The 60,948-nt window shown below is 36.3% G+C and overlaps 5 protein-coding genes, 2 long non-coding RNA genes and 2 pseudogenes across 7 annotated transcripts; 3 read left to right on the top strand and 6 right to left on the bottom strand.

The window, feature by feature from the left end:
- Positions 1–5,897: 5,897 nt before the first annotated feature.
- Positions 5,898–8,016, top strand: LOC148297175 (G-type lectin S-receptor-like serine/threonine-protein kinase At4g27290 pseudogene; annotated as a pseudogene).
- Positions 8,017–9,025: 1,009 nt separating this feature from the next.
- Positions 9,026–9,596, bottom strand: LOC148297176 (uncharacterized; annotated as a pseudogene).
- A 3,162-nt stretch (positions 9,597–12,758) lies between these two features.
- LOC110750863 (uncharacterized) lies at positions 12,759–15,011 on the top strand. Its single transcript, XR_002525807.2, has 3 exons — positions 12,759–13,038; positions 13,761–13,824; positions 14,760–15,011. It is a non-coding gene; the product is annotated as an uncharacterized LOC110750863 (long non-coding RNA).
- A 2,493-nt stretch (positions 15,012–17,504) lies between these two features.
- On the bottom strand, positions 17,505–19,181 carry LOC148297177 (uncharacterized). Its single transcript, XM_088246845.1, has one exon. It carries the CDS (start codon positions 18,529–18,531, stop codon positions 17,746–17,748), a length of 786 nt encoding a protein of 261 aa, XP_088102971.1. The 5' UTR covers positions 18,532–19,181; the 3' UTR covers positions 17,505–17,745.
- Positions 19,182–29,471: 10,290 nt separating this feature from the next.
- On the bottom strand, positions 29,472–30,702 carry LOC110750867 (putative glutathione S-transferase). The gene is made up of 2 exons (XM_021951243.2): positions 30,361–30,702; positions 29,472–30,183 (listed from the first exon to the last, which is right to left on the bottom strand). Exons 1-2 carry the CDS (start codon positions 30,670–30,672, stop codon positions 29,824–29,826), a joined length of 672 nt encoding a protein of 223 aa, XP_021806935.1. The 5' UTR covers positions 30,673–30,702; the 3' UTR covers positions 29,472–29,823.
- A 2,492-nt stretch (positions 30,703–33,194) lies between these two features.
- LOC110750866 (glutathione transferase GST 23-like) lies at positions 33,195–34,564 on the bottom strand. Its single transcript, XM_021951242.2, has 2 exons — positions 34,209–34,564; positions 33,195–33,782 (listed from the first exon to the last, which is right to left on the bottom strand). Exons 1-2 carry the CDS (start codon positions 34,521–34,523, stop codon positions 33,423–33,425), a joined length of 675 nt encoding a protein of 224 aa, XP_021806934.2. The 5' UTR covers positions 34,524–34,564; the 3' UTR covers positions 33,195–33,422.
- Positions 34,565–37,803: 3,239 nt separating this feature from the next.
- LOC110750923 (glutathione transferase GST 23-like) lies at positions 37,804–39,152 on the bottom strand. The gene is made up of 2 exons (XM_021951315.2): positions 38,694–39,152; positions 37,804–38,276 (listed from the first exon to the last, which is right to left on the bottom strand). Exons 1-2 carry the CDS (start codon positions 39,054–39,056, stop codon positions 37,920–37,922), a joined length of 720 nt encoding a protein of 239 aa, XP_021807007.1. The 5' UTR covers positions 39,057–39,152; the 3' UTR covers positions 37,804–37,919.
- A 4,088-nt stretch (positions 39,153–43,240) lies between these two features.
- Positions 43,241–44,581, top strand: LOC110750922 (uncharacterized). Its single transcript, XR_002525810.2, has 2 exons — positions 43,241–43,590; positions 44,377–44,581. It is a non-coding gene; the product is annotated as an uncharacterized LOC110750922 (long non-coding RNA).
- A 10,759-nt stretch (positions 44,582–55,340) lies between these two features.
- Positions 55,341–58,536, bottom strand: LOC110750913 (NADH dehydrogenase [ubiquinone] 1 alpha subcomplex subunit 13-A). Its single transcript, XM_021951306.2, has 3 exons — positions 58,210–58,536; positions 55,790–55,861; positions 55,341–55,688 (listed from the first exon to the last, which is right to left on the bottom strand). Exons 1-3 carry the CDS (start codon positions 58,422–58,424, stop codon positions 55,544–55,546), a joined length of 432 nt encoding a protein of 143 aa, XP_021806998.1. The 5' UTR covers positions 58,425–58,536; the 3' UTR covers positions 55,341–55,543.
- Positions 58,537–60,948: the final 2,412 nt, after the last annotated feature.

The raw sequence follows: 60,948 nt of genomic DNA on the forward strand, positions 1-60,948 counted from the left end.
AATCAACGCAACAGCCAAAACTGAAGAAAAAAAAAATTTCGAAGCTTGAGTTGAGAGAGGCTCAAGACCCAGTCTTTGAAGCTTGGAAACGAAATGGCTGTGACTCCAACTGCATGTTTCGTGTTCGATTCTCTGTCCCTAAACTCTGAATATTTTTAAAGAGTAGCCGCTCGGCTATACTATTTTTTAATTTTTTTAATTTTTAAATAGCCGCCCGGCTATACTGTTAAAATGTTCGAATTTATTTAAAGACTATGGCTATAATCTTTAAATATACAATTTTGTCATATGATTTTAGGGTTGAATTTCATAGTATAAAATTGTTTGTATAGGAATTTACTTTCTAAATTGTACCCATCGTAATTATAAACTAAACCCAATTACAGTCTTTTTCTCATTGGACTTGACAACCCTACTCTTTTGTTGGACTTGACAACCCTACTCTTTTGCTATGAGATATATCAGTCCGCGCGGCTATACTTTTAAAATATTCGAATGTATTTAAAGGGGATAGCTGTTCGGCTATACTTTTAAAATATTGAATAATTTTGCTTTTAGCAATTCTGAATGTACCTTGGAAACACCATTCACAGTATGGGAGTATACAATCGCCAGGTTTACCATTCGGATACTCTGTCAGAGCATCTCCAGGAGGGCCTCCAAATTTTACCCAAATTCTAGTTAAAATAGCTAACCACTTAAAAAGTGGTTCCTCCAGTAATGCTCTCTATTTTAGCTAACCTCAAATATTCTATTATTTTAAATTCATTAAAAAATTTAAAAGAAAGAACTCAAAATGAAAAGTAGCTCACCACCGAACCTTTCTTTTTCTTCTCTCTCTCTCTCTCTCTCTCTCTCTCTCTCTCTTGTGCAACTTTCAGATTTGGCGAGCCTTGAATTTCTCTCTCCTCCTTGCTAAATGTAGCGAGCCAAAATGGCGTTCTCCAAAATGGCGAGAGAGGTAGCGAAGCTGCTGGAGCGTTGTTTTTCCTTCCTTTTCGCTAAAATCGTTAGGGATGAGAGAGTAGAGAGTCTCCTGCAGATGCTCTCAAATCAAATGGTAATTAACGGTCAAATTGCTAAACATTTTCTCATCAAGAAGACCAAAGACTGTACTTTTGAAATGGCAAAAAAGAAGCCAAAAACTCATTTAAGTACAAAAGACTGCCTTGCAGATTTCCAAATGCCCGTTTTTCTTTTGTTGTGTCATCATTTCGGAGAGGATTATGCACAGGAGACATAATATAATTGCAAGAATAAGCATAATGGTGTATGGATTAACTATAGAGTTTACAAGATAATACCATACGCCAACCACAATTGGAAGTCCAAAATTATATATTTAAACAGTATAGTCACGTGGCTATACTGTTAAAATATTCGAATATACTGCGGTTATACTCTTTTAATATACAATTTTGTCATATAATTTTGGCTTTTTATCGCAAATAGTCCCTGAGGTTAGCGAAATTATCACCTTTCCTCTTTATTTTTATTTTTTGGTGACATTAATGGTCATTAAGGTTACTTTCTATACAAAAAATTGGTCCCTACCGTTAGCTTTCGTCAAATTTTCTATTAAAGTGCTGACATGGCACATATAAGGAGTCCACACATCCAATTATATAAAGCTAAGTGGATTTTGAATAAAAGATATCATAAAAATTAAAGAAGATTAAAACTTCAATAAGTAAAAAATAAAAAAATTTGCAGCCATCTCTCTCTTTTCCATGACCCAAACCAACCCCAAACCGCAACCCCGCTCGCAACCCACCCCAAATCCCAAACCCCATACCCAAGTTTCTTAAATTGAAGTTTTAAATTATTAATTTTTTGTTGTAGGGAAACCATTGGCAATGTAATCGAGCCCTTTCTTCTTCTCTCACTCAAATCAATTCCCGTGACTAATTTTGTATTTGCTGCCATCTTCTTTTCTTGATTCTTTCTTGGAAGAGAGAGAGAGAGAGAGGGGAGGGGGAGGGATGGGTTCAATTTTATTTATTTATTGAAGTTTTAGTCTCCTTTTTCTTAAATGTTTTAGCCAAATTTTTTATGGATTTTAATTTTTATGATATCTTTTAATAAAATCCACTTGGTTTTATATAATTGGATGCGTGAACTCTACATATGTGTCAAGTCAGCACTCTAATAGAAAATTTGACAGAAGCTAACTGTGGGGACCAATTTGATGTATAGAGAGTAACCTTAAGGACCATTAATGTCACAAAAAAACATTAAGGACGGAAGGTGATAGTTTCGTTAACCTCAACAACCATTCGCAAAAAAAAAAAAAAAAAACCCTATAATTTTAGGGTTTAGGGCTAAAATACCACTTTAGCCCATTGGGCTAGAGTTATTTCTTCAATTATTTTATTTATACAAGCGATATTGGGGAATGAGAATTTAAATTCTTTCCAACACCTTCCATTCAAATATGTAAAATGTTGCTACTGGGGTGTGGATGAGGGTAAGCTTGAGGGTGAGCTAGCCATCAGAAGGGTATTTGCATGGTTCAATTCCCCACGTCTTCTCCGCGTAGTCAAGGATTGTTCTATCGCTGCTAAATCTCCCCTACCCGACTGTGCTAAGGATGCTCATCTGAGTCCACTTATTTGGATCCGCAAATGCTTTATCAGCTGCAGCCTGTAGTCATATAGATTCAAATCCCAAGCACCATAGTAAGTTATACAACACCAAACTCAAACTGCATATATATCCTTCGGGTTGGGACTGCCAAGTAAACAGAAATAATTACTTGAGCCCCTAAATAGCTCTCAAAATCAGAACCAAGCAAATAGAAGTCTTTACCACCATCCACAGTATCACATAGAGATTCAAAATAGTCTTTAAAGCCAAAATAGCCATCTCGGACCATCCTACACATAATAAATATCACAGCAGAATTAGAACCTGAGGAAACAGTTCACTCAGAACACCACACAATGGTAAAAAACGACACTAAACACATGCCCTCTAAATAATCTGAAAATTCTAGACTGGTCACACCAATCACAAACTGGCAAAGTGAGTATGATTGAAGTGACTGTAATTGCGTACCTTATAACATGAGCACCTTGCAGTGGCATTTTAGGAGATCCTTCCTCATGCAATTTGGGAACTTCATGAATCTTTGCCCCAAACAAAAACTGGAGAAAGCAAATTCTAAGAGAATCATCTCTGCTATACTACAAACAAGTGTATACTATATACCAATCTAAAATCTTGAAATAGTCAATACACAGATTCCATCTTGCAGAAGTTACAGCAAAAGAAAATTTCAGTTGGTCGACAATACTTGACATCACAATCAGCTGAATTCAACTACTTTAAGTTGGCTACATAAATCTTGCTCGGCCTTTCTACTCTCTACGGAACCTAATGTTATGTTCAGTCACACGTCATCTATCTTTAGAGAAGGTCAAAGATCAATTCATATCACAGTGATTATACTAATTTTTTTATCCCGGCACAGCCCACTAATATCCGTGCTCATGCCACGTTGTGCCCCACTAATTCACCAAAACTTATGAATTTAGCAAATAAAGAATCTGAAGCCAGTTTCAAGCAGAAAAAAACTTACTTGTGTAATATGAAGAGCCAGCTCAAGCCGCTGAATTTGAATCCATTGTTCTGTAACAATGTCAGCCATCTGTTTCGTCCAAAAAAAATGTCAGCCATCTGAAAGCAAAGAGAAAGACGCCAATGGAAAAATGAACCTCACACTAACAACATCACACACTCATAGCCATAGACCAAAGATGGATTGAGTACATCAGTGCATGACCTTTTGAGCCTGAGAGGCAACCGTTTCGAGTCTATCCTCAGCATCTTGTGCTTTAGACTCTAAAACATGAAGATCGAAGTTGTACTTTCTTGATGCAGCACACAGAGGCCGTACCTAAAAAGCATTGCAAAGCCCATTTCTCAAATCCAACAAACCCTTTCTGCTACTTTTTCATTGAATTGAAAATTTCAAAAAATAAATTGAAAAAGATGTGAACCTCTTCTTTTAGAGCATTAAGCCTCTCATCAGTAGCCAATGAGTCTCTCTGTGACATACAAATGCAACCAAATATTATATACTTGCTTTCAATTTGGCATATACTTGAAAGCTGAAGACTTGAAGCTGAAACGGGAAACAAACCTTAAGAGTGAACAAAACAGACTGCAAATGATGTATCCGGGTTTAACAGAAGTATGGAACTCAAGCAATGTGAGATGTTGTGCAAGAAGAACTGCTCCTGCACAGCTTTTGCAAATTTGGATAACAGGGATGGAGGAAGTGGGTGCCTGCTGTGGTTTAGTGAGCTGATTGATGTAAGAAATTTCACTGAAAAAGGGCAAGATATTTATTTTAGAATGGCAGCATCAGAACTAGGTATTCTCAAAAGTCAGTGAGTTAATGCAAATTTTAAAGAAAACAAGAGAAAAAAAAAAAAAAAAAGGTCTTTGGATATGGAACAGTCAATTGGGAGTTATCCATCTCTTCATGATCATGTACAAAAAGTAAAGTCAAAACATATCAAACCCAAAGGTTGTTACTCTATAATTTTGGATTTGGACACAATTATCAAACTCTACTTTCAAAATTCGTCTGTTAAGATCAATGGATGATAGACATTTCAGAAGTTTTTTTTTTCTTTATCAATATCTAACTTCTCACTTTTTTTGCTTTCAAATATATTTCCTGCCTAGATCATGAAGACTATACAACAATCAGTGCTAAACCCAATTTCCGCCCGGGGGGTTAGACCACTTGGGTTATATTTTAGTCTCATTGAATGTGAAGAAAGTAAGAATCATAGTAGGCAGTATTGTGTCATCTACTGGGCTCCTCCTGGGTGTAGCTCTGTTTTTTCTAATGTTTGGAAGAAGCAGCAACAGATAGATAGTAAGTTGTTTTCTAGTCTTCTACCCCTTCAGTTTCCAATAGGATATAGAGAGCAACTTGGTTATTTGAAAATTTAACTACAATGGACTATTGCAATATAGATGACATGATGTTAGAATTGAAAAAAATAAGAAATGTGTGTCAAATTATAGGATAGCAACTCCCAATTGGAGATGCTCTTATCGGTACTTCTCTTGGGCATTTGTCTATTAAAGTCAAATGTAGGGTTCATCTCTTCTACTCTTTTTTTCCCCCATTTGTCAACTCACTTAAGTATTAACTTGAGGGAGAAAAAAAAACTGAAAGAGAGAAAAAGATGTGAAGAATTAAAACAAGCATACAATTCAGAAAATTGTAGCTTCCCTTGAGTTGATTTGGTATTTGATTCTGGAAGACTGACCAAATGAGTGGATGACCACAAATGATTTAGATTTTTCTACTAGAGGAATGCTCCTAATTGTCAATTGTCAGGCAACACCATCATTCTTGAACTAAATTTGAAGTAAGCCCACTTTTGCATTCAATTACGCATCTAAATTTGGTATGACGTGCATCGATATTGTCGATAATGCATCAGTAACGTGTTTACATTGATAATTGATATTGTGTCAAAACAAATTCTACTCCAAGCTACAGTGAAAGGGGATCCCTTATGAGAAATTCATCCTATTTATCTGTCCTTGAAACTTTAGTAATTTGTCTCCCCACTATTCAACTTTAGTATTGAAAGCTTACTAATTGTCTTCCCAGCTACTCAACTTAACTATATACTGTAGGGTTTCTACTTTCTAATCAAGTATTGCCAATGCTGCTAATTGTGAAATTTATTAAGGTGAGAGACAGTTACGGACAAAGCTTTACCAAATTAATATAATTATCTTCTAATTAGAGTCAGACTCTCCATATATAGTGCAGACTAAAAGAAACACACCCCTCACTGGTTAATCAGTGTACTCAAGTTGAGCAGCCCTGAAATTCTTGTCCCTGTCGACTATAAGAACACTACATGTCTTCCGACACATCAAGTTCTGCAAAGAATCCAGTGGCACAGGTTTGGGATTCCGGAAATCTTGTTGTGATAGATGGCAATGGTCATAATGACCCTGATAATATTTTATGGCAGAGTTTTGATTACCCAGGTGATACATTAATACCAGGTATGAGGCTTGTTAGGAATAAAATCACAGGTTTTAATTGGCATCTTACACCCTGGAAAAACCCCCAGGATCCTTCTCAAGGACATTATGCATATCAACTTGGTCCTTATGGATACCATGAATTAATTCTGACGGAGGGTTCTGTTATTAAATATCGGACAGCACCATGGAATGGAATCCAATTTAGTGGGATGCATAATTTAAATCCAACATATGATTTTGTGTTGGATAATGATGATGAAGTATATTATGGTTATAAGCTTCTCAACAGCTCAGCTCTTTTCAGGCTGGCGTCAACTCAAGATGGATTTGGGCTGAGCTACATCGGGAGTGATGGAAACCAAGGTTGGGTCGTTTATCTAATAGCAACGACTGATATCTGTGACAAATATGGAATATGTGGTCCAAATGGTGCACGTAGTATTGACAAGTCCCCAGTATGTAGCGGCTTGAAAGGATTTATACCGACCTTTCAACCAGACTGGGACTTGGTGGATTGGTCATATAGCTGTGTGAGAAAGAGCCAACTGAATTGCAGTGGAGACATCTTTAAGAAGTACTCTGGGGTGAAATTTCCAAGTACAGAACAATCCTGGTATAACACAAGTATGAACCTCAAGGAATGTGAGATGATGTGCATGAACAACTGCTCCTGCACCGCTTTTTCAAATTTGGATATCCGAGATCGAGGAAGGGGGTGCTTGCTGTGGTTCAGCGATCTGATTGATATAAGATATTCCAATATAAATGGGCAAGATATTTACATAAGAATGGCTTCATCAGAACTAGTTATGGAATCATCTTGCTGTTTAAAACAAAGTTTGAAAGAAAAATAAAAGCCACCAAGGAAAGAAGAAGGAAGAAATCTTCCAACAGTGATATGATTAGCAACAAGATAGAGCCAGAAAACTTTTGATATTATTAGAAAAATATTTCTTTAGAATTGTCTCAGAAACTAGTATTAATTGTTCGTTGGATGATAAAAAGTAAACATTTTCTTCTTTATGAATTTCTGACTCCTCAATCTTCTGCTTTCAAATACTTCATTCCGAGATCAAGGACACAATACAAAGATCATAGTAACCAGTACTGTGTTGTCTACTGGACTGCTGATCCTGGGCCTAACCCTGCTATTATATGTGAGGAAGAACCAGCAACAAAAATATGGTAAGCTATTTGATTTTGTACTCTTCTGCCCCTCCACTTTCTAAGATAGATAGGTTCAGTTCTATAGAAAAATTTTGCTGTTGCCTCTCTGGTTTCTAAGCTAAGGTTCCATGCTACATTATTTACTTCACTACATACTTCACAGGAGAACTGAAGCCCGGCCAAAAGGAAGATCTGGAATTACCATTAAACTTGGAGAAGGTGGTTTCGGATCAGTCTTTAAGGTAAAATCAAATATAGTCCTCCCTACAGTTAGCTTGACAGCTTCCACATGTCATTTGGGTCAGGACTTAGGTGGTGTAATATTTCAATTTTTTTTTTCTGTTCATTCGTGGGTTGGTTTTGTGTTCCTATGCAAGAGGAGGAGGAGACAAATCTTTCTTTTTTTTCTCTATCAGCAAACAAGAGGGCATGATCAAATGTCAAAATCTATAACAGAAGAACCATCAATGGATGAATATTGAATGCATAAAGATTTATCAAGTTTCAAGCAAGAAGAACGAAACCAATCAATCTATTGCTTAACCAAACCAGAAATAAATAGTCAGAATTTGAGATTGGGGCCTAAAAATCGAACCTTGTTTCAGTCAATCGCAGTGTTCCAAAAATCCGCCTAGGCGGGCACCAGGCGGCTGGGCGGGCCTCCTAGGCGGGTTGGGTCTTTTTTCGGTGCCAAACAAGGAGGACGAAGCAGCCGAAACCGAAGAAAACAAATCGAAGGTTCAGTTGATAGAGAAGCGAAATGGCTGTGACTGCGTCTGCAAGCTCCGTCCTCTGCGAGTGCAGCTTCGTGTTTATTAAAGGAGTAGCCGATCGGCCATACTGTTAAAATATTCGAATATATTAATATTTAAAGAGTATGGCCCAACGGCTATACCTTTTAAATATACAATTTTGTCATATCATTTTAGGGTTTAGGGCTAAAATACCACTCTAGCCCTTTGGGCTAGAGTTATTTCTTCAATTATTTTATTTATACAAGCGATATTAGGGAATGAGAATTTAAATTCTTTTTGATACCTCACATTCTAATGATTTCCAACTATTAGCCCATTGGGCAAGAATAAAAAATGAATTCTATTTACAACAAATAATACAGGTTAAACCCATAAATACAAACACACAAAAAACCCACAAAAAAGGGATCCGCCAACATTTTGTGGATCAAAGAATGTTGAATTTCATAGTATAAAATTGCTTGTATTGCAATTTACTTTCTAGAAGAAAAATTGGATATAAAACAGTCTAACGAGACAACGAAGAGAAGTTCACAGCTCTGTTTTGAAATTTGTTGAAGGTATCAGAGGTCATATGACATTGATATATGAACTATTCTAAATGAGAATTCAAACAACATGTGTTAGATGAGTAGTAGCATCTCATTCTTAAATATAACATATTATTTCATTTGTCTACTGGTTATGCTTGTTGTTAAGTTGGTGCAACCAACATTCTTTCACCAAGAAATTTTTCCTGAACCTCAAAGAAATTTAGCTAGGAAAACCTTTGGTGGGAAGGGAAAGTTAAGATAGAAATAGAGGCAGAGGCAAGGCTGAAGAACAATTGCAAGCACATGTGATATTACAGAAAATGTAGTGAAGAAATTTAGAATGGTCATTTTCCAAATTAAGTACACGTCTTATAATGAAATCAAGATAGGAACTTATAACAAGCCCTCATTAGAGTACAACGTCCAAAAACACAAGATGAACACCACACCACACCACACCACACTCAACACACATAATTGCTCTTTAGTGTTGTAAATATAAAAAAGATGAGATATCGCTTATTACAATCAAATAGTTCTTCATTCATCGTCGCCCAAATCATTGAACGCATTGCACAAATCATTAGCATTTCATCCCACGTCTCCTCCACATGTAGATGAAATGAGTATCCATCAACAAGAAGAACAAAATTGTCCATACCACGAAGAAATTCAGGAAATTCAGAACCCTCGCACATAAATTTACTAATATGAGACACAATTGCTTTGATATGTCATCGTCGTTCTCATCGAAACCAGAACAATCTCTGGCGTCCAACATCACCAGATCTTTGCATTTGCGCAGCAACGTGACAGGACCATCCCGATTAACTTTTGCACCCTTCAAATTTAAGTACTTGATGTTAGGCACCAACTTTACAATTGACGATGCCTCACGCCCATGAACAGAGCCTTTAGACAAATCTAAACCATAAAAATTCTTGCAATGTGTTTGTATAATTGCAAGTATTTTTGCCAAATTGAAGCATGAACCCAATGATAACACCTCCAAATTTTTCCACTTGCCAATCAGCTCTAGGTTCGTGTGTTTGCTGTCCAATAAATTTACTGGTAAACTCGAAGTCAACAAGGCCAGGACACGTGCACACATTTCCACTTTGGCACCATCTGCTAAGCTATAGCTAAGAAGGAATTACCAAAGCAAGCAAGGCCATAATTGCCCTATCACCAAAAAAATCATCCTTATTTGTTTTGGTAAAGAAATAATCATCCTTATTTAAGCTTCTCCTTACTCCCCGTTTTGTGTTTTTAATCGATTTCATCACCGTCTTCCATTTGATGCTGCACAAAGTCATGAAGTAACAAGGATTTGATCATGAGAAGAAGAAATATATAAGTTTAGGGGCATCATCTATAATAAGGTAACAAATCATTTAAGCAACAATAAAATTACTTTTATAAGTAACATTATATACAGTGGTTTTGATGAAGTCTTACCTCCTCAGCAGTCTTCTGCTTGTGAATGTGGTGTTGGAATTTTTGTAAGTATTTCAAAATACAAAATTATTTTATTACTTATTTTATGTTGAACTTATATTTCCAGATTTTTGAGTGGTTTGATTACTTCTTTAAAACTGCAATTATTTTATATATTTATAAAATCTATGACATGATACTTTTATATTAATTGTTAGCTTTGTCGGTTTTGATATCTCCTCTTGGTTTTAATTGAGTTATTACCGTTACTTTTTATATCAATTTATTTTATCATTTAAATAAGTTAAATGTATTTGGTTTACAATAGTTGTTGAAGGTTTTGATTCCAATCTTTATTGCGTGAGTTAATTGCTTAGTTGGGATCAAATTTTGTTCTTAACGTGCAAGTGTTTTATGTGGTTTAATTGCTTGGTTAAAAACCCAACATTCACTTGGAGTTAGTAATCTCCCATATAATAAACCATTCGAGCTATATGTTAAAGGAGAGAAGAGAAATCAGATTGACACATTTCTTCATTATTTTCTTCTCTGCGTTCTTGATTTTGTGTTCCAATTTGTTTTCTTTTATCAAGGGAAAGATTCGAGTTGTTCATCCGACCCAAGTATTGCGAGTGTACGCTTATGAGGGTCATAGGTTGTTGTATCCTGGAGGGTAGGGCGCCATACAACCTTGTTACACCGAGACATTGTCTCCGAGGGGCGAAATCTACTCTTAAGGACAGTGAATGACACGCCTCAACCTAAAACTATTATTCTACTCAAGTATAAGGGAGAACGATCTTCTACATCCCAAAAGATAAGTATCTTGTTGTAATTTCATTAATTTTATTTAATTTACTATATCAATATAAATTACAATTTTCTAATAATTATTTATGTGGTGTTTTGCAGGAAAAGTAGCATCCCTAAACCAAATTATCCAACATGTGGTCGTTCTCAAACAAAATTATTAATGATTCAGGATCCAGGTAACGGTGGTACACAAAGCATCAACCAGTTTCTGTAGCTTTGTACTTCTTTTGATCCTGAAGAAAACTTCACTTTCATCCTACAAGTGGAAACATAAAATCACAAGACTAGAAATTGCAAGAAAAAGCATGATGCTAGATTGGCCCAAGAGCTTTGACATTATTAATGGAATTCCTTGGGGGCTCCTCTATCTTCATCATGTAGGTCTTTTAAGTGTGCAGCATAACCCGGCAGATAGGCCGAGCATGCCAGTTGCAGTTGTAATGCTGAGTGGTGAAGGTCATTGCCTCAACGTCAAAAACCTGGTTTTTATAGTGAAAGGGATCTCAATGAACTGGAAGTCAATCCTTCTTCTAAAGCATATTCAACTAATGAAGTCATAGTCCTTTTACACTAATGGAGGCTCAATAAACGAAATTTCATGTTGGTGTGTTAATCTGGTGCTTTTGAAGTCAGTTTGAAAAGTTAAATATCATTAAGAGATTCCCAACCCATGTGTTAGCAAATGCACCCTCTAATTTTTTATTTTTTGTTTTTTGTTTTCTTTGGAGTTAAGGTGGAGTTCAAATAACAGAAACACAGATGCTGATACAAGAACAAATATAAAAGCTTAAATGAATTAGATTTTTCACTTGAGGTGGTGTAATATTTCAATTTTTTTTTTTGTTCTTTGGTGGGTTGGTTTTGGGTTCCTATGCAACAGGAGGAGGACACAAATCTTTTATTTTTTTTTCTCTCAGCAAACAAGAGGGCATGATCAAATGTCAAAATCTATAACAGAAATGCAATATCCAAAGAATGAAAAGCAGTCCAACCAAGAAGAACCAGCAATGGATGAATATTAAATGCAAAAAGATTTATCAAGTTTCAAGCAAGAAGAACCAAACCAAACAATCTATTGCTTAAACAAACCAGAAATAAATAGTCAAAATTTGAGATTGGGGCCTAAAAACCGAACCTTGTTATTGGCAAGGCCATAGAAACTCCATGATAGGATAGCTTCATCATTTCCTTCCACTGAAGACAGACACCAAGTCAGCAAATTTTGTACTTTTTTCTTCTGCACCATGTCGTCAATGTAAAGAGAGAAGAGAATAAGGTGGAGTTGGTAGAGGGAGAAATTGTCGTCGTTGTCATTGGTGTGGTGTGGTGTGGTGAGGTGAACATGTCGTTTTGGAGAGAGCCAAGAGAGAAAAGAATAAAGCGGGAAACAGGGAGAGGAATGGAATTAGATGAATTAAGAGTCTCATGATATATTCTTCTATGGACTTGACTTGTGCTTCACTGCTTTGGCTTTCCAATCTCAATCTCAAGCTCAAATTTGTAGCTAAATTTTTTCAATTTCGGGTTTCAAACTTTCAGTCAATCGGAATGTTCGAAAAATCGGCCTAGGTTGGCACTAGGCGGCTAGGCCTCTAGGCGGTTGGGTTGGCCCTAGGCGGCTGGGTAGGCCTTCTAGGCGAGTTGGGTCTTTTTTCAGTGCCGAACCCGGAGGACGAAGCAGCCGAAACCAAAGAAAACAAATTGAAGCTGGAGTTGATAGAGAAGTGAAATGGTTGTGACTGTAACATCCCGACCCAAAATTTAAAGACTATTCACTAATGAATTAAATTAAAATGGAATTTCAAATTTTGCCCTTGAAGTGGGGGCAAAAAGGTCAATTGTTATCCGGGAAGAGTTTGGAACAATGGGTGGTATTTTTAGGAAGGTTGTACTGAGCCGATTTCGTAGACACACGGAAGGCTCGAATCGGACTTGAAACGAAGAAGTTACGATCGAAAAATTATTAAGGACCTAATTGAAATTATTTTAAAAATTAAGTTGGATTAAAATCAGATTTTTTTCAGAAAAATCTCACTTCTCTCTCTCCTCCCTCACGCGTTCTCTCCTTTCTCTCTCCCCGACTCCGTCGCTCTCCCTTCCTCTCTCTGCAACTCCGGCCACCGGCCACGGCAGCGCACGAGACCGGACTCGATCGAACCGCCACCTCCTCCTCTCTCTTCCCCGGCCAGCACCGCACCTGGAGTCGTCGACAGCCGCCGGAAATCGCAGAAAACAGGCCGGAAAATCGCGGAACTTCCAAGCCTTCGATCTCCCTCGTTTCTCAACCAAATTCGACGAGTGAGGTATGTTTTCTCGACTGATTTTCGTGCTCTAGCTGGCTGATGGGTAGGTTTTAGCTGATTTTTAGTTTTTGAAACTCGATTTGGAACCCTAAGTTGCTGCCGGTTTTCAGTTGAAATTCCGGCCACTTCCGGCCATTTTCTGGCCTTCACCCAAGAACAAAAGTGACTCCAAATTAGGTGTATTACCTAGGTTAGGACTTTGGAGCCAAGATTCTAATATTTTCCGGTCACCGGAACAGTAACCGAGCCACCACGCGCTGCCGGCGCGTGGGGCGGCGCGTGGGCTGTCCGGCAGAGGTCCCATTTTGTCCTAGAATGATCCTTACGTTGTCACGAGCGCGTAGGAGTTTACGGATCTTAATTTGGATGCCGTATGGACCTCGAACGAATTATACCTAATCTGTGATTTTCGGGTTTGATGTATTTGGACCGTTGGATCAAACCCAATTTCACGTATGTTGTTCCTGATATTCCTAGGATCGTATAGGAATTCGCGGATCGTGAATCGGAGCCCCGGATGTTCCGATTCATTAACTTAAAGTTTTGACCGTCCGGTTGACCAAGTGTCTTCCGAGACTTTTACAGCGCTTGGAACCCTTAGATTGGATCTTAGGGACGTCTCGATCCTTGAAATTGAGAGAAACCCGGGAAATTAGGATTTTACTTTAAGTCTCATTTTTGAAGAGTTGGATTTTTGATATCGTGTTCGTATTCTGAAATAGGTATTCCAACTCCACCTACACAGCAGGCAGGACCCCCTCAGGGTCACGCAGCTTGGGACTATTTGTGAGTGGATTTTGTTTTCAAGTAAATAGCATGGTTTTATAATGAAATTTCTATGCATGAAGATTTAAATGGTTTTATGCAAACCCATCCTTTCGTAACCATTTATTCATATGTTGAATATGTTATGTTATAAAGTTATTTGCAATTTATATGGGTTTTGACATATAAAGTATCTTGAAGTATACAACTATATTATTGGGAAAGTGTTGGCTGGTTGAGATTGTGTGAGGTACTTTGGGGTGTTGTGAGATGAGGAAAAGTATGAGTTTAGAATGTCAGTTTGGAGTGCTGTAAGCACTGCCCTGTGTACCTCCCCTGATTTGGATTGTGGATATGGAATTGTGGGATACTTGGAAATGTCAGAACCCGGGGCATACCTTAACGGGGTGTCGCTGTAGACCCTTAATTGGGTAGTCTGCGAACGTAGGACTGTTTACAGGCGTACGGGTCTTGATTTTTCGTCCGTACGTGCTGGCTGAGAGTTAGTCCCCCAGTTGGACGGCTCGTCCCTAGCCACATAGTCCGTTTGAGGGCTGATAATTGTGAGCTAGTCAACAATCCCCTGTTGGATTGTTTCCCCGGTACATTTAGGTGTGTTATATTTATATATATATAAAGTATATCTCTCATATTATATAGCTATTCATTTGTTGTGGTTTTTGGGCGAGGATACTTCCCCGCTCGTCGTGCCGGTGGGCACGGGTTTCGAGAGTTTGATTTGAGATTTGTAAGGAAAGGTTTGGGTGGGTTAATTAGTAAGTTTCACTGGATTTCGAATTTAGCTCGGGTTTGAGCAAATTATTTATATATGTATATGACGGACTTAATGCATTGTTTTCATGCATGGTTTTCTAACAGTGGGGTTATATTACTTTGGTTTAAATGAAACTGAATTTTGTTTGTCCACTCACAATTTTCTGTTTTTCGCCCCACAGCCAGTAGTTGACTGGAATGAGCTGCAGTGCCGTGTTTTGTACCCTTGCTATCACAAGCCGCAGTACTTGAGCTTTCTTGGAGCCTCAGTGCTATGTAAATACGTAAAACTTCATTTTTGCTAGTTTGTTGTACTCTGTAGACTTGCTCTGTTATCGCCTGTTAGGATTTGGTATTTTGAGGCCAGAGGCCATAGTTTGTAATACTATGCTTTGTGTAATGCATGTTGGCTGTTGGGTTGTTTTTATCTGTAATTTTGACAGGTTTGGAATTTTGGGATTTGTCCTGTTTGCAAGGGAGACTGCCAAAAATTTTGGTAGAAAGTCTCGGGTTTTAGTAAGTGGGCCCGGCATCTGCGGAATGCCGGATTAAAGACGGGATCCGTCCCGGTTTCCGAGGAGATTCGGGGCGGGTCCTGTCAGTGACTTTGACTGCGACCTCCGTCCTCTGCGAGTGCAAAGCTTCGTGTTCGTTTCGAATATATTTAAAGCGTATAGCCATGCGGCTATACTTCTTAAATATTCTAATATATTTGACGAGTATAGCCGCGCGGCCCTACTCTTTAAATATACAATTTTGTCATATCATTTTAGGCTTTGGGGCTAAAATACCACTTAAGTCTATTGGGCTAGAGTTATTTCTTCAATTATTTTATTTATACAAGCAATATTGGGGAAGGAGAATATATTTAAATTCTTTTCAATACCTCCCATTCTAATGATCTCCAGCTATTAGCCCATTGGGCTAGAATAAAAAAATGAATTTTATTTATAACAAATAATACGGGTTAAAACCATAAATACAAAAAAAAAAAAAAAAAAAAAAAGGGATCTGCCAACATTTTGTGGATCAAAGAATGTTGAATTTCATAGTATAAAATTGCTCTGCATTTAGTGATTGTGCATTTACCCGCATTTCAGAAAATCTGGATCATTCAACTAATCTAATGCTTGCGAGTATGCCAGATCGGGCTACAATAAGTTTGTTTCCTTTTTTGTTTTTTTAAACTAACGTTGTTACCTTAAAATAAAAACGATGACGTGTGAAAAAACCTCTAATAGACAGAATATACTGCATCAATTTGTTGAAGGAAAACCTTAATACGAGAAACTAAAATTCTTATAAGAAAGTTGGGTTTAAAAGTCATGAAAAAAGGCACAAATGTATTGCAAGTTGCAAATCTACTCTTCTGGATAGCTTTTCAATTCCAAATCCACTACTACAATTGATTTTTATTGAAAGCTGTAAACATCAGCTGCAATTGATTAGGAACATATTCCAATAGATTGCTATTCGGATACATAGCGAGGGCTTGGTTGGGGTTAGACTACCCAAAAGCCAAAAGAGAAAAATAAAGAGAAAAAAGAAAGACCAATTATAAAGAGGGAAAAGCAAGGAGTAGGTGCGACTGCAGACGAAGATGGAGGGATTGTTAGCCGTTTTTATTTTGTTTCTTTCGGTCAAAGGGACTGTTAACGTCAGTTTAAAAAAAATTGCAAACTTATTAAGTTGCTGATGTGGCATGTTCTCACGCATTGGATTATTTGGATGGTCCATATTTTATGAAATGCAGGTGAATGCAAAGGCTCAGGATTAGGGTCGAGATCCATCTTCCCCCCAAATCTTACCTTTTATATCAAGCTAACCTGTCCCCAAAACCTTTGTAACGATGTCTTCTCTTTCGCCTGTATATTTTTTTTTAAAAATTTCTCTTTCCTATGTCAATTGAGATGATGGGTGGGTTCAGGAAATGATTCCTTTGCCGTCCATGTGAACTTCCTGGTTGTTCCTCGCGTCTTTGATTATAATACCAAGCAATATTGCTAGGGAAGACAATTTACAATCTAAATGGTACCCTATAAGCAACAGCCACACCAAACTAGTAAACTCAGAGAATGGTGGCTGCATTGTCTCTATTGTTAGAGGATACAAATTACAGTCTAAATAATCAACTTAAGGGACAATTACAAATAAATAGGTACTATGAATTTTTGTAGTAGTGAATCTGGAAAATAAAAATCTAGCAACACTCGTGCATATATGGTTAGGGTAGGGGCTTTTTGCTCTAAGTTCTGTTAGAAGGAGATGTTGCATAAAGGAAGAAGAAGAAAAAAAAAATTATGCAGATGATCCTGATGACTTTCAAATGAATTGTGTATTTCCCTTGTTTCTCGCTACATCTCCTCTCTCACCCAAACTTTCTCCCTTCTCTTTTTCTTTTTATTTTTTAACTACTAATATCACTCAGACCTTTTATGATAAAACACTACACCTACTGGACTTTGTAGGTGGTTAAGTTGGGGACAATATTGGTGTTGCGAATAGTGGGCTGCTAACTTGTCTCTATGAAACTTAACGTGATATCAGAGTGGGTTGATTTACTGGGCCTTTACCCTTACCCCTTACCCAATAGGTGGTGTTCACATGTTGGGCTTGAATGTTTTACCCTTACTCCTTACCCAATACGTGATATTCAAGTGTCGAGCTTGAATGTTTGACTCTGATGTAGACATGGCTCCACGTATGGCCCACTATGTGGTGGTCCCAAATGAGAGGGTGTGTTAAAGAACACATCAAAAACTTGACTAAATAAAAACTCAACATATAATGAATGGTTCCATTACTAATATCATTGAGGCATTTTGTGATAAAACCTCATATCTACTAAGCTTTGTAGGTGGTTAAGTTGGGGACAATACTGCTATTGCTAGTCAGGGCCGGCCCTGGGTGATTTAAGGCCTAGGGCCAAAGTTTAAGAATGTGCCCTTTATCAACAAATAAATAAATATAATTACAATTTTTTATTAAATAATAAATTTTATTAAAATTATAAGAGTTTACAACCGATGATATAAAACACTTTGGGTCTCATTAAAACCTTGTTTGAAAACATTACAATCAACAACAAATTAACTTGCATGTCCCTATGCTTCACCTTCATATGCACCTACAAAATAAAAATAGCAATGAAATCCTAATCACAAAAGATCATTTAAAATGTCTTCTTGTTGCAGTTTTAGAAGCAAAATCATCAATTATACTATTATATTTAATGTTTTCCAACATATCTCTTTCAATGCATAATATAGCTAGTCCATTTAGCCTATCTTGAGCCATAGTGGTCCGCAAATAAGATTTTAATAATTTTAATTTAGAAAAACTTCTTTCAGCAGATGCCACAGTCACAGGTATAGTCAGTAATATCCTATAAGCAACCATTACATTTGGAAACATATCCACACTCTTTACAAATTCTAGAATTTTAATGGATGTCCATGGTTTATCTGTTTCAATTGCTTCACTTGGTAACATCCCTTGCAACACCTGTAATTCTGACTCTAAATCTCTTGCATCAATATCAGTATCATTGTCATGTTTTAAAGCATTTTCAAGATTCACACAAGAGCTTCTCAATTCATTTTCATCCAAAGAAGTCAATTTTGCAGCATCAAATAAGAACCCAAAAATAGATTCAAAGATATGCAATTGTTCAAACCTACTTTTCAATTCACCAAGAGCAATATCCACTATGACAAGAAAGTAATCAGTTCTAAAGGATTCTTCAGATGATTGTTGTTCCCTCTCATTATTGGAAATCTCATCAAAATGTCTCTTTCTACAGGTTTGACGTTTTTTAAGAAATACAGGCTCAATTTCCATATCTAATGCAATTACTTTAGCATCATTCATGGCAGAAGTAAAACCATATATCCTATAGTTTTCAAAAAATAAAACAAGTCCTTCTAATTGTCTTACAGCAACATCAAGACGCATGTCTTCAGATTGTAATTTTTTACTAACTAAGTTAATCTTGTGCAAAATGTCATACCAAATAACCAAGCTTAATATAAACTCGAAACTTGAAAGCTCTCCTGATGCTAAACTTTCAGCATCCCTACTCAATTTAGCATCTTCACTAATTTCAGCCAATTTAAATAAAGCTTCTCTAATTTTAGAAGCTTGAGATTTTATTGCTTTAACACTTTCTATGTGACTTTCCCAGCGTGTAGTTGACAGTGATTTCAAAGTTAAACCATCAATATAATCAAGTAGCACATTCCACCTTTTTGTTGAATTAGAGAATACCGTATATATGCATTGACATGCTCCAAAAAAAGATTTTGCTTTGACACATGAAAGTAAAACAAATTAAATGAAGACAAAGAAAGAACAATAAAACCTGAATTTTGGGTCTTGTATGCTGTGCTTTGGTGTTGGTGCTCCCAATTTCGGAGAGAATAATCAGCTTTCAACTCAAAATATGGCTTTGTTCCATCCACACTTAGTTCCAGAGAGAATTAGAATTAGAAATTGATTTCAAAGTAAAGCTGCAGACGGAGAGGGAGAGGTTTGCTTCTTGGGAAAACAAGACGGAGAGGGAGAGGTTTGCTTCTTGGGAAAAAATAAGGACGTTGTTGGCATCATTCTTTTTTATTATTGTTTTATAATACCAAGTAAAACTCTCAACTAATATCACATATGCCCTTTTACTTGTAGTTTTTATTTTCCTTTTTTTGCATATGCATATATATATATATATATGGATTAAAAAAAAATTGTGTGCCCCAATCAATTGTGGGCCCCGGGCGATGGCCCTAGTTGCCCTGGCCAAGGGCCGGCCCTGTTGCTAGTAGTGACCTGCTTACTCGTCTCTCTGAAACTTAACATGCATGGTTAGGTTGAATGAACCAACCTTTTTTTTATTTATTATTATTTTAACTTTTCTAATTTTAAATTCTAAAACTAAAATTAATTAGAATTAAAGTGTGAAAGTCAAGAAATTGTTCATAACTCTAGAGTTGTTTAATATTTCTGGGTTCAAATGTAGTACCCAGAATTCGAAACCCATACATTGCCTTTTAATGTTTTGACAATAAAAATGTGAATATGATGGCGCACAACAACAATCAAACTGATCTAACAAAAAACAGAACAATCAAACTCTTAGTGCCCGTTTGGCATTGCTTATTTTGAGTTATAATCACTTTCTTTCACAGTTTTGAATATCCATGCCATTTGGTAAAACATAAAAAACCTGCTTTTTTGAGGAAATCGCTGCCTATCATACAGCAGTTTGGAGAAGCGGGTAGGCACTTGCTTTCAATTTCCGCTTTTACGGAAATCAGATGCGGAGCCGATGTGGGTTAATGAATATATTTATAATACCTATACTATCCTTATATCTCTTTACAATTGACGTCACATATCCCTTCATTCCATTCAATCTTTAATTCATCCATTCTGTCCACTTCTTTTTTTCCTCTTCACTTGTTTATCATTTCACTCTTCAATAATTAAATAAATAAATAACTTGGTGGGTGTGCTTTTTTCATTCTCCAGGAGCTGCATAGATAAGACAGGATGCAGCAATTGCCTCCTTTCCCAGTATTTTTTTGTACCTTTTTTTTTTGCTATAATTATTCTTGATGTTTATGTTTTTTGTTTTTTCTGAATTTTCTTGACTTTCTCCTCTGAATCTTTTTCTGGGGCATTTGGGTGAATGATATATCGATTTGGAACATGGTACTTCAAAGACAAATAGTTTAGAGCATTCAAGGATAAATATTTAACTTTCAACATGATATTTTGTTTATTTTATGATCAAAACAATTTTTTGGGTGTGATGGTTAATAAATATATTTGACAAAAGAATTGTTTAAGTCAAAGTAAAAAAGCTACTAAACAATTGAGAGAAAAATTCATTTCAACATTATGTCCTTTTTAGTCATTATACACATACCACAACACTTTCACACAAAATTTTACCAAACACTCATAAACTGATTTTTGTACTAACATCAATTTTAGTATTCAGTTTACCAAACGCCAAACTACTTTCATTCACAGCTGATTTCTCTTACAGCAAATCTGAAATTGATTATATTCACAGCACAGCAATGCCAAACTAGCCCTTAATCAATCTTTATTCCTCATATATAGAAACTGGTACATAATTTCATCTTTCATTTCGCCTAACAACTGAACCAGGCAGAATCAAATCACCGATTAATCAATACATTATTTCAAGCGATCTCAGAGGGGTTCCACCCGAAGCACTTTCCATACATGCGTGGGCCAATTGGTAGTATATCCCAGTAACACAGCCTACACCTTTCTCGATCTCTCTTGTCTATATAGACATCAAAATAGTGAAATGTACCTGGCCACTCAAAACTGCAGTAGAATCGTGTAGTGCCAAATGGTTTAGGCCGAAAACTAAATTCAAAGGCTGCATGAGGGGCGAGGACTTTCACACCAAGATCATCGTCCCCTGATTTGCAGTGAACTGTAAGAGTCACGTCTCCAACCAGCTCATTTTTTACTCTAACATGTTTTCTCTTTGGAAAATAGCTTTTCCCACACGTACACATGGTTGATGTGAAGAACACGAGCAACATTAGCAGAGTTGCATTGCCAATGAACGAAGCCATGCTTGCAAATGTTAAGAAAGTTTCGATCTTGGTCGAAAAACACTTGGATTTGCCATGGATTTTCATAGTTACTAGTTGTGCCATTTGGTCTCACACTTGATAGTGCATGAGCTGTAAATTCATGGTAAATTGTGAGGTTCATGGAACCTGGTAACAATTTTCTAGGAAGATATGGGAGAACAAGTTAAAAAGGAAGAATATTAAAATTTGGCTTGCTCTGCTTTCCATGTAAAATATTTTTAAGGGATAATCGTTTTAGTAGTCACTGAATTTAGACCCGATTTGCATTTGCGTCCCTCAATTTTCAAAATGGTTCTTGTGGTTCGTCAACTTCAGTTTCGTTAGGACAAATGGTCATGCAGTCACTTTTGTTAACTCTTCTGTTAAATGCAGGGGCAAAATGGTATTTGTGTATCAAAATTGATTAAAATATGAATAAAAAATTAAAATTAAACTCTCTCTCTCCCCTTCTATCCCAATTTCTACTCCCCCAAACTTGATTTTCTTTTTGTTGGTTTTTTATTTGATTTTCTTTTATTGTTATTTAAAGATATGATTTTTTATTCATTTTTTTTTATTTTAACATAAAAATACCATTTTGCCCCTGCATTTAATAGAAAAAGTTAACAAAATTGACGGCAGGACCATTTGTCTTGAAAGTGAAGTTAAAGGACCACGGGAACCATTTTGGAAATTAAGAGACTCAAATGCAAATCGGGTCTAAATTCAGGGACTAATAAAATGATTAACCCATATTTTTAATTAAGAATGTAAAACTGCCTTTCAGTTTTCATACAACCAAATTACAGAAATGGAACTTTCTTGTTCTTGGATTTTCACCCCCGTCCTATTTCCCCACCCACCTTATTTTCCCACACACTCTTTCCACCTATCATTATTCCTAAAAACCCTTTAATTATGAATACAACATTTGGAAGAGGAGGAAAACAAATCATATACAAAATTGTAAATGGGTTAAATTGAATTGGATGATTGATTTTTCAATTAATATAAAAATAAAATATATTGAAACATAACAAAAATGTAATGAACTTCCAAAGACTTGGCAAACATTTAATCTTAAAAGAACACTGGTTCGGTTAAACGAACTTCCAAAGACCAAAGCATAACTCTATCAAAGTTTCAGATTTTTCACAATCATAGAGATGCAAAAGCTTATTCCTAAAAGAACAAGAATATATAATTTACCAGCACTTCAAATTTGGGCATCGCACCCAAAAGCAATTTTAAATTTTAGTTCTTCTTGTTCATTTTATTTTTTTAAGATAAAATTGGTATTTTTATTCCAGATATAAATCACATGTATAATCGAATCATCTCTTGGAGTGACCAACTATATAAAAACCATAATAGTAAATGTAAAAGATAAAAGTAAATAATTTAATAAAGGTGTGTACACTTGCATTGGCTAGTCCCTTACAGTGACCACCTTTTTTCATGAAGCCAATGGGCGTGCCACTTAGGTTCTTATTATAGTACAATTCTGCCTACTTTTATTTGCATACTCTTTTGGAGATGCTCTAAGTAAGACATGTCAACGGGGTCTAGCCCAATGGAAAAGGGACGTGACATCCAAACCAGTAGTCTCAGGTTTCAATTCCCATGACACATTGGTAGTGTGTGTGAACCCTCCTTCCCTTATAATTTAGACTATCACTTGTATTATAAAAAAAAAATTTACATTATTTCAACCCATGTACATTTTTTTGTTGTTGGGAAAGATCAACCCAACCCATGTACTTAGGGTTCCACCCAAAGCACTTCCCATACATGCATGGACCATCTGGTAGTATATCCCAGTAACACTTCTTACACCTATCTCGGTCTCTCAGGTCTACATAGACATCAAAATAGTGAGATACACCTGGCCAATCAAAACTGCAACAGAATTTTGTATAGCCAACGTTAGTCCAAAAACTAAATTCAAATGACGCATGAGGGGGAACAGTGTCACACCTCATCCTTGGATTTTGCAGTGAACTTTGAGGGTCAAATCTCCACCCAATTCATATTTGTGACTCTAACATGGAAAAAATCTCGACTACATGCACACACACATGGTTGTTGTGAACGAGCCAAATTAGCAGAATTGCATTTGCAATGAAAGAAGCCATGCTTAATTTTAAGAAGTTTTATCTTGGTCGAAAAACATTTAGTTGCGTCGTGTTTTTTTGTTTTGTTTTTGTAATAGTAGTTGTTCCATATGGTCTCACACCTGGTAGTGCCTGAGTTGTAATTTCATGGTAATTTGTGTGGTTCATATCGCATTGGCGGACCCAATGAAGGACTACTGTGGACACTTGCCCACACTTACAAAAAAGTTGCAACTGTACATGATCCCACCCAAACTCATATTTTTTATTTATTTTTTAGATCCTTTCTTAGGTGGAGCCCCCACATGGTCCATCCCATACATACACTTTAAGCCCAAAGCTTATATTAAAAAAGAAAAACTCTATGTTATAAAAGAAGAATAGAGATCCCACCAAGTGCACTCATTTTGTAATTTTGTGGAGAACTCAGCCACCAAGTTCACTTTAAGCCCAAATATTTTTTGTTTGGCTATATATCGGTTGGATTTTTTTTTAAGCCCCTAGATGAACGAAAGTTTGAGTCCGCCACTAGTTCATCGAACCTGGTAACAATTTTCTAGGAAGATATAGCAAAACAAGTTAGGAAGGAAGAATGGAGAGTAAAATTTTGCTTGCTCAGCTTTCCATGTAAAACTACCTACTTGGCATAATATCATTGGATATGTGACTTCCAACATATGTGTCACATTTCTCGACAGAAACTGACTATAGGGACTGCTTGTGAGAACCTTAGGAACACTTTGCGCTAAAAGACCGTATTTTTAAAGTCCATTCAATCCGTGCTTTGCTCAATTGCCACCATATCAAACTCACTTACTCCAACAACAACAAAAACTAATTATTTATTCAGATATAAATTAATCAATGGAGATATGGTCAGCTCATATTCTCCATTTTGCACATAACAACCAACCCAGTGGTAATCAATTTACTGAGAATCCAATACATGACTCCAGATGACATAGTACGTTAGTTATAGTAGGGAAAGCAATCGTCATAAGCGCCGGTAATATCGGTGAACCTGCTGTTTGGGCCCAAATTTAGCACGACAAAAACAAAAGCCCACACCATCTCCTGGGCCGCTTGTATCAGACGACCTTAAGCCCATCAGCACGACCCAGCCTATTAAATGAGCGGCCAGGCCAAAATCACGGCCCAAAATATTAAAGGGCTTGTGAACAATAGGAATCAGAAAAAACTTGGGCCTCGAAGAAATCCAAAATTAGGCTCAAAAGCAAATTAGACTCAAGCTGGCCTTCAAAACGGAACAGTCCCACGTGATCCCTGACTTGGAGGAGTCAATAATTTCGGCTGAAAACTGGAAATAGAACAGGAGCAGGTATAAAAGAAGAAAAAAATCTAAAGTAGCTTGCTGCCAGAAGATTAGAGCCCGCTTAGTTTATCTAAAAGATATTCTGATATTTTGGAGGAATACCATTTTCGAGGATAAGCAGACTCTGTTTTTATAAAAAGAGAGATAAGCGGGAAACATGAAACTGTCCAAAAGCTGAGAGCCAGCCATCTCCAAGGCTCCAGACCTTTTGCAGAAGCAGGTGGAATGGAAGAACAGGCAGGGCACTCCATCAAAAATACAGAAGTGGTCACCTCAGGAACTAATCGTTGAGTGCTTACTTGCCAGAAAATGGATAGAACCCCTGTTTATTTCATTTTAAAATTAAAAGATCTTTTGATTACTTGACCGCCCATTCTCGGAGGAACACTTCCTATATATACAAGAGAGGGTGAATAGAGCAAAACACAATCAATCAACCAATCAACCAAAACTCAGTCAAAAGACAAACACTCAAATGATCACTTGATCACAAAATCCTAAACAAGTTCCAACAGACTTCGAGCCTGAAATATTCAAAAGCTTGCCAACAAGCTTGCAGAATCATCCTGTCTTCTCCCAGCAAAGACAAGTTTAAATCGCTACCTCTGGTTTGAATCCCAGTTCACTAGTCAACAATAACGAGATTTCTCTCGTTACAAATTTGGTTTAGTACAAGCCAAGCTAAGCAGAGTTTCGAGTTTTCTCAAATATGAAAAACTCAACAAATTTGTGAAGAGCCCTGACTAAGCAGCACAGGTATTACAGCCCACTTCCAGCTCGAGTCCAGCCAATTCTGCCCCTTTCAGACTGGAGAAGTCCCAGTTCTGCCCATCCAAAAACCTTCAAGGGTTCGAAATAGATTAAAGCTCTGCCAAACTCAAGCTTTGGTATCGATTTACAGCTGAAGCCTAACAGTTGAAGTTGTTAAAAGTCCAGTCCAGCACAGGCGTATCCAGTCCAGCCCAGAACAGAGGCAACTATCCAGACAGAAATGGAAGCGCAACCCTCTCCTTGTCCTTGTATAGTCAGTTTTTTCCCTTTTTGAGTCTTGTAAAAGGGAGTTCTGCCTGAAATTGGTTCAATCTGTCAACTTTCATTCTGGCCAGAACTGCCGGTTTTTATACTGAGATAAATTGTAAAAGTCCTTACCAGTCTAAGGCATAGAAAAGAACTTACTTGGGAGATATTCCTCACCCAAATTCACAATCGTTTGGTAAAAGTTAATAACTTGGGGCGCAAGTTATTTTACCATAAGTCTGTTAGGGTTGAAAAATTGCTAACAGTGGCACGCTCAACACATAAAGAAAGTTAATTCACTGACCAAAACATGGTCTTTGAATTAATGGGGAACTTTGCCCTGTCATCTCAGGAAGTAAATCAAAACGGGTGAACACCTGCATATCAAGTTTGGTAAAATATTATAGAAATAATCAATATGTTGGTCTTCGTCTCTACGGAGTCTGAAGACATCAAAATCGTGAGATTCATTTGGCCATTGAAAATTGCAGGAAACCTCTGTGTCCGCCACCCAGAAGTTTGGCTTAAAATTGAACTGCGAGGAGGCATGAGGGCCAAGTACTTGAACACCATAATCTGTCCCCGGGGATTTGCAGTGAAACGTAAGGGCCAAGTCTCCACCCAACTCATTTGTGTCTCATCTTTGGAGAAGCAAGCTGCCCTACAGCACACATGGTTACTGTGAACCACAAAAGCAGCATGGGCAACACTACCTTTCCATTGAACGAAGCCATGGCTGTTTGTTTTGACGAAGTTTTTTTTTTCTGTGGCAAAACACAAAGGATATAAGTCGTTTTTTTTGTAGTAGCTAGTCAGGTTCTATATGGCCTCACATTTTTATAGAAATAATGCGGTAGTTAATGAGGTTCATAGAACGTAGAGACAATTTTCTGAGAATAAATGGAAAGCCAACAGGAAATTACAACTAGTTATATTTTTCTTGGTGGTACACGTAGTGCCTGGTTTGCAGCACTATGGTAATTGATGAGTTTCATATAACGGGTATAACCTAGAAGCCATTTAATTAATTTGAAAAAATGGAAAAATATATTGGCATAAATTTTGTAATTCTTCCAAGTCAAAAACCTCACACAATGTATTTTGTTTAGTTATTGCAATTATGTCGAGAATGGAGATTTAATGTGTTGAGATTTTAATTTTAATATTTCAAAATACAATTATGTCGAGAGAATGGACCAATAATGTCAGGAAAAAAAAAATAAAGGACCAAAGGTGATAATTTCGCAAACTTCAGGGATCAGGGATCATTTGTGATAAAACCCAAAATGTTTAAAACATTGTTTAATCCACGTCAACAATCTAACAGAAAATTTTGACGGAACCTGATGGCAGGACCAAATTGATGTGTGAGGTGTAACATAAGGGACCAATAATGCTAGGAAAAAAAAACATAAAGAACCAAAGGTGATAATTTTGCAAACCTCAGGGACCATTTGTGATAAAAACCCTTATTGCAATTATGTCGAGAATGGAGATTTAATGTGTTGAAATTTTAATTTTAATTTTTCAAAATACAAGTGCGTCGAGAATGGAGATTTGTTTTCCTATACTAAGGTAGGTTATCGTTTGGTCCTCTCTTTTTTTTTTTTTTTTAAATTCTTTTTAATGCAAGCAATAGTCTTAAGTACAAGGAAGAAAAGGGTTTCTCACACGCACACTACAAAAGTGTCATGGGGGTTTGAACCTAAGATTACTAGTGTGCACCCATTTTTTGAGTTGATTTTCAGTGCCTCAATTTTTGTATGCAGCTCAGGTTCAAATCCCAATCATTTCATTCAATAATTGTACTTTTACATTTTTATTATTTTCTATTATTTTTTATTATTTTTATTATTTTACGTTTTTGTTAGGTTTTGTTTTGCTAATGTTTTAGCTTTCCTTGACAAATTGTAATCACATGTATATGTATGCAATCAAGCTCATATATATGCATGCATTATAGTGTTCTCCTGTATGACTAGTCAAATATGCATCCCTAGTCATCTTTTGGTTAGCACGTGTTATTGTCACATCATTCCTCTTAGCTTATCTTTAGAAATTATAACTTGGGCATTTTCTAGAAAGTTGAAGTGCATTGAAGAGCTTGAAGCTACAAAACCAAGATGATTTGTGCATTCATTTGTAATTAGAATCATTAATAAAATCAACATCTGCTTCAAAATATTCTGTCTAGATGACTAGTCAATATAGGCAAAATGTTTCTAGCACTGGATTTTTAATCAAGTGACATTTTCTGACTTGTCAATTTTTAAAAATCATGTGAGCTTATCTTCTAATCCAGCTGTGGATTGTCACCTAATGGTTTGTCCTATTCCTGCACAAATCTTTGGCTACCAAGTGTCCCCTTGGCTTGCCCAATATAAAAAACATCAGGGCTGAATTGTTGAGGCCAACAATTTCATTTGGGATTGTTGAAAGGCATTTTTTTGTCTCTGACATTTTCAGTGAGAGGGGTTCATGGTTTCTTGAGATATGGGGTTTTTAATGAAAAAATTATTTCCAAATTTTTGTTTCAATACTCTGGAATCTTAAGCACTCATGCATTATTGTGGAAAGTTTTGAGAGTAATCCTTCTATGCATTCTTTCTCTGTGTGAGATTTGGGTTTTTCATTATGAGATTTTTATCTAGCATTGTAAACACCGCATCATTCTAGTCTAGGTCAAATTCTTGATTGATTTCTTCAAGAATATGATTTCTTGAAGGAATTGATCCTTGTTAGTTTTTTCAATTTATATTCCATCGTTCTTGTTCGAACATGAGCTGAATCGCCGGTGCCATGAAGTGAAGGAACTGATGGGCTAGCTACTACTTACATGAAAGACTAGTTTCTAGCTCAACTAAGTTGGAAAAGAAGGTTTACACATGCAGGTAGTGCTCATTTCCTAAATAGATCTAGGATATCTTAAGCTTGTGTTGCTTCTTTTGTAAGAACCTTCTTTGCTTAGTGGGTTGCCTAGGCAGATTGATGACTCCCAGTTTTTCTTAGGGTTTCTAGGCCACCACGTTTTCTAAGTTGATGCTTGTTGAATGTTGGGTTTCTGAGTGAAGAATTTCTGGTGTGTGTTCTTATCTATTTGACTAGGTCATACTCTGTCTGATACTCTTGTGATTTATGAATGGACACATTGTTCACAATAGTTGTTGCTAGAACTATGGATGCCTAGATTGATGAACCCTGTTGAGTGCCTAGGCTGTCACATAGATCTCTTCTATATTTGCAGGTTTGATACTTCATATGTGGTAAATTTGTATCTTGTTTGCTTTCTCATAGGTCTATGACTAGTTGTTGACTAGCCATACTGCTACTAGGAACACTTGATCATTGTTGTTATAGGTCTACTAGATTAGAGTTTAAATATACCTCTTGCACCTCAGTAGCAATTTCAGTTTTCCTCAAATAAAAAAGCACGTATTCAAGCTATACCATGTGGCCCTACTCCAATACTCTATGCCAGCTTATTTTTTAAATTAATATTTTATTGGCAGACGTTTTCATCATTTATAACCTAATATATTGCTAGCTAATTCAATTCATTTATTTCATAATTGAGAGTCAAGTCTAGGAGCGTTTTGTTTTTTTGAAAGGAGGTTAGGGTTTAGAGTGTTTTTTTGTAACTTAAAGTGAAAATGGCACTATTTTTTTGGGAGAGAGGGAGTTAGGGTTTTTCTCCCAGTTACTGACTTCTTTGGGCTTTGTATACTGTGAATTAGTTCATGGGTTTAACATGTCAGAAATAATAATTAATTAAGATTCAACGTGTTTGATAAAGCTTGAGGGTACTTTTTTTTGTTGTTGTTGAGAAAATATGGTATTTCATTAAATTGAAAGGAATATTACATGGTAAGAACTAGCATGTTAACAGCGGTCTCGTTAAAACCTTCCCAGAGAAACAAAATCCCAAGGTAGGAAAGAGTACCACCCATGCTATTGACTAAATAGAAGAGTCAAACAACTTATACGAAACAAACCAACCTAAACCCCAATCACAAAACCCTTAAAACAACATCGCATCACTACGTAGGTAGCATAAACTAGGAATACAAACAAATCCTCCTATCTTTATAAACCACTGTATCTCACGATTATTACTAAAATACCAAGAAGCAACCAAAACAAGTTGAAGCACAGACAGAACTCCATGCAAGTGTCACGAAGATGCCAACAAGAATTCCCTCATCTGCTTATACAAAACCACTAATTTATCATGATCAGGAAGGCTTTCTTTGATTGCAGGCACTTGTTTGAAGTTCTCAGTCCATGCATGCAAGCAGGGAAATACTTGGGCTTCAAACAACTTCACACCAACCACGTCTTCCATGACTCCAAACCAATGAGCAATCCCTCCGAAGGCTATGTCCACTATTCCAATGTTGTCTCCTCCAAAAAACTTCTTCTTTCCCAGAGTACCCGCGTGCTCCTCGATGGTTTTCAGCATCTCTAAGCTCTCTTTCTTGAACTTCTCTAGCTCTTCGCCGGTGGTTCTGAAGAGCATCCAAAGTGCAGGACCCTGTCCAGAATTAGAGACATTCAAATATCTATAGATTAAAAGAAAGGAACTTTTTCTGTTCAAGACGGTCTTGCATATAGTGTTTTCCATAGATTGTCAATTTAAACTATATTGACGTACACAGAACATATGGCTGAATAACTGTTCATACAGTATATATAGAGTTGTTGAATGTACCTTATCGTCAGCAAATTTAACCCAGAACCTAGCTATGGCTCTGTCATAAGGGTCAGCGGGCAGCAAGGGTTTTTCTGGCCATGTTTCTTCTATGTATTCGACGATGATCATGGACTCACAGATTGGCTTCTCTCCATGAACGAGCACCGGGATTTTCTTGTGAACTGGGTTGTATTTGAGGAGCTCAGGACTTTTGTTCCGAAGATCTTCTTCTATGCAATCATATGGGATGCCTTTCAGCTTCAAAGCCCATATCACCCTGCAACTAAATGCACTAGCCCATACTCCATGTAGCTTGATCACCTCAGCCATGTCTGAGACTCAGAGAGAACAATGTGTGTTAGAGCTTGTGTAATTTGGCACACTAAATCATTTTATATATAAGCAGGTGTTTTAGCAAATTTAAAAAGAGAGTATATTTGAAAATTACGAGTGGTCCAATTTCTTGGTCTGCAAGCTTTACAATTTCTATTTAACTATAAAGAGGTTGAATTCAAATAGCTTGTCATCCATGTACGTACTCTTTTTAAAAAAAATATTATTGTTTGTGTGCTAATTTCAAATTGCTGTTTCGATGAACCCAACAATTGCACAAAAGTCAGAGTCAACTACAATGGTGGTGATTATTTTATAGCACTTTGATAATGATCGTTCATCTTTCCCCAAGGTATTGCGTTTTCAGTTAAATATACATTTATTTATTCAACTTTAACATCTTTATTTATTTGTTGTTATTTATTTATTTATTCATCTTTCCCAAAGCGTATTTGACCAAAGTTGGCCTCAACAAATTTCGATCCAAGTAAAAGTTAGGGATCTATATACATTTTTCAATTAACTCAAGTACGACTTTCAAATCAGATAACTAAAAAAATAAAAAACTTTGACCATATGTATGAGCTTTTGGAGCCTTCTGTTAGGGCTGGAATTTTTTTTTGAGAAACCGATTAACTGATGGTTCAACCTTTATATTAATTTTTTCAATTTTGATAGGCGAATCGAACCGAACAAACATATAGTGGTTCAGCTCACGATTTCATTCTTCCAAACCATCAGTTCAACCAAACCGAACCGACATAGCAAAAAGAACTAAATATTTGAAAAGTTTGAGTCATGAGGTTTCAAACTTGTAACATACATAGCTTTTTACCACTAATATATTTAAGGGGTAAATACTCGAACAAAATTTAAAAAATTATATATATATAATCCTAATGTATCTACTTTACTTTCTCACTAATCCTATCTCCTTCATCTCTCTCTCTCTCTCATCCACCTATTATCTAGTTTTTATTCTCTCCAGCCGTTTACTCTCCCCAACTGTTTATTCTCCTCGCTCTTTCTCCTCCTCACCGTCGCGCTTCTTCATCTCCACATCTCTTCTTCTTCTTGCCATCTACTTTAACCCAACAACGAGGACATTTTAGTAATTGGTATCTCTCCTACTCCAATTCCATATAGTTAAGTAAACAACTTTAATAGGAATCTGAAATCTAATTCTCCTCAATCCAACTCCTCCTCAATTCAATTCATCCTCAATTCAATTCCTCCTAATCCAATTACGAATTAGTAAACATGCCATGAGAGATGAGAAAGGTGCGGTTTAGAGTGGGAGAAAGGTAGGGTTATTGGGCTTGGAGTGATATAGGTATTTGATGAGCTTTAGGCTTAGTTAGATATAAAGTTGGGTTTAGGGGATTTAGATAACAATTGGGCTAAAGGTATAAAAAATTTGGCTTAAAATATAACAAGTAAATAAATTAAAATAACCAATTTGGTTTAATTTGGACCGGTTTTAATAAGGTAAAAACCGAGATTGGAGCAAGTCCAATTTGGTCTTCTGTTTGAGTTTGACTTTTTTGGTGAACCCGATTTTTTAGTTCAGTTTGGTTCAATCCTGCAGTTTTTTTACCCACAATTTTTTTTTTTTGGTCAAATCAGATAAACCGAACTTCATTGGTAATAAGAGAGAAACCAAAACAAGAGTCTCTCAAGGTACCAAACTTGCCATAAAATGATCACTCAACACAGACATTGTTACAAAGGAAACAATAATAAAACACCTAACACAGCACAAGGATCGCGTCCAGAGAACCAATTGCTGAGTGAGAGACAACAAGACAACCTCAAGCTTAGAGCACTTCCACCGATGCTTATTTGCCAAGGCAAAAGGGAGTCCAGGTTTAGAACAAGCGCTCCAGCAATGAAAGGCAGCCCGGGGAAAAGTGGGCCTCATTTACCTAGGCTAGCCCAAAGATAAGAATTGCCTGAGCTGCTGCCTGGGTTTGCTGATCTCATGCTGATGTCAGTGTGACGTCATTGACAAATTTAAATACATAAAAAAGGAAAAAACGAAAAAAAAATTTAGAATTTTTTTTTCTATAAATACTTAGTCATGTTCTTCACTTTCCACACCAAAACTCCATACAAATTCCTCTCCTCATATCTTATGTGAATAGTGCTTGCCTTTACTTGCCATGGCAATGGATGGAAAAGAAAAGGGTTAGGTAGTCACTATTCACATGAATAGTGTATGCACTTCCTTGCCCTTACCCTTTGCCATGGCACCATGGGTGGAAGTGCTCTTAGAGGAGTCAGAGCCATCCAAACCGCACACAACGTTAGGCATTGTTGACGGGCAAGGGAGACCATAGTTGTTGAGAACGTGCATATATAAGACTTCCAGGCTCAACCTCAATAGTGGCTCAGCTGCTAAATGATATGAGTCTTGGTTTCTAGACCTTCCTCTCAATTAAATAAAGACTACCGTATCTGAAACAAAAATAATAATAAAATAAAAACAAATACTAAAATGTACTGGTGGAAGTTGTTGTGTTTTTATTTAACTTTGTGGTACATATCGGTGTATTGTTTTATCAAGAAACTGTTAAATTTAAAAACAAAATAGATTATGATTCTTTTATTCATACTAGAAACCCAGAAATAGGAAATTAAACAAGGACTGCCGACCCTTTCTTGTCCCCGAGTTGAAGATAATATAAACCTTCATAAAACACAAGGAACCAAAACAAGTTGGAACACACAGAAATCTTTTGCAAGTCTCACTGAGACGCCAGCAGTTTTTCCCTGCCACGCTTAAAGAGGATCAGCATTTTATCACGATCAGGAAGATTTTCTTTGATTGCAGGCACTTCTTTGAAGTTCTGAGTCCAAGCATGCAAGTAAGGGAATGCATGGGCTTCAAATAGCTTCACCCCAGCCACGTCTTCAATGACTTCAGTCCAATGAGCAATGCATCCTAAGGCTATGTCCAACATTCCAATGTTGTCTCCTCCAAAAAATTTCTTCTTTCCAAGAGTACCAGCATGGTCGTCGATGGTTCGCAGAATCTCCAAGCTCTCTTTCTTGAACTTCACCTGCTCGTCGCCAGTGGTTTGGGAGACCATCCAAATTGCAGGACCCTACCAGAATTAATTGAGGCAGTTATTATATATATTTGATCAAAAACTTAATGTCGCTTATTATTGTCAATCTGAAACATTGATTATGTGCGAGGGCGGAGCCACACTTTAACCCTCAAACTCCAAAATTTCATATTAAATTTAAAAAAACTTATGCAATTGCTGGGGAAAATATGGCAAAAATGTATATTATCGCCTTGAAAACTAATTCCGTCACTGATTATGTGGAATCACGTCTAGAACGTGCAATAATTATCCACAATTTGACGAATATATATAACATGTAAAAGAAGTTACCTATAATCCATGAGCTTATATATAAACCAATTCCTTCACTTAGCCAAAGACAAAGAGATACAATTTTTGGTTTAATTGAAGGGTCAAAAGGTGAATCGATATAGATATTCAATGTGAATATATATGTACCTTTTCTTCGAAATATTTAATCCAGAACCTAGCCATGGCTCTCTCATACGGGTCAGTGGGCAGGAAGGGGTACTTATGAGGCCATGTTTCTTCTATGTATTCGACGATGATCATGGACTCACAGATTGGCCTCCCGCCATGAACGAGCACCGGGATTTTCTTGTGAACTGGGTTGTATTTGAGGAGCTCAGGACTTTTTTTGTTGGGAAGATCTTCTTCTATGTAATCATATGGGATGCCTTTTAGCTTCAAAGCCCATATCACCCTGCAACTAAATGGACTGTTCCATACTCCATGTAGCTTCACCTCAGCCATGCTTGAGAGAGAAAACAATGTGTGTGATCTAACTTTCTTTGACTCACCAAAGCATTTTATAAATGGATATGTTTTAGCAAAAGAAAAATATAAAGAGCATAAAAAAATTACAAGTAGGTTCAATGGCTTGGGCAGTACGCTTTACAAATTGGATTAAACAAACTATAAAGGATTTGTTTGACTTTTTAAAAAAAAAAAAACCTATAAAGGGGTTGAATTCAATAGCTATTTTCAAATCAAGGTTTATCTAACTAATTTTAACCATTTTCCTTTACTTAGAGCATTCGCAATGGGCTCTCTAAACCAACGTCTGAAATGTCGATATTATCACTGATATTTCGGCGATAATATCAGTTTTTTTTACTTCCGATATTTTCGTCACAGCCCAGTTACATGTCGTCATTTTATCGAAAATATCGTCGACAATATCGCCGAAATATCGGGATCGATATTGTCGTGCAAATTCAAGCTGAAATGGTGATAATATCTCGATATTATCGAGAGAATTACTGATCAGAAGAAAGGAAGGTCTGTTGGGCTTACCATCTTGATTGATAAAGAAGATCGTAAAAAGCAAACGGAGACCGCGGAAGAGACTCTAGTGAGAGAGAGAGTGTGCGCGACTATGGAAGGTGAGAGGGGATTTAGGGTTTATAATTAAGGGTGAATATAAACGAATGGCTCAAAGATGCTGGCCATTGGATTCAGAAGTTTAGATCTCAGCCTTTCACCTCATTTAGGGGTATTCTCGTCCTTGTCATCTAAGTCTTATATTTTTTTTTTGGCCTTTACGGTATTATACTATTATTATTGTTACATTTGCAGCAAATGGTCCAAATCAGCATTCTCTCTTGATTATTTTGGTTGTAAATATTGATTTATGAGCTTAGTAAATTACTAAAACCTTGTCTTCATAGGTTCCCTTCAAAGCAAAAAAATAGGCAACATATTTTCCATTAATTACTACATATTTTCTACACTCACAGTGTTTGCCAGCTCGCTATATAATCAACTTAAATCAGTTAAATCCATCATGCAATGCATTTCCTTCCAATTTTTTATAATAAACTAATAGATAATTGACTAAATAAGCATCCTGCAAAGTTTCAATAAAAATGTCTAAGTTTTTCTTACAATTTCCGTGGTTTTTATTCAATTTTTATCGATATCGATAATATCCCGATATTTCCATCGAAATTTCCGTGTTTTTGGCCTACCGATATTTCCGATATCACCGATATTTTAGACCTTGCTCTAAACCACCTCCTTAGACAAATTTAGGGAGGAATTGTAAAAATGCAACTCCAACCGTACTCTCTATCCACCTCCTAAAATATGGAGTCCTCTAGGAGCTCCTAAATCTGAGGAGAGAGAAAGTACTCCTAGTGGCTCCCTATAATTTAATGCTGCCTTATTTAATAAGTATTTCAAACCTTTGTTTAATGCTAACTATTTTTTATTTTATTTTTTAATAGAGATGGACCAATCAAAAAAGAGTTATAGCATTTATGACTCTCCAAATTATGGAGTATGGTTGGAGTTGAATTTTTTTAGAGAGCTCCTAAAATAGCTTTCTTATATTTTTAGCTAAATTTTAGCTAAGAATTAGAGAGCATCATTGCGGATGCTCTTAGTCAAGGGCGGACCTAAGCTTAGGCTGGAGTGGGCTCCAGCCTAGGGGAAGATTTATAAAGTATTGAACATGGTTTAAATGTTATAAGCTTTTATTTGTACTCTAATAAATATTAGCCCACTCCTAAAGCATATAGGAAATAATAACATCAATCCAAACCTATATAAATTCACCGGAAAAATCATTGTAAGTGCTTCAAATTGCCCATTTACTCAACTGGTCCGCAGATTACCTTATTTCCATTTTCAACATTTAAGTAAATGTCTTTGTCCTTTTACTTTCATTTATTTTTATATTACTCCATTTACTTAAGTTTACAATGTAAATAAGGAAGTACCCCCCATTTGGATTCAAATAAAAATACTAGAAAATCAAATTCTCACCAAATCAAAATATGAAAAATCAGTTTTAGTGCAAAATACGATTTAGGCTAAAAATGATGGCTCATTAAGTCAATATATACTTCATATTAAAATCCCATAAAATCAAGTTTTCTTATTTGATGTGTAAGGAATAAAAGCCGCCAAAAATTATCTTTAGAAAATGAGTATTCCGAAAAACTATTTTTCATACTTAGTCAATATTGCACCTCCGCTAAAAAATTTCTGGGTTCGCCAGTGGCTACACCCACAGAGAGCAAACATAAAAAAATTTCTTCCTAGCCACCCAAAACGCCATATTTGAATCTTGAGAGCCAAGAGGAAATAGCTCTCCTCCTCTAAAAAATTTACCAACCTATCTTTAGTAGGTTCTTCAATCGTGGTAAGTTTTTTTATTTTATATATATTCAATTTCCAATTTTAATTGTTGTTGTTAAGTTTTTATGATTTAGGGTTAGGGTGAAAACTTTTGGAGATTGTTGATATATATTTTATTTTTGCAACTTGAATTATTAATTAGCATATATGATTTTTTTAAGTTGGACAATGTATTTGATTTAGTATTTATTTATATTTTGTACTTCTTTATGTTATATTTGCTTGTAATGTGGCCATGTTTGATTTATAAAATTTTATTTACATTTTTGTTTCAAGAGAAAAAAAAAGTCTTATAATATATCTCCTCTATAAATATATATATATATATATATATATATATATATATATATAGCCTACCCCTATAAAAATTCCTGGGTCCGCCATTGCTCTTAGTCTCTGTCATTATTGTATGACTTTTGAGTTTGAACATGGTGGCCTTATGGATATAGAAATTTAATTTTTATTAGCTGAAGTACAATGACTTAAATCTTATTATAACAAAACTGACCTATAGGATTTAGTTATGGATAGGTTGCTTTCAGTGATTAGGAGGAGATTGGATTAGTAGATAGATAAGGATCCAAATCCAATTCCCAAAGGGTGTTTAACACCTAATTAAGTCAAATATCTGTGTGAGAACATGTGGGTGTAAGTACTCGTACATGTTTAGATGCTCCAGAGTAACAATCAACCAAAAAGTAAGCAATCGATAGGCGACAAGGCAGTGGAAAGTTAAATAAATACTAGATATGGCGGACCCATGAATTTTTATAGGGGTAGGCTAAATTTTTTTTTAATTTTATAGAGGAAATATATTATAAGCCTTTTTTCTCTTGAAACAAAAATGTAAATAAAATTTTATAAATCAAACAAAGTCACATTACGAGCAAATATAACACAAAAAAGTGCAAAATATAAATAAATACCAAACAATCTCAAAAAAATCTTTTGCAAGGAAAAGAACCAACATTTTCCCTGGTACTCAGAAATCTTTTGCAAGTCTCACTAAGACGCCAACAAATTTTCCCTGGCACGCTTAAAGAGGACCAACATTTCATCACGATCAGGAAGATTTTCTTTGATCACAGGCACTTGTTTGAAGTTTTGAGTCCATGCGTGCAAGCAAGGAAATGCATGGGCTTCAAATAGCTTCACCCCAACCACGTCTTCAACAACTTCAAACCACTGAGCAATCCACCCAAAGGCTATGTCCACTATTCCAATCTCGTCTCCTCCGAAAAATTTCCTCTTTCCCAGAGTGCCCGCGTGCTCTTCGATGGTTCTCAGCATCTCCAAGCTCTCTTTCTTGAATTTCTCTTGCTCTTCGCCGGTGGTTCTGAAGACCATCCAAATTGCAATACTCTGCCAGAATTAATTGAGACTGTTATTATTATTATTATTATTATTATTATATATATGTGATCGACAAATTAATCCTAATGTTTATTATGAACTGATTATGTGCAGGCGCGGAGCCACGCTTCAGCTCCAATCCAAGTAACTCTAGCATTTCATAAAAACTTTACACTAAACTTATGGAATTGCTGGAAAAATATGGCAAAATCTACATTATTGGCCCCACAAAAAATGATGTGGAATCACATCTAGAACATGTAAATGAAATTACCCATAATCCACGAGTCACGACCTTATATAAACCAGTTCTTTCACTTAGCCAAAGAGATGCATTTTTGGTTTAGTTTGAGGGTCAAAAAATCAATATATATAGAATAGTGGGTTATAGTTATTCAATGTGAATATATATATATATATATATACCTTTTCTTCGAAATATTTAACCCAGAACCGAGCCATGGCTCTCTCATAAGGATCAATGGGCAGCAAGGGGTACTTCTGTGGCCATGTTTCTTCTATGTATTCGACTATGATCAAGGACTCACAGATTGGCCTTTCTCCATGAACGAGCACCGGGACTTTCTTGTGAACTGGGTTGTATTTTAGGAGCTCAGGACTTTTGTTTTGAAGATCTTCTTCTATGTAATCATATGGGATGCCTTTCAGCTTCAAAGCCCATATCACCCTGCAACTAAATGGACTGTTCCATACTCCAAGGAGTTTCAACTCATCAGCCATGTCTGAGAAGAGAGAAAGATTCAACTTCTTTGAATCTCCAAAGCACATTTTATATATGGATCTGTTTTAGCAAAAGAAAATTGTAAAAAGCATTAAAAAAAATTACAAATAGGTTCAAATGGCTTGGGCAGTACGCTTTACAAATTGGATTAAACAAACTATAAATGGGTTGAATTCCAATAACTTGGCATTGCACCTTTTCTTTTGATACCATTATCTAAGTGTTATTTTTCAAAATGTTGCACAGAAGTCTAAAATGTAAATTTAGTGGCGGTCATTGCCTTGAATTATATATATTTTTAATTAAATCAAGGTTAATTTAGCTATTTTTCATCATTTTCCTTTTCTTAATAAAGTCTCTGTCGGTATTGTATGACTTTTGAACTAAGGCAATAAAGAAAGAACCGAAGAAGATCCTCCCTGCCTCATGGTGTTGAAATTTAATAATCTCTATAAGCTCAATGACTCTCAAATCTTATTTATAAACTGACCTGATTTTGTTTTGGATAGGTTGCTTTCAGTGATTAGTAGATATAAGGATCCAAATCCAACTCCCAAAGGGTTTTTTAACACCCAAGTCAAATGTCTGTGTGAGACAGTGGCGGAAGCTAATCTGTAGGGGGGTCAGTACTTTAAATGCAAGATTATATTATATTTTAACTAATATTGTAGTTGATGCTTAAGAAATAACGGGGTTTTCATGGAGTTTGGGGGGTCATGGCCGTGGTAGGCTGCATGTGGCTCCACCCCTGGTGTGACAAGTGTAAGTAATAGGCCTGTCAATGGATCAGATTAACGGATTGAAAAGTGAAATCCATATCCTTCATTAATTACACCGAATTCGGATCAAAATCTGATCCATTGACAGGTCTATGTGTAGGTGCTGCAGCGCTATTTTAAAAATAGTAGTTTTGAGGTGGACCAAGAAAAATAAAATAGTGGTTTTCAGCATAGATGTGTGTTCAACTGTTATTGATAAGCAAATAATGAAAAAAATTATTGAGGAAGGCAACAAGAACCTTATCCAACGCTATTTTAAAAGCAGTAGTTCTGAGGTGGACCAAGAAATTTTTTTTGTCGTTTTCAGTATAGATGTGTGTTCAACTGTTATTGGTGGGCAAATAATAATAAAAATTGAGGAAGGCAGCAAGAACTTTATTAAGAGCAACTATATAAGAAATTCAACTAACAAATATATAAAAGAAATTTATTTAGCAAATCCAGGACATGTTCTTCATCATATATGTATTTGGTTTAGTCACTTTCCTTATCATGTTTTACATAAATTACAGTTTGATCGTTTTGATTTTAAAATCTGTCGAGGATTTTCTTTGTAAGTTCTTTTTGATCGTTTTTCAAAAAATTTAACTAACAAATTTATGCTCCAGAAGTACTTATCTAAATTAGAAAAGGTTGACCGATATAGTAGAATTGTACATAGAAAACTTCTTGCTCTTGAAGTACTTATTGTATATATATATATATATATATATATATATATATGTAAACTAATCCATGGAGCTATGATCTCATTTCGTATTCTCCATTTACATAGAATGCTCCTATTTACACCTTCATGTCCTATTTCCCCCAACCCTCATCTTATATTCACCATTTTCCTTTTTTTTAAGTCTCTCTCGTTATTGTATGACTTTTGAGTTTGAACATAGTGGCCTCATGGATATATATAAATTTAATATTTATTAGCTTTAGCACAATGGCTCTCAAGTCTTATATTTTATATAACAAAAACTGACCAAACTGTAGGATTCAGTTATGGATAGGTTGCTTTCAGTGATTAGGAGGAGATTGGGTTAGTAGATAAGGACCCAAATTCAATTCCCAAAGGGTGTTTTAACACCTAAGTCAAATGTCTGTGTGAGAGAACATGTGGGTGTATACGTAAGTCCTCATACATGTTTAGGTGCTCCAGAGAGTAACAATCAACTAAAAGTAAGCAATCGATAGGCGCCAATATGTTTGAAACAAAAAGTAAGAATAAAAACATGCAAAGGAGGCACTAGTGTAATGGTTTGAAGTAATTACTCTCTCATCCAAGGTCCTAGATTTAAGTCCTAGCATCCGTGTTGTGTTTGTGAGTTTAATATATTATCGCCCCTCTCAATAGGAAAAGTTCTTTAAAAAGAATAAAAACAAAGATTTTTAAACTTAATTTTGTGATACATTCAATATACCATGGTGTATTGTTTTATCAGCGGTAGTTAAATTTTTCATAAAAAAATACTTTGTATGGCTAGTATTTTTGTTCTAATAAATAGAGTATCATACTTTTATTCATAACATAGAAACCCAGAAAGTTAGAGAAAGGGAAACTAAACAAGGATCCCGGCCCTTTCTTGCCCCTGAGTTGAAACCTTCATACACCATAGGAAAAGGAACACAGAAATCTTTTGCAAGTCTCACTGAGACGCCAACAAATTTTCCCTGACATGCTTGAAGAGGACCACCACTTTATCACGATCAGGAAGATTTTCTTTGATCACAGGCACTTCTTTTTAGTTTTGAGTCCATGCGTGCAACCAAGGAAATGCATGGGCTTCAAATTGCTTCACCCCAACCTCGTCTTCAGTGACTTCAGTCCAATGAGCAATCCATCGAAGGGGTATGTCTACAATTCCAATGTTGTCTCCTCCGAAAAATTTCTTCTTTACCAGAGTGCCCACGTGCTCGTCGATGGTTCTCAGCATCTCCAAACTTTCTTTCTTGAACTTCTCTTGTTTGTCGCCGGTGGTTGTGAAGACCATCCAAATTGCAGGATCCTAGTAGAATTAATTAACACACCTATTATTATATATGATGAAAAAATTAATAATAATGTTTATACTGTCAATACCGGTAATTATGTGAAATCATGTCTAGAAGAATGTGCCATATGTACACACAATTTGACAAATATAACATGTAACCTACACTCTTTAAATAGAATTAAAAAAAAAAATTAACGTATAGCCGATCGGCTATACTCTTCAAATAGAATTTAATATATTTTAACCGTATCGCCGCACGGCTATACTATATAAATAGAATTTCAAAAGTATACTCACGCGGCTATACTCTATAAAAATAAAATTTAAAAGTATATAAACTATAAATAAAATATTTAAAACGTATAGCAGCGCGGTTATAATCTTTAAATAGAATTTAAAATTTTAAAAAGTACAGCCAACCGGCTATACTCTATAAATAGAATTTCAAAAGTACAGTTGCGCGACTATACTCTATAAAAAGATTATTTTAAAATTATATACTCTATAAATAAAATATTTAAAACATATAGCAGCGCGGGTATACTCTAGAAATAGAATTTCAAAAGTATAGCCGCCCGGCGATACCAAATAAATATCTATAAAGTACAAACTCAAACTAATTCAACTAGGAGGGTCCCTTTTTCATAAATTTTTTTGAAGTATAAATGGTATAGCCGTACGGCTATACTACGGTTTTTATATATATAAAAAAAAAGTATAGCCGACGGGCTAAACACGTTTTTCTAATTTTTTATTATAAAGAAATAGTATAATATTCCAATATATGAATAAAATACGTGATAATATTTAACATAATTTATTTAAATTTTTTAATATAGATTATTTGTATTCAATAATATGTGATAATTATGTGTATATTATGTGAATTTTGTATGTATTATTGAATATTTTGAAAAAAAAATAATAATACATGTATTAAACATGAAAAATACATACGTACTTATTCAGTACGAGTATTGTATGTTTGCTTTTTAAAAAACGTGAATTTTACCGAGTCTTTAAGACGTGTACAAAACACGGATGTATTATTAAAATATAGCTACATCCGTGTATAATACAATATTAAACGTGAAATTGCTAAATTCTTTATACGGATAATAACTCTGGAAAAGTACAAAATCAAAATGGGGCAATAAAGACTCGGGTAATGGCCTAATAGTAATGGATAATGCTCTAAACTACTTTTATCGATAAACGAAAATCAAGGAAAAAATATAAAAGAAAAAGAGGATCCAGTATATATATAAAGAGTATAATCGCTTAGATATACCATTTATAAATATTAATAAAAAAAAAAAAAGAGCCGAGTAAAGCCGCGCAGCTAGGGGTGGGCATCAATCCGGCCGATCCGGTTACACCGGCCGAACCGATTATATTGGTTTGGTTTGGTTTGGTTTTGACCAAAGAAAAAGTCAACAGTTTCAAAAACCGATCCGAACCGGTTTGGTTTGGTTCGGCTGCGGTTTGAGAACTTTGTAAACTGTCCTAAACCGAACCGGACTGATTAGAAATAAATTTATTATTTGTTAAATATATTTTACATGTGGCAAGGCTTGAGTGGTTATTTTGTAAGTGTTATCATGCACCATTCCGCACATGATTGGACTCCAAAAGCCTGAAAAACTCATCCAAAACTAAAACTCACGGATCTAGTCACTCTCTACCTCTCCCTCACATTTCTCTCAGCCTCTCCTCCGTTTCCTAACCCTAGCCGCACACAACACTCACTACTCTCATGTCATCGCATCATTCATCTCCATTTTCATCACCTTTGGCCTCTTCGTCTCCCCACTGTAATCTCTCTCTCTCTCTCTCTCTCTCTCTCTCTCTCTCTCTCTCTCTCTCTGTGTGTAGATTTGATGGTTTTCTTGCTCAACTTTCTGATTTGGGTTCATATATCTCATGGCTTTTGATGATTTAGATACATATGGGTCTTCATTTTATCTTTTTTTCTTGTGAAATTAGTGGGTTATTAGATTAGCTTATCAAGATTTGTTTGGGTGCTAACTGTGCTGTGATGAAGAAAATGGTTGGGAGAGGGAGAGAGGTGGATTCTGCGATGGTGATGTGTGGGTGCAATGGGGTGGGTGGGTGGGATTTCCAGAAAGTTAAAAGAGAAGATGGGGTACTTTTGCTTCCCCTTTTTTTCCTTGACTTCCCTTTTGTTGGCTTGGCTGCGTGGAGGAGTTCTCTTCTTCAGGTTTAGTTGGCTGCGTTTTTTTTCTATTGGCTTTACTTCTTTTTTTTTCCCTTCTTTTTTTCTTTTCGCTGGTTTGTTTTTTTGGTTGGCTGGAGACTTCTTTTGTTGGTTTGTCAATTCAAGGGAAAAAAAGGGGTAGGGCTCAGATTCATCTCTACGTTCCACAAGGAGATAAAATGAGTAAGCTGCTCTATGTTTCTGTTGCTAGACTAGTAATGTGTTGTTGGTTTGCTTCAATTTTCATTCCTAGAGCTGAATGTTTCTAGTATAAAAAAATGGTGATTTAGCATGTTGGATTTGCTGTGTGAATGATGCGATTACATTACAGAGCGCTATACAATATTCTTATGAAACCCATTATTGTTGTTTTTATGTGCAGAATGAGAATATCAGCAGAGAGGGAGAAAAGTTTTATTTAACTGTTTTGATGTGCAGAATGTTGTGTTGAATTTGATGGGGCTGCTATTTGGAAGGATTATCACTGTTTTTTAAATCATGATTTGTAATAACTATATAATTAAGTACAATAGGCTTGTATTTCTTTGAGAATCATGTTCTATAATAATTATTATTGCTTGCAGGTACTTTTTTTTCGTCTGTTTTTTCTTTACCTCTTTGGGTTGTATGATTAGTGAATGTTTTGTGTTTGATATTAGGGAACTTGAGAATGAACATGTTCGGTGACATGAAGAAAATGATGTTTTATTTTTATGCCTAAACCGGCCGAACCAAACCGCACCAAACCGGATATGAATGGTTTGGTTTGGTTTGGTTTTGATTTTGATTTTAGCTCAAACCGAACCAAACCGGACCGTGAAAGTTTAATTGGTTCAGCTGTGGTTTGAGGGTGAAACCGGACCAAACCGGACCGTGCCCACGCCTACGCGCAGCTATACTATTTTTTTTATAAAAAAAATAGAAAAAAAAGAGTATAGCCGCGCAGCGATACTAGTCGTTTTGAAAAATTAGAAGAAAAAAAAGCAGTATCGCCATGGGGCTATACTATTTCTTTTATAATAAAAAATTGGAGAAAACATACCATTTCTTTAAAACAATTAAAAAAACGAGTAAGGCCGTGCGGCTATACGATTTCTTTTTGAAAAATTAGGGACAACCCGAGTATACTCATTCTTCTTTTAAAAAGGGAAAAAACCCGCTCTTTTATGAAAAAAAAACCGCTCTTTTATTTGAAAAAAAAAAGGGGTAAAAACCGAGGTTTGAATGCTTGATCATGTGCACTTTGAAATTATATGGTTACTCGTTTTTGAATTCCTTTTAGCATATTTTTTACTCTTTGGATGAGGTTTCTGTAGTATTTGCATCAATTGAAGTTATAACTTTTGCAGGAATCGACATTTTAAAGAAGTTTCTGTTGGACAGTGTGGAGCATTGGATCCCACACAAAGAACTCCAAAATGCGCGAGGGTTTGACTTGAATGGACCGGTACCAGGTGGAAGACCTCCTGGGAAGCTCCATCAAGCAAGCCTCAATCAGGTACTGTTCAGTTAGAATTGAATGCTTGTTCACTTGTATTTTAAAACTATGGTTATTGGTTCCTGAATTCATTTAGCTTACTCTTTATAGTGGTCATACGTTTGTTCGGTGGATGATTGTCGTTCCAGCTTCAGAAGAAAGGACCACTTAAATCGTCATCTTCTTCAGCACCGAGGGAAACTCTTTAAAAGTCCGATTGAAAACTGTAATCGTGGATTTGTTTCCCAAGGTAACATGAGGAGGCATGTGAAAGAACTCCACAATGAGGATTGTTTATACCCAAAAAGAACAGTCAATGAGAACAAGACACGTGGAAGAAATTCAGCCTGGTCAGGGAAGCCTTCGGCACCCTACCTACCGATTGCTCCATTAGGGTAACACCCTCTCCCGGGACACGTGGCATGCTCACAAGCGACGTCCATAGTCCCACATCGAAATTATCAACAAAGTGCGCACCTCCCAAGACCTATAAAAGAGGCCAACTACCCCAAAAGAGAGGTAATCAGAACTTACGGCATACAAGCCTATTGATCTGTCAGTGGAACTTTCTAAATCCCGAACTTACTTAAGCATCGGAGAGCCTTCACCCAGTACCACACCGGTGCCCTAGGTCTTACCGAGCGTTTTCTCATATTGCAGATCGCGCTCCCTACCGAGGCATCAAGGATTGGAGGTCAGAAGAAGCATGTATGCCAGGATTGTGGAAAGGTGTTCAAATTTGCATCAAAGCTGCGGAAGCATGAGAATTCTCATGGTAGCTTTCATTTCTGAATTCAATCTTCTTTTTGTATTCTGCCTTGTGTGTGTGCGTCAGTGGTGAATAATGTTGTATGATACAATTTTTTCTGAAAATGGGGGGATGTGCTGTTGTTGAAGTTTTTGGCAGTATGCTTAATGCAAACTCTAAATATGTCCTTTTATTTGTATAGTTAAGCTGGATCACCTGTGAGATATGTGGGACCAAGAAGCTGAGAAGGAACATCGAACGGCATCTCCGCACTCATTAAGTGGAGAGAATTAAATGCAGTTAGTCTTCACACATTTTCAACTGTGAGTTACTGACTTGACTTCCCTTCTACCCATCAATGTCCGTATATGAAACAGCACCAACTGGTATAGCTCTGTATGAGAAGCATTGCCAAACCCATGAATCAGTGTGTGTGAGAGAGAGAGAGAGAGAAAGAGAGATTTCTACACATCGGCCCACTTGGTGTTGATAGACGCCTGTGGTAGATTTCTACATTTCTGATTTCCAATCTTGGTTAAGACTGGCTCTGGAGCCTTATGTTGATGATTCGATTGTGTAGAAAGAAGAGAAGAGAAACACTGTAAATATTTTATAATGGTGCAATACATTCAGGGAGTGCACACACATTAAAAATGTAATACATATTCATCTATATATATATAACGCACCTGAATTAAGCAAACAGAGAGAATATTTCCATTATATGTATTTGTTTATAGAGTATAGTTTTGGTTGGGGACTCAGATGTTGGTAACTAAGTAAAGTCAAGTACTGACTTGGGAGAGAAAGAAGCCACAGAGTTATTATTGGTGGTCATGGACTTTGATCGCTTCATCCAAGCAGATGAACGGGACCGGTGAAACCCGAGCCTTGATGAGTTGTTGGTGAGCACAAGCATTGGCCTCCTTTTGGTGAAATTGCTGCAGCTTCTGGGTTGCCACCACTTTTTGGAGAAGTTGAGACTGTCATGCCACTGCCATGGGAGGCCTGTCTAGTTGATGAAGAATATGTGTGTGAACTAATATGAAAGAAAGAAACTCTCTATTGGCAGAGTTCAGATGCTACTGGTAAGTGGGTTTCTGTTGACTTCTCTTCGCTACGCTATCCATAGAAACTTCTTCCCATCCTTCTCAACATAGCCATTCATGTGCACTCCATAAGCCTATTCCAACAAGAAGTACACATAAAAAATGTTTTAAATGAAAAGTTGCAAGAAAATCAAATGAACAACAATGAAAGAGTTAGCGGGCTTCCTTCCTACGCGACCATTGAAAAAGAGACCAGACTAATTAACCCTTCAATGCTACCACTGAAATTTCTAACCCTACAAAAAATCTTATATTCCTCTCTAGCCAACACTATAGTGCACACAGTGTCACATCCAAAACTTCATTATCAAGCCCTTTCACAGATCCTCCATGTCGATCTAATAACAAACTACGTACAGGCACTGCTAGATACATATATAGCACCAATTAATCCAATGAGTCAGTTGCCATTCATCATATATAGATTAATATAGCCAAAATGACTTGCTAGAGATGCATCAAAAATTGATTATAATTCATTGTTTAATCAGACCAAGGTAAAAAAAGGGTGGCGCAAATCGCAGAAACAAACCTGAGTTAGTCTAGGGTTAATAGTTTATACTGTTCCAACAATTGGGGTGAAATTAGAAGCGCATACGTATAGGAAGGAATAGGATTTGATTAAGTTAGCACAAACAGTAGTTCATTCCTTATACCTGGAATATGTTCCCCTAAGCTTTTGATTACATCTCCCACAGCTCTCATCCTGTACTCAGCGATGAATGCAACCGCCATTAGAGTTTGAATTTTCTAGTGGGAAAGTAAACACGTCCTTGAAACTACGTAAATTCTCAGCAAAACTAGAGATTGAATTGGGAACGACGTCGTAAGCGCCTTGGGGAAAGCACGAAAAGCTTTGTCGGTAAAACGGAAGGCCAAAGACTCTCTGGCAGAGAGCCGTCGAGTTTGTGAGAGTTGAGGAATGCCGCTGCTGCAGCACATGAGAGCTGTTTCGAAAAAAGAAAAAAAAGGAAATTGCAAAAAAATCGGCCTAGGTGAGCGCCTAGACGGGTCTTTTTTTTTCCTAACTTTAAAGAAAACCTGAGTTTTAAAGTCTTTAATCGCTGCGGCCAAACGGTTCGTTTTATTTTCGTAACGGTTCTTTTTTTAAAAAATTTGGGTTGTTGATTGTTGCTGATGTTGATTGATACGCATCAGTTTGACTTGTCATGTGGTGGGCCATGGATTACGTGGTAGGATCTGGGTCGTCCACGGTAGGTCCACTCTCATTTTAGAGTGGACATGGCAAAAAACGAGTACAATCGTGCGGCTATACTATTTTTTAAGACTTGAGAAAACCGAGTATTGCCGTGCGGCTATACTTTTTTTTAAATAAAAAACCATGTCCACTCTAAAAATCAAAGTACAGCCGCGTGGCTATACTATTTAATTACATTATATTTAAATGGTATAGCCGCTCTGCTATACAAATTAATATTAAAAAAATTTGAAAAACGGACCGTTGCATTAGTTTATAATTTATAGATATTAATTTGGTATATATAGTTGTGTGACTATACGAATAAAATACGTACGTGTTTATTTGAAATTTTTTTGAAAAATTACAACTTAAAAGTTCGGCCACTATATAATATTTTTTTATAATTTATTTAAAATTTTAGTATATATTATTTGTATTCAATAATATGTGATAATTATGTGTATAATACGTGAATTTTGTATTTATTATTTAAAATTTTGTAAAACGTACGTGTATTAAACATGAAAAATACGTAAGTACATGTTCAATATGAGTATTGTACGTTTGCTTCTTTTAAAAACGTGAATTTTACCTAGTATTATAATACATGTATTATACATGTACATATGTATTTTTCATGCTTAATACACGTTTTTTTTTTACAAAACTCACGTATTATACACATAATATTCATATATTATTGAATTAAAATAATATATATTTAAATATTTAAATATATTATATAGTGGCCGAACTTTTCAGTTGTAACTAACCAAAATTTTACCGAATAAAACACATATGTATTTTATTCGTATTTTTCCCGGTCTGTATTTTACTAACTATGAATATGAGATGCTAAGATTATTTCTTACTTCTTGTAAAAAAAAATACAAGATGGTGATTTTGCAATCTCTTTGCCAACCAAAACAACAATTTTAAACAAAGTTTTATGAGTATAATAGTAAGAGAGGTGGTAGTATTCTTCATGTACAGTGTTGTTTGAAAAGTGAAGCAATTATGTCACGCCCCGGACCCGGGGGTAGGCGGAAACCCCGCACCCGGTGCATGAGAAAATAAAAAGTAAAATAAAATAAAAGAAATTGGAAACATAAAATAAACTTTTCTTATAAAAATAGCTTCCAAAAATCTTACAACTTTACAATAAATAAATAAAGCCCTATCACTCTCATATATTTCAGCCTCAACCGATTTGGTCCTTGTCTTGCCCATTAATTCATCTGAAAAATTAAACATGGTGAGGGATGAGTGTTGCGTAGATACAGCTGCACCAAAATGGATTCAGTTGCATCCTCAACTTGTGATACTCGCAAGTGCACGAGCCGTTTGGTAGTATAGCATATGTAAGTGCGAGGTCGATCCCACGAGGATTGGTGATTGAATGATCCAATTCATTTTTCCTACACAAAACAGAAATGAAAAAGAAAGGAAATAAATAAAACAAGGAAGAAAGAAATAACTAACTCAAGCAGATAAGTTCCCAAGTTCAATTAGATTAATGGATTGATTCTAGCTAAAGTATGATTAAGCCATGGTGTGTGGTCATAACCTTGTGTTCCTAATTCCCTAATTTGATCATTTGTTGTCTAACCTAAAATTAAGCATTAGGAACCCATTAAGCATAGAAGAACATCTTAAACAACCAAGTATGTATCTAATCCCTGTTGTCGAATGTCCATACATACTCTTCCTATTCATAGTTCAATTCGAATTAAAGCATGGTGTCTACCCTTAATTCAAACCAAGATAGCTAACATGCAAGCCTAAATGGTGATCAATCATTCAAACTAGCATATTAACTTATAAGCATAATGAATAAGAACAAAAACCATAATTGAAACTTGGAAACTAATCAAACTTGAAACTAAAGAAAAGAATTTACATAACAATGAAAATTAAGTAGAACTTGGAAAAACTTAAGGAGAATTTCAGCACAAAGATCTCATTATAACAATTGAAAACTAGAAAGAGAAACTAAGAGAATTTGAGGGAGAGAAGGGAAGGGAGCTCTAAAGAAGTGTTTGAGAGCTCCCCCCCTTGGGGTGTGTTTACAAGCTTAGAGAACTTCCCTATTTATAGGCCTAGGGGAAGTGAAAATCTGAATTCAATATGGCTAATGCATACAACACTTGTTTTATAAAATCTGAAATGGTTGATGCACTTGTATTAGAAAATCTAAATTGGGTGATGCACTTGTATTAGAAAATCTTGAATTGGTTGATGCACTTCACCAATAGATCCCACCAGCAGCCCTAGCTCATCTTCATGTCACCATGACCAAGCTTCCAACCAGAAATGATAGCTCATACCTAGCTCACCATGACCAAGCATCCAACCAGCACATGCTGTGGTCAGCATGACCAGCAACTTCAAGGGCTTACAACTTGGGCTTCTCTTAATCAAATTAGGACTTTAAGCACTCGAAATTGAAGTTCAGAATGTCTTCTTTCCAGCCATATGTTATTTGGGCCAATCCAAGGTCGGAGGAAGAAGTTAAGGCCGAAACAAATTGCTAACTCATTTTCCGCGCTGATAAGATCCATCCTGAGCATGGTTCTGTGTTTGCTAGGTAACGGACTCCAGATTTATCCAATGGGGCTGAATTTTGGATATGTTATAGTACACACCAATTGGAACAACTTTCATGAATAATGTGGCCTCATTCGAGCTATGTAGGTTGTTGAAACAAAGCCTGCAATATGACCTACGGAACTGGACTGGCAGGGGGCTGTAGCCAAAATGAGTTTGTCTTTAAGCTCTTCATCCATTCATCCAAATTAGGCCTTAACATGCTTGAATTGCATGAATTATGCTCTCTAAAGCCATCATTATTACCTAAAGCTCAATGAACTGAAAGATAAACACAAAAAGGATTAAAAACACAAGTTTAACTCAAAAACATAACCAAATCATAAGCTAGAAGGGTACAAAATGATATACAATTATGAACCGATCAATGAGCAACCACCGCTCAGTGAGTAGATTATGTAATATGCCAGTCAAGCAATGCTGTTTTACACACTCTAGAAAATATAATGAAAAGATACACCAATCCAGATCATATCACATCATCCCTTCATATCTTGGTTATCCTTCATAGCATGTAACCAACCACGTGATCCCTATATTGGCCTCACTGTCCTATGTCCCCGTGTGGTACATCTATCCCTCGGATACTCCAACATTGAAGTTCTCATGTTCCATGAATAATACATACTTTATGAATATTCCAATCAATATATATATATATAGTGTGAAAGATTGCACTAAATTAGACATGCTTGACTTGAAATAGAGAGATATTTGTAAATAGAACAAATCCACGATAATTCATGGTTTTCATATTTAAAATAAGAACTTTTAGAACACATTACATAAACCACTCACCTCGCTAATGAGAACCCGTTAAATAAATTGGCAAGACAACCCATCTACCTATCTTCATATATTACCACTCAAACCAAACTCCAAGAGTTTCATCACTTCTCTCTCTCTCTCTGTTCATTTTCTATGCACAAAAGGAATATGTCGGCAGTGACTTCCTTCTTATTGGATGGTATTTGGCGGTTTACTAAGACTTACCATCCAAGTTAACAATTAATAGATAAGAACATACTAAGACTTACCATTCAAGTTATATTCTAGCTATGTTTACTAAGCATTGTTTTTCTTTGACACGTACAACACTAACCATGACTAAGCATATCAATATATATATATATATATATATATATATATATATATATATATATATATATATATATATATAGTGTAGGATATTTATGTAATACACACATATATATAATAAGATATATGTATATATAAAAAATAGAATAAGATAATTATCTTAATAGAATAATATATGTAATAAAATAAGATATAAATATTTAATTTCCTGAAATATAATATATATATATATATATATATATATATATAAATTACGGGGTTTCACAAATTACCAAGACCACTCCAACTCAGCATGTAATTCTCTACAATGAATAATGTGTGCAATTATAGAATTTAGTAGCACTCGAGAGAACAAGGTAGATCAAAGGCAAATAGTTCCACATTGCACTAACAATAAAAATCTGGATTTCTCTGTAGCAATTCAAGAGTAGACTTCCTGTAGACTTCCTCATCTCCCCATCTTTTTCTCCCATCTTTTCCCTTCCTTATATCCCCTCTTCTCCTCCCTTCCTCTCCCCAGATAATCTAGACCTGTTTGTTTGTTTGTTTTGTTTGATTGTTTTTGCAGTGATCTAGGTGGCTGGTGGTGTCTTTGTCTCGATGACGGCGATAGTTGTGAAGCTGGATTGTGTCTCTCCTTAGGAGAGTTGTGATACATGGTGGCTGATGTTTTGCCTATATTTTAACGGCGGCGGCAGTGGTGACGCTAGTGGTAGTTGTTGGGATGTGGTGCTCTTCTATACTCTGCACTGACCAAAGAACTATGCTTGGTCATATGAGATTTTCTTTGCCTGGTTCTGAATTAAAGTGGAGTGCTTCTCATGGGTCCTTTATTGTTGTTTATGTGGTGACGCTGGATTGTGTCTCTCCTCAAGAGAGTTGTGATACCTAGTGGCTAATGTTTTGTCTCTGTTTCAACGGCAGTGACAGCAGCATCAACGACGCTTGTGGTAGTTATTAGGATGTGGTGCTCTTCTCTACTCTACGCCGACCAAAGAACTATGCTTTGTCATAGGAGGTTTTCTTTGTTCGGTTCTAAGTTGAAGTGGAGTGCTTCTCAAGGGTCCTTGTATTGTTGTTTATGTGTTCCTCCTACGTGTTCTCTCCTAGTTTCTGCTATGGTTTGCCTTACAGTTTGTGTGGGTGCCAAATGACTATGATTTTGCTCATAGAAGGCTTCTTTTGACAGTTGGGATGTTCTGCGGTCCTCTTATGTGGGTCTATTGTGTTGGTCTATAGTTGTGGTTCTCATCGAAGGTCTATGCGTTAGTTTTCATTTTTTATTTGGTTTTTTTTATTGTAATGGTCCAAAGTGACTTGAATCGGATTCTCTTATTAGTCCATGACATGTGTGGTACTCTTTCCTCCCTTGGAGTTTGTTCCATGAGGTTGTCCTAGAAAGGTTTTAACAAGGCCACTGTATCATGTCGTTCTTTGTACGTCTTTGGTTCTATGAATGAATTCTCTTTCTCAAGAAAAAAAAAAACATGACTTTGGAACAGATTAATATTTTGAAAAGAAAAGAAATATATATATCTTGTTGAAGAATTCTAGAATTCTACCACACAATCAAACTCTTGATCAAGAAAAATCAACAAGTATTGGATTCTGGTGAGTTAAATGAGGGGTGGGGGAGTGGTGAAAGAGAAGATCCTGAAAAAGGACCAATCCCTACATTTGTTGCTCCGTTGCATTCAATTAAGCAAAGCAAAGCCTCTATGAAATTGATGGTTGTTAGAGCATCTATAATCATACTCTCTATTTTTTAGTTAAAATTTAGCTAAAAACATATAAAATCTGTTTTAGGAGCTCTCTATAAATTTTTAACCCTATAATTTAATGCTGCTTTATTTTATGAGTATTCTAAACCTTTAAAAAAAAGTTGACATTAATTAAAGGTTTAGAATACTCATAAAATAAAGCAGAATTAAATTATAGGGATCCACTTCGAGTTCTTTCTCTCACCACATATTTAAGAGCTTCTAGAAGTCTCCCTATTTTAGGAGGTCAATAGGGAGCATGGTTGGAGTAAAATTTTTCCAATTCCTCCCTAAATTTTTTCCAATGAGGTGGTTTAGGGAGCCATAAAAATCTCCTTATTTTTCTCCCATTCAGAGAAGATCAGCACCATAAGCACCTTTGCCATATCATGGTCATATCAAAAACCCTTGTCACCTTGGTTCCGGCAAACTTGACATTAAGATTTGCAGCAGCAGCATCAACATCATCAACTCTTGAAGATAAAAATGATATTTTACGATTCGGATACGAGGTTCACATCATAAACGGCTCCACTCGCAACGATAAGCCATTGATTATTCGCTGAAGATCGAAGGACGACGATCTTGGTCCAGGACTTCAATTGGCATTTCAAAGTTAGCTTTTGGTTTACCACTCTCTTCTTCAGCAACAAACCATTACGTGCTCTCCAACTGGGAAGTGCTTTTGGTTGGTCTCAGAGTCTGGTGTCCATCTCAGTGATGATAATGTAAATTGGGTTAAACAATACAGCTGGCATGACTAATCAAATTGTGTTTTGTTTGCTAAGCACTAATAAATTATATTGCAATAAAATGTAGGTGTTTGTTTAGCAGATCTCAAACATGTCATGGAATTTTTATTATTTGAATCAAGGGCTAAGGCAAATGATTTTTACTTTTTTTTTTAAAAAAAAAATTTAATTTAATTATTGTTTCACACGTACAAGTTATAATAGTTTTATGTCCAAGACTCCAAAGCCTTGCATGTTTGCGAGCCTGCTACTTTTGCAAGTTCCTCTGCAGATTTCTTGTGACAATACCTTCAATTTTATTTACCGAAAAGAGAAGATTATATTCACCCAAAAAAAAGAAAAGAGAAGATTATATCTTCAATTTACCTGGCAAATTTTCTTTTATGTTTAAATTTCATAAACAACTCCTATATAAAATGTTGAACTAAAATCAATGCTTATAAAATTTGTAACATATGATCAAACAAAGTACCATAGGTGTGGCTTTTTCCAAAGATTCCCCCCTAGAAAAAAAAAATTAATAATAGAAATAAAAAAATAAAAAAAATCCATCTCAATCCCACAACAGTCTTCCTTTTTTCTAACCCTCAATCGTGGATAATGAAGAAGAAGATAATAATATTAAGGGGATAAAAAAAAGTCAATTACTGTTTGTAGTATTAGAAAACATGTAAAAGAGGTTTTCTGCAGCAATTTTATTTCACAATAACAGGGCTATGACATTGCACCAAAGACAACATGCATAAGTGAACAAACCAAATAGAGCGAACTACAGACATAACTGCAGTTGAAAAGTATCACCAAACTTCGGGGCGCAACTCACCAGTTGCTGGGGGCATCCATTTCCCAGAGTTGTAGACACTCGCACCAACTTTCCAATTAGGCACGTCCTTCATAACTTCAGCCTCATAATCAAGGTACTTTTTCCACTCTTTGACAAATCTAAAGAAGCAGTACATTTTTACTTCGAATTCAGCGAGATGAATATTACAGGCATGAGACATATGAATGAAAGGGGGCAACCAACAGTATAATCTTTTTACCTTTCATCTTCTTCAGCTTGAAGCACAGGGAGTATTGCTCTGCGAGCAGCATACTTTTCAGCCTTAATGGCCCTACATAAAGCAAATTTTTTAAGCAAATAATATAACATATAAAGAAAATTCTCAATGAGAACAAATAGTAGTGTCCCCTTACCCAAATAATTAATTACATTTTCACATGCACCGGCAAAAACCAAGCAAAAATCAAATGAAATTGCAGGAAATCTCGCTAATATTTGCTTCTACTGTCTACCCAATCCCATTCCCACTCAAAAATCGAAGTCAAAGGCATGTAAGAAAACATGTTCAAATAAACATAAAGCAGTAAGTTAGTAACTACAACTGTCCAAATAGTCACGAAGGATAATCATACGATCTTTTGAGTATACAGAGCTCCTGCCCCTTTATTACTACAAAGTCAGTCAAATGTTTTTACCAATCAAGATGACATAGAAGCTCATTCTATCGTGATCATCCCGAAGAACCATGATCACCATCTCATGACCCCCACGGTAATAATAAATCATACGAGGCACATATCCTCAGCTTACTTTCTCACTGTTACCCTATAACAGCACCCAATTTGACCAGTGAAGGAAGAGACAAATAATGTGCTTTATACTAGCTCTAAACATTACTCGTGGAGAAAGTTTCAGGTTTCCTTCTTCAAAAATAGATCACATGTCCTAACCTAGAGAAATAACCTAGCCAAAGGTTTGACTTTGAGGGAAGCTTCCAATAAGCAAGGTTATAGATGCTGCGGAAGCTATTTGGCAAGGAAAGCGGGTGGAAGAACTAACCCAGAACACATGCCCTTTGGCTCCAAAGCTCAAACTGAATCCTCAAACGAAATGGTTGCATGGAACACAAAGTAAGCAACAAGACGAAATGAGGGCATAACGATTTCCACCTGGATTACTTAAGGCATCAGCCACTAAGCAATTTCAGGGAAATGCAAGTAGTGTATCTGGTATGGAACTCAGGCCAAGTTGGCTCAGTTTTGAAATATAAAAACAAAACATCCTTATTCGGGTTAAAAAATAAAACCAAGACTGAACTGCATAGTATAGCACAAACTCAATGACCTTGAAACTAATCTTTCATAGTAGTTTGGTTCTTGGGTCAATAAGAAGTAAAAAGAAAAAAGGCTTTGAACTTTCGACCGCCTTCCATCTCATTCTTTAGCACTAAACAAGAGGAGGGAAAACCATCATCTCCCCTTCTTTTATCATTTAAAATCCATGTTTTCCTTCCATATCCATCATTCTCTGAAACCTTAATATTAGGATTAGCCTTTGTTAAGGAAAAAGTAAAACTAATTTTATACTACCCACCACATGAAAATCTCCCTCTCTCAAAGAAACAAGGGAAAAACTCCAACTCCTATTCTTCATCTCTATTCAAACACTTGTCATGCAGACATTTTCAACAAGGCCTCCAAGTTTATTCCCTTGGGGTTCATATGACATGGGATCAATCTGTGTTACGATTGCGCTTAGTTAGCACAGTGGTCAGCGTTGCACCAATATGTGTAGATTGGGGAAAGGATAGTCACAGGAGGTGGGATGCTTGTTATGGCACCAATCTGGTGAGTGTTGGGTGAAAGGATGAGGGAGGAGGAAAAGGAGCAGACGTCACAAATATATGTGCAGTCGAGGAGAGGGAGAGGAAGATGCAGAAGGAGCATATCCAGCCATTACCCATGTGCCCCTGACTCTACTAATAGAGTGCATACTTTACTACGTGGCGTGGCATCTGGATAAAATAAAGCATGCTAAGAAAACCATGGCAAATATGAGATTTGAACTATTTGATATGATATGGAGCACTGGCCTATGTAAAACAGGCTGCAAACTGAGCCCTTCACTAAATATGAATGTCTTCACATCTATTGTTAGCAAGTATCCAACTTTACCATAATAATTGGGCATAAAAACCCAAGCTCTCCAAGCATCTGCTTATCTATACCTGAGTTCTTTCCTTTGCCCCATCATTAACAATGCTCTTTTCAATTAACAATATGAGCATCCCGCATATCATTCATTAACTCATATGTTTTTTTTCTAAACAATGCAGAAAGTAATAGTTTGCAAGAACTAATGAACCTTTTTTTTAATTTTATAAAATCCAAAAATTCATAACAAAGATCATAAAATTTTTTACAAGAATTATAGCCCCAGAAATTATAATATAAATATGAAAATTATATTAATTTATTAAAAATACACGAACTTGGTAACAATTGTAGATAATCTGCATTTCTGTAGCTCACTTCAAAGAAATACCATGAGAACCCTAACAAAGATCACTACATCTCACTCCCCTACTCACCCACTCACAGGACCCATCAAATTTTCAACCCTCAATTCACAAAACAATAAAAACCCATACAACCAAATATCAAATAAATAAGCTCTGACCTTCGGATCTTGTTGCCCTTGCCGACCTCGTACATGCCCCAAGAGAAGGTACCAAAGGCAGCCAAGAAAATAGCCACTGCGCTGGGACCCTTGTTGGGGATCCGACGAGCGTATCGGACCGGAGCGAACCCACCCGGCGGCGGACCGTCCTGGAGAACCGGCATGTCCTTGACGCTCGCCATCCCTGGCTTGTTTCTTATCACTGCCTCTGTCATTTTGAGAGCTTCTTTGAGCTTCTGTGAATCAGAGCCTCAGCTGAGTCTTGTTGGTACTGTTTGGGGAGAGCTTTCAGGATTGCAGGGGGTGGAAACCAAGTGAGGTATTGAGGCTAATTTGGTGGTGAGGCTAAATCTGGAAGACTGAACTTTTGGAGATCAATGAGGATGCGGCACGTGGTGCTCGTGAGTTGATTTTGGTTTGGGTTAGGTCACCTTCAAGTGATTCAAGAGAAGCCCTCTCTTAAACTTGACTCTATCATGTTTGGTAGGGCTCACTAGATAGGACTGTCCTATATTGTACCTGAAACCCATGTTTGGTTTGAAAGGGGACTAATTTAAATGGGATTGTAGAGCCCAACAGTAAACAAAAAGCCTCACTAGCTCTTCCAATTTAGTGAGCCTCAAAATCGGTTCGCAAAATAGCGATGTCGCTAAACAGAGAACGCGAGTCCGACAATAACCAGCTTCTTCTTCTTCACCTAGAACTATAACCACCACAGACCCAGCCAAACCACCAGAATCACCACAGACCATCGTCAAACCCAGTCACTCGAACCAACTGTTCGGTTCATTTTTATACATAATTTTTCATGTTATTCACCCACTATTTTGAGTTAGTTCTTGACATTTTATAGCTTTTTACTTCCTTTTTGTGTTTTCTTAGATTTTACCTTGGTTGGAATGAAAATGAGCTAAAAGTGCATTATTAGTTATAAATTCTGTTTTTGTTCATTTTCGTAGGTGAACTTCTTGGCCTGGGATCAACATGCTCTGGTGCTCGGATGAGGTCATGATCTTCATGAGATTTGTTCCAATGGATGTTAACTACAACATATCCAAATTTGAGCTCCATTGGACAAGTATTGCCTATCCAACCAATCCAGCATGTTACCACAGCTCTGGAAATCCGGATTTGGCCAGCTTTTACCTCCTTTGTGTCATCTTAATTTCTTGTTACCATAACTCTTGGTAACAAGGAATTACCTTTGTAAAAGAGATATTTTCTGAAGTATTTGGCATCTTTGTGAGTCAATGCTTCATAATGGCAAGGGGACAATGGGCAAAAGCTTTAGAGAAAGAATGAGTTTTATATTAAAAGTGTGAGTAGGAAAAGATGGGAAAAGGAGCAAAAGCAATTGGCAATCAGATATGGAGGGAGCCTTTGAACGTGGAAAGCAATTCAATTTTGAATTCTACAGATTGAGAGCAGATTTTGGAGAGTTTGGAGCTTGGAGAAAGCCAAGGTGCAGCCAAGAAAAGTGGAGAAGAAGACTTCCACCATTGATGATCTTGAAGCTTTCATCATTTTCTGAAAATCTGTAAACTCTTTCTAATTTCATTTTGAGTTTGTATTTGAAATAAGTATGAGCAACTAAACTCTATAGCTAGGGCTTAGGTTGAAGCCCTAAACATGATTACCTTATTGTTTTGATACTTGAGTGTATGAATTTCTAGATATTGTTGATGAATTCCAATTCACCAAATTAATCTATCCTTGATGTGTGTTTTTCCTTGGTTGGCCATCTTTGAAAGCATGCTTCTTGAGATTGTTGGGATTATGTGTATCTTCATGTTATCCTAAGCAATAAATGGATGAAGTAAGAATCATCCATGTGAATTGGTTTCTTGAATACCTAATGTAAACACCATGCTATTAGGATTCTTGTGATGTTCATATTCTCTTTGAACTTAATGGGTTCTCCTTGTAATTGAATCAAAGTACGAACCATACCTAGGTTCGGTTATGGGGAGGGCACAAGTATTGTAGCACGAACCATGCACTTTACGTATATTAGAGAGAATCAATGCGTCTTGAGCCACGACCCATGGCCTTGATTGCGAACATTTTCATCAACACGTTTAGAGTTCATCACTTGAGTATTCATGAACTTGGGTAGAATTGTTTAGGGTGGATTCCGAAACCCTAGTGTTTGTTACTTTTTAATTCCACTCTTTGATATTTCATCTCTGCCTTTCTCATTTAAATTCAAAGTCCATTTACTTTCATGCAATAGAAATAGGACACTTGAAACAAATCAAAACCCCCCCCCCCCCCCCCAATGTGTGTGTGAGTTGTGTGTTTGATACGTGGTGTGTCTTTGATACTGAATTTTATTTGTTTCCGTAATTGTTTTGGACTTTTGGTCTGCGTTGTGTTCTTGCATTTTCTGTTCTGAATCCAACCGTATAAAGAACGTGCATTTTCGACGTACGGTTCGAAAGTTATAGGCAAAACACTGGACAGAGGTCGAAACTGAAAAACAAAGAAACGAATCTGCCGAAAAACGACCGGTCATTACTGTTCACGACCGGTCGCTCATCACACGTTTATTGAAATTTCGACTCTGCCGAAAAACGACCGGTCGTCACTGTTCACGCGACCGGTCTCCACTGTTCATGTCACTGTTCACTGTTCACGGCACTGTTCACAGGTGATAAACAGGTGATAAAATGGCGATAGAAAGTGCTGTTTGTGTTTTTCTCTAGTTTTCTTGTGTTGTTCCATTTCTTTTACACTTCT

Source organism: Prunus avium, chromosome 1, assembly GCF_965620075.1.
Source record: "Prunus avium chromosome 1, drPruAviu1.hap1.1, whole genome shotgun sequence".
NCBI classification, from domain to species: Eukaryota; Viridiplantae; Streptophyta; class Magnoliopsida; order Rosales; family Rosaceae; genus Prunus; species Prunus avium.

Coding starts and splice junctions, on each gene's coding strand:
- LOC148297177 (XM_088246845.1), bottom strand. CDS start 18,531: ATGCGTCTTGATGTTGCTGTAAGACAATTAGAAGGACTTGTTTTATTT.
- LOC110750867 (XM_021951243.2), bottom strand. CDS start 30,672: ATGGCTGAGGTGATCAAGCTACATGGAGTATGGGCTAGTGCATTTAGT. Junction 30,184..30,360: donor TTAAATTTGCTGACGATAAG/GTACATTCAACA, acceptor AATTCTGGACAG/GGTCCTGCACTTTGGATGCT.
- LOC110750866 (XM_021951242.2), bottom strand. CDS start 34,523: ATGGCTGAGGTGAAGCTACATGGAGTATGGAACAGTCCATTTAGTTGC. Junction 33,783..34,208: donor TTAAATATTTCGAAGAAAAG/GTACATATATAT, acceptor TAATTCTGGTAG/GGTCCTGCAATTTGGATGGT.
- LOC110750923 (XM_021951315.2), bottom strand. CDS start 39,056: ATGTGCTTTGGAGATTCAAAGAAGTTGAATCTTTCTCTCTTCTCAGAC. Junction 38,277..38,693: donor TTAAATATTTCGAAGAAAAG/GTATATATATAT, acceptor TAATTCTGGCAG/AGTATTGCAATTTGGATGGT.
- LOC110750913 (XM_021951306.2), bottom strand. CDS start 58,424: ATGACAGAGGCAGTGATAAGAAACAAGCCAGGGATGGCGAGCGTCAAG. Junction 55,862..58,209: donor AAGGGCAACAAGATCCGAAG/GTCAGAGCTTAT, acceptor TGCTTTATGTAG/GGCCATTAAGGCTGAAAAGT. Junction 55,689..55,789: donor CAAGCTGAAGAAGATGAAAG/GTAAAAAGATTA, acceptor CTGCTTCTTTAG/ATTTGTCAAAGAGTGGAAAA.